This window comes from Haliotis cracherodii, unplaced genomic scaffold (genome assembly GCF_022045235.1).
Source record: "Haliotis cracherodii isolate W230 unplaced genomic scaffold, xgHalCrac1.p SCAF_14, whole genome shotgun sequence".
In the NCBI taxonomy this organism is placed as follows: domain Eukaryota; kingdom Metazoa; phylum Mollusca; class Gastropoda; order Lepetellida; family Haliotidae; genus Haliotis; species Haliotis cracherodii.
The window spans coordinates 4,736,275-4,808,363 of record NW_027266269.1 but is presented as its reverse complement, the minus strand read 5'-3'; the positions used below and the strand labels follow the sequence as shown (position 1 = coordinate 4,808,363).

At 40.7% G+C, this 72,089-nt stretch overlaps 2 pseudogenes; one reads left to right on the top strand and one right to left on the bottom strand.

Moving 5' to 3' along the window:
* Positions 1–17,487: 17,487 nt before the first annotated feature.
* On the top strand, positions 17,488–38,129 carry LOC139461363 (uncharacterized; annotated as a pseudogene).
* A 14,158-nt stretch (positions 38,130–52,287) lies between these two features.
* Positions 52,288–62,690, bottom strand: LOC139460590 (uncharacterized; annotated as a pseudogene).
* Positions 62,691–72,089: the final 9,399 nt, after the last annotated feature.

The window sequence follows — 72,089 nt, the reverse complement described above, 5'->3', positions numbered from 1 at the left end:
AGTGGAGAACCATGGTCACCTTTGTCACCTAGTCACAGAGATAGATGGGCCGACAGCGTGTCGCTTGGTGGACAATCGCAACCCATTATGATGAGGGTTGACCAGAGACTGACCCCATTATGATGAGGGTGACCGGTGGTCATGGGTCGGAGGGATATTAACAGGCTATTAAGAGCCACCTCCTGACTGACCGGAGCCCCCCCACCCCCCTAAGAATTATGACATTAATGAGTGAGTGAGTTAAAATTTTAAGTCACATCGGCAATATTTCAGCCATATCGTGACTATCAATAGTTAAATCTAATACATGTATTGAAACTTATATAAAACACCTGCCAACGAGGGACAGTAAAATAACTAGACTTATCACAGAAATAAATTTAAAACTATTATGTAATCATAAAATCAATAGTACTATACATAACATTACATTATAAAAACAGGCTATAGATCGCCAGCAACTGAAGGTAGACCACCATACTGGGGACCATGGGGACTTACAGTACTTTTGCTACCTGCATGGACCCCAGCAGGATTTACATCATCCCTTCAGCAACTGGCGACTGTATGCAAAGTTAGCCACAAGTAAAAATACAAATATTCTACGTTTAAAAGAGTGAGTGAGTGAGTGAGTTAAGATTTATAGTCACATCGGCAATATTTCAGCCATACCGTGACTAAATCAAGTTGTACAGTAATAATACATAACTATAAACTATAAAATCTGTCGGCAAAGGACAGTAAAATAACTAGAATATCACAGCTTTAAATATAAAACTAGTAAGTAACTATAAAATTTCGACTAATCAATACAATACATTATAAGAGTTGGCTAGAGATCACCATCAACCAAAGTTAGGCCACCACACAAGGGACCATGGGGACTTACGGTGCATCTGCTTCCTGCATGGTACCCCTGCAGGATTTACACCATCCCTCTGGTCACTGGTGATTATTAGTAAGTTTAAGCCAAAGCATTTAAAAACAAACAAGTATTCTGCGATTAAAACCAAGGAAAATGAAAAATACTTTGGATGAAATAGGACTTATGTACCCTCTCAGGGGGACAATTATTTTACGTTACTTCAACCCCCTTTGAAGGTACAGCCACTAACAATCTCAGTTATTAATTCATTCTTCCAAATTAAAAATATACTTTTTACAACAATACATATCAAAATTTATCAATCAAGTCTATTTCTTTAAAAAAAACAATAATTAAATGAGTACCTACATTAAAAAGATCCTTCATAGATGAAACCTGGAAATAATTATCCCTTGTGATGGAAAAATCAATACAGTCAAGCAGGACATGCTTGACTGTGATTCTTTCATCACAAGGGATGCAGAATGGAGGATCCTCACCTTTTAGTAAATGTTCATGAGTATAACGAGAATGGCCAATACGACAACGTCTTAAAATGACCTCTTCAAATCTGGACTTACAACCCAAGAAGGTATAACCGATAGTTGCTTTGATTGCATGTAATTTATTTATACCCACTTGAGTGTCCCACTTCTTCTGCATTAGGTCTTTGATATAGCATCTAATAACAGGTTTGTAGTCACTGTGTGGTAGAAGAAGTGGTGTCACAGATTTGTTGAGAGCTGCCTTTGCTGCAGCATCAGCCATAGTGTTACCCGTGATTCCAACATGACTGGGCAACCAGCAAAAGACGATGTCGCATTGGCCAGTAGCAAGGTCATTATATAATTCTAAAATATCTAAAATAAAAGGATAATGTGAAGAGCCAGACTTGATCGCCTGTAGACATGACAATGAATCTGAAAAGATGATGAACCGTCTACAACTGGACTGTTGTTGGATATATTCCAAAGCAGTTAATATGGCTTTGGCTTCAGCGGTGAAAATTGAGCTATGGTCTGGGAAGCGGGATGATACGGTTTTTGATCCAATGACAGCAGCACTGGAGACTGTGCTACCGTCCTTGGATCCATCTGTAAAAATGGAACGGTGGGTTTCATATCTGGTTCTAACCTGAATATACTCTTGCTGATATATTAATTGATTTGTGACTTTTTTTTTAAACTGTGTGAGAGTCAAGTCTACCTCTGGTCTGATAAGTTGCCAAGTAGGAGAAGACAGAAGCCTGAAAGGAGAAATGTTATCTAACTCAATATGTGCAGCTGTAATGTGAGGTTTAATCCGAATGGCTAGTGGTGGGACTAACTTAGACTTACGGTGAAAAAGCTGTGCGTACAGTGGTTGAAAAACACAATTGTATGCGGGGTTTAATGGATTAGAATGTAATTTAGTAATATATTGTAGTGATAATTTGATACGACGATGCTTCAACGACGGTTCATCAGCTTCTACATATAGGCTGTCTACAGGAGATGTTTGAAAAGCGCCTAGACAAAGTCGTAGGCCCTGATGGTGAATTGAATCTAACTTTTGTAAATTGCTCTTACAGGCTCCACCATAAACGATGGAGCCATAATCTAATTAAGTAGGTGTAACCGATATTGGGTTTAATTTCATGTAATTTATTGATACCTACTTGGGCATCCCACTTCTTTTGCATTAGATCTCGGATGTAAGATCTAATCACGGGTTTAAAATCAGAAGTGGTGTCACAGATTTGTTGAGTGCTGCTTTAGCAGCAGCATCGGCCATTGTGTTACCAATAATTCCAACGTGGCTAGGTAACCAACAAAAGACGATGTCGTACTGGCCAGTCCCAAGATTATTAATTAATTCGAGAATCTGGATTAAAAGTGGATGTTTGGGTGACATATTTTTAATAGCCTGAAGGCACGAAAGTGAATCAGAAAAAATAATGAATTCTTTATGTTTAGATTGACGACTGATATATTTAAGTGCTGTAAAAATGGCGTTTGCTTCTGCTGTGAATATTGAAATGTTATCAGGTAAACGTGAAGATATTGTTCTGGATCCAATGACAGTGGCGCCACCATCCTTGGATCCATCTGTAAATATAGATTTAGAAGTGTCGTAAGTGTTTCTTAATTGATGGTTTTCTTGGTAGTAAATTAATTGGTTAGTATCAGATTTCTTTAATTTTGTTAATTTAAGGTCTACCTCTTGCCGTACCATTTGCCAAAGAGGTGTTGAAAACAGTTGAGTGGGAGCTATATCTTGCAGTTTAATATTGGAAGCAAACATGGCAGACTGGATTCTGATTCCGAGTGGTGGAACAACAGATGACTTTTTATTGTAAATATCTTGGTTAAGAGGATTAAAGACGCAATTAAAAGCTGGATTGGACTGATTAGAAAATAATTTAGTGACATAGTGAAAAGATAATTTAAGATGGCGTTGTTTAAGAGAAGGTTCATCCGCGTCTACATACAGACTGTGAATTGGAGACGTCCTGAAGGCACCAAGGCAAAGCCTCAGGCCCTGATGATGTATCGTATCAAGTTTTTAAAAAATTACTTTTACAGGCTCCACCATAGACGATGGAGCCATAATCAAGTTTTGAACGGATCAGTGACCTGTATAAGTGTAAGAGGGTTGTTTGATACCCTTCCCACTTGGAATTGGAGATAACTTTTAACAGATCTAGAGCCTTTAGGCATTTTGCTTTAAGATATTTAATGTGAGGTAGAAAAGTAAGATGGTGATCAAAAATTATACCTAAGAATTTCGCTTCCTTTACAACTTTAATTGGAGTGCCTGCTAGATGTAAGACTGGATCATTATGGGGTTTATATTTCCGACAGAAATGAGTGAGTGAAGGAGTTAATATTCAACGTCACATCGGCAATATTTCAGCCATATCGTGACGAGAAGTACATTAATAATACATATATTTATACGAAATAAAAAGCTGTCAACGAAGGACAGTACAATAACTAGAATATCACAGAATCTATCTGAAACTAGTTGAGAATATATAAAAATCATAAATATCAGAGAACACAATATAAAAATGGGCTAGAGATCGCCAGCAACTGAAGGTAGATCACCATGCTAGGGTTCATGGGGACTTACAGTACCTTTGCTTCCTGCATGGACCCCGGCAGGATTTATATCATCCCTTCAGTCACTGGCGACAGTGTACCAATTAAGCCAAACTTAAATGACGAATATTCTACGATTAAAAACCTGGCATGCAGAAAAATACTTTGAATGATATTGGACTTACATACCCTCTTAGGGGGACAATAATTTTACGCTACTTCAACCCCCCTCGAGGGTACAGCCACTAACAATCTCAGTTATGAATTTTGCACTACCAATCTTTAAAACAATACAACAATTACATCAAAATGTATGTATAAGTTCTATTTCTTTTAAAAAACATAGTATTAAATGAGAGTTAACTTTACTAAAAAGGTCCTTCACTGTTTTTACACTGAAACCGACAGAAATGAATGCAATTTGTTTTTGATTTAGAAAAATTAAAGCCATTACGTTCAGACCAATCATTGATTTTATTAAGACATAGCTGCAACTGTCTCTCTATCGTGTGCATGTTTTTTCCTCGACAGGATACATTAAAATCATCAACAAACAATGACCCATCAACAGAGTCATTTAAAACCTTAGATAAACTATTTATTTTTATACTAAACAAAGTTACGGATAAAATGCTACCCTGTGGGACACCCTGATCTTGATCATAAACATCAGACAAGGTGGATCCTACACGTACCAGGAAACTTCTATCTATTAAAACTGTGATATGAAATTAGGCAAACGGACTCTCAATCCCATGTCATGAAGGTCTTTTAAAATGCCGTGTTTCCAGGTTGTATCATAGGCTTTTTCTAAATCGAAAAATATTGATACAGTGTGTTGTTTATTGATGAAGTTACCCGTTGTCCAGATATTGTCAAATATATCTAATAGTGTTTCTAAACTTGAATCAGGCAAATGTTTGAGAAGTTGATAATGAACATTATCAGGCCCTGTAGCCATATCATGAGCTTAGTCCAAAGCAGTATGCATTTCATGAAGGGAAAAGATTTCATTGTAATCCTCCCCGCTATTAGAATTAAAATTTATATTAGTTTTTTCATGATGTTCTTTAACTTTCTGAAATGTTGGAGTATAATTTAATGAGGAGGAATGTTTAGCTAAAGTTTCACCTAATTTGTTTGCTATATCAGATTTATTTGTAAGTAAGTGAGTACCCTCCTTAAGATGTTTGACAGTTGCTTTGGAGCCTTTTCCTTTAATTTTATTCACCATATTCCAAACCTTCGACATAGGGGTTCGTGAATTAATTTTTGAAACATAATTCTGCTAAGAGTGAGTGAGTGAGTGAAATGTAACGTCACATCGGCAATATTTCAGCCATATCGTGATGAAACAGTTATAATAATTGTATTTTGATTTCATTAAAAAGCTGTCAACGATGGACAGTAAGATAACTAGAGTATCACAGTTTTGATTTTAAAACTAGTTGAGAACAGTTAAAGAATACATTTTCATTCAACAATACAATCTAAAAAAGGGCTATAGATCACCAGCAACCAAAGTGAGGCCACATTACTTTTGCTACCTGCACGGCTCCCCAGCAGGATTTACACCAACACTTCAGCTGCTGGTGATGGGATGCAATTAAGCCAACAATTAAAATAAACAAATATACCACGTTTAAAACCGATGTAAGAATAAATGTACTTGGAATGATGTGGTCTTACATACCCTCGTAGGGGGACAATAATTTTACGCTACTTCAACCCCCTTTGAGGATATAGCCACTAACAATCCAAGATACATATTATACAGTACCAAATATAAAATATAGCTATGTACACAATTCAAAATTTATCAATAAGTTCAATTTCTTTTAAAAAGCCTAAAATTAAATGAGAATTGATTCCATCAAAAAGATCCTTAATTGAAATGATGTAAAATATTTACCCCTTGTGATGGAAAAATCAACACAGTCAAGCAGGAGATGCTTGACCGTGATTCTTTCATCACAAAGGATGCAGAATGGAGGATCCTCACCTTTTAAAATATATTCTTGAGTATAACGTGAATGGCCAATACGACATCGTTGTATTATGCCCTCTTCAAATCTGGACTGACAGCCCAAGTAGGTGTAGCCAATAGTTGGTTTAAGTTCATGTAATTTATTTATACCTACTTGAGTGTCTCACTTCTTTTGCATTAGATCATGGATGTAAGATCTAATCATGGGTTTATAATCAGTGTATGGTATAAAAAGTGGTGTCACAGATTTGGTGAGTGCTGCTTAAGCAGCAGCATCGGCCATTGTATTACCAATGATACCAACATGGCTTGGTAACCAACAAAAGACGATGTCGTACTAGCCAGTAGAAAGATCATTATGTAGTTCAATTATTTCACGTAAAAGTGGATGTTGACAAGATATGTTATTAATTGCCTGAAGACAGGAAAGTGAATCAGAAAAGATAATGAACCGTTTATGTTTAGATTGGGTATTTATATATTTGAGAGCAGTTAATAGTGCCTGTGATTCTGCTGTAAAAATGGAACTGTCATTCGGTAATCTAGATGACATGGTTCTGGAACCAATGACAGTGGCGCTGGCAACAGCGTCACCATCCATGGACCCATCCGTTAATATGGATTTGTAAGTATTATATGTGTTCCTTAATTCATTATATTGTTGTTTATAAATTAGTTGATTGGTGTCAGATTTCTTCAGTTTAGCTAAAGTTAGGTCCACCTCTGGATGTACTAACTGCCATGGTGGAGAAGAGAAAAGCTGAGTGGGGGCTATATTACCAACGTTTATTTTAGCAGCAGAAATATCAGCTTGTAGTCGTATTACTAGTGGTGGAAGAAGAGAAGATTTTGTTTTGTAGAGATTACTATAAAGGGGATTAAAAACACAGTCATATGCTGGATTGGAGTCATTAGAACGTCATTTAGAGATATATTGTAGAGCTAATTTAATGCGACGATGTTTTAGGGAAGGCTCGTCAGCTTCCACATACAAACTATGAACAGGCGAAGTTCTGAAGGCTCCAAGGCAAAGCCCCAGGCCCTGATGATGAATGGTATCAAGTAATTTTAAATTGCTCTTACAAGCCCCACCATATATGATGGAGCCACAAGTTTAGAGAGGATAAGTGTTCGATATAGTTGGAGGAGGGTTTTTTGATCCCCACCCTACTTAGAATTTGAGACAACTTTTAATAAATCTAGGGCCTTCAAGCATTTATTCTTTAAGTATTTAATGTGGGGCAGAAAGGTCAAATGATGATCGAAAATTAGACCTAAGAATTTGGCTTCCTTTACAACTTTCATGGGAGTGTTATCTAAAATTAATTCTGGATCTTTATGGGGTTTATATTTTCTACAAAAATGTATACAGTTGGTTTTAGATTTTGAAAATTTAAAACCATTTTCGAGACACCATTTCTGGATTTTATTTAAACAGAGCTGTAGTTGCCTTTCAATAGTATGCATGTTTTTGCCACGACAAGAAATATTAAAATCATCCACAAAGTGCGATCCATCAATCGAATCATTTACAACTTTAGACAAACTATTTATCTTAATACTAAACAATGTGACAGACAAGATGCTTCCTTGTGGGACACCCTGATCCTGATTATAATGATCAGACAGGGTAGAACCCACGTGGACCTGAAATTGCCTGTCAGTTAAAAATGCGGATATAAATTGAGGCAAACGGCCTCGTAATCCAAAATCATGTAAATCTTTTAAAATACCATGTTTCCATGTAGTGTCATATGCTTTGTCTAGATCGAAAAAGATAGACACTGCATGTTGTTTATTTATTATGGCATTTTTAACAAATGATTTGTGTGTGCCGGAGGCCAGATGACGGGTCCTTCATGTTAGGGTGTGGTAAGTGTGACGGGTGGTTCCATGGGGACTGCGTCGGAGTGAAACCGGAGGAGGCAGAAAAAATGGAACACTATAAGTGCCCACCATGCAGGGTAGGGTAATGCATGCTTTGCGAAACCTGTAGGTGGATAGGTTGAGTAAACATGATGTCTTCTCTTGCAGGCAATCGCCACAGCATTGACATGTGACCGGGGGATGGTCGCCCTCAAGGCGGCGGTCCTCTGTCAGGCAGCGGACCTCTGCCCGTCGGCGCTCACACAGCCATTCACGAGCCCCGGGACAGGAGTTCCAGGTACCGCCACCACCCAGGAACTCTCCGACCGAACCTCAACGTCACGAGTGCCCGATTATGTACGAAAACATTGTATTTAAAAAACTGAATGATATTACCATGACTAGGTCTAAATGGCTAATAATCTTCATTATTGATTTAGACCCATATAATCAGTTTATTGGAAAGTGAAGGTATAATATTGATCAAGCCGCGATGATGGTTAGACAGTTCTTGAGTCGCTACCACTCCGATAAATCAACAGGCATCTTAAGCATGTATATCAAATTAGACGAAGAAATTACAAGACTGAATTCAACTTTAAATAGCCTAGCAGACAATTTTGTAGAATATGGTGGGTTGCGCACACGACCCAAGCGTTCGCTTTTGCCACTGTGTCGGACACTGACCTAAGTGCTGTTAAGCAAAATGTAAGTAGGCTTGCAGAGAATCAAGCAGGTATGGCACATGTCATTCACGAAGGGCTCTCTATTAATACGACAAGAATTCAAGTATCAGAGAATCGACATGCCACTAATGAAGTCATTCACGATCTGGATATAGTGGGACAAGAAATTGCTAATGTTTCCAGTACATTGATCAATCAAATAGCAAAGTTAGAATGGGCAACAAAGACCTATTTGCAAGTGGAATTAGTAATCGAAAATATTCGAAGCATGGTACAAACCTTTTTGTCATATTTAGAACACCTGCAGCTGCAAATGAATATGTTGGCTCTGAGTCATTTGTCACCCAGCACCATAACACCAAGTCAGTTATTAGCTCTATTAAATGACATAAAAACCCACCTAGATTCCGGTTAGCGAATAATCCAGTAGACAATTTATGGGGCTTCTATAAGTCTTTACTGTGTACCACCATATGTGGTGACGTCAAAACGATGCTTGTCGTAATTCGTGGAAACCTGAAAGCACAGCGTTATCTTGATGACATCCTACGGCCTGTTGTGGTGCCCTTTATTCAGCAACAACCTCGTGGACTCGTGGACTCCTGGACTCGTGGACTCCTTTTCCAGCATGACAATGCATGACAATGCAAGGCCACACACAGCAAGATTGACACAGAACTTCCTTGCCAACGCCAACGTACAGGTTTTGCCATGGCCCGCATGTTCACCAGACATGATTCCCATTGAGCACTTATGGGAACACCTCAATCGGCAAATCTGACGTCGCTGTGTGCCTCCAGTCAACGTCCAGGACTTGGAACGATGTCTCCTCGAGGAATGGCAACGCATCACTCCCAACGTCATCAGACGTTTGACGTCATCAGTCTGTAGGCGTGTTCTGGCATGTATTGATGCTCACGGTGGACATACACGCTACTGACTTGACTTTGAGACGTGTGGTGTGACATTTCCCGTTGTTTCTGTGATCAGTGCTCTAACGAAATGTTCATTTTTCGACCCCACCCATCTTTAAAGGCTTGTCATATTGGTTGTACAGATTTTATTGAAATAATTTTTTTGTACAGATGAAACGATTTCAGATGAAAGGATTTCTCAAAAGCACAACACCAATCCTAAACTTCTGCATTGTTTAGTTTTTCTTTTATGTCGTTGCAAACAGGAGATATCGTTTCTTTTGGACACTAGTTTAGTTGATGTAGGCAGTTAAAAACACAGGTGCTAGGCTCCATTCCCTTAAGTATTACAATAGCTCATATCACTTTTTCTCAGCCCTGCTATGTTTTTGAAAAACTCCATCATTCCCTTGTCTTAGGCATGGACTGTCTTGAACCAAACAAGTTAACAGTTTTTGTATTAGCGCTTAATTTTTTGTCTGATTATGTGTTTGATAATGATGAATATTATATCTGTATGCTTGATGATGATGAAAACAATTAATAAAGGAATTCCTGCTTTGCCTAAGATCCTCTCTCTGTCTTTGAAGGTGTGTTGATCCGTGGCTAATTCCCCGCAGGTCATTCTAGGTTTGATCAGTTTTAGTGTAAAAGCTAACTGTTTCATTAGCGTACACATTCCCGACCAAGTAGCCACTACCAAAAATACATCATTGGCGATTTCTGGACGTAAGATATGTCATGTTTGCCGCACGTAGATGTCCATTGTCCAAGAAACGGTTATGGTTATTAGATACTACAAGGTGAATTACCTTTTCAGATTTTGTGTCGACTATGTTGCTTTCAGACTAAGTATGGGTGAACTCTCTTTTGACCTCGATCTATTCATAATTGAATCTGACTGTTGGTAATAGCATTGTTTAAGAGGGAGTGTGATAACTCTATTATGGTCTTTTTAGTACAATATTGTTTGACATCGTGTACATTACGTTACTAGAATGTTAACGTCCATACAAACACGTTTAATGATAGGTAGTTTTCTGCTATATTAACTGACCAGTCCGCCTTTCGAAAGTTTATTTCTACAAAACGACCATGGCCCAGGAAGAAATAACCGAGTATCTGAAGACTTGGACTTCTGATCACCTAGACAAAGTTTTCGCCTTCTTAGAAAATGTCCGCAAGGAAGAAGAGCATGAACTGTTGGTTGACCACTTGAATAAATTTGAAGATCAGTTCGAAAATGACAATGATGACTCGATCTTGGTAGAGCACTTAGAGAATGTAGAATGAAAAATGTCTAGGAAGCTGATCTTGAGTTATGTTTAAACTGTGACGAAAATACTAGTGTGTAGCTAATGTATTTTTATGGACACATTTATTCTGTAAAAACTTGAGTAATTATACCGTTATTAATGTATGGAATTATTACCGCTATTTTAGAAAGCACCTGAAACAGACGGTGATTCGTGGAGCGATGACGTCTCTGAATTGGAGCTATTGGCGGGGCTATTGGAAGCCGAAAGAGACAACGAGGAAGATGATGACATCATAATTGTGAAAGTTGAGAGGCGTTCCCGCTGAACAGAGTCAGGATTTTGAATCGGATTTAGCATTTGTTTTTTGCTGAATTAGTCAAAGCGTGCAACTACTGTTCTATACTTACCGTCATATACTTATGGTTTAACACGTATGGAACCTTGCATATCAATATAAAATAGACTGAATAATAATTTCTATGGAAGGAAGAGGTTTCAGGGCAACAGGGATAATGGAATATTTACCGTTTCCTATGACACCCAGGATGAGTGAGTGAGGTAAAATTTAACGTCGCATCGGCATTTTTAAAGGATGATAGTGATCATAATATAGATCTGGAGGTATGTTTAAACCGAATATGAACTAGATAGTGTTTTTTATTACATGTATATTTTTCTTATTTTTTGAGATTTTGGTAAATCTTTATTTACAATTTCATTTTCCTTCAAGAAACTGTTCAATGGTGACACATCGGAAGACATGTCTTGTGATGAGAGAAAAATTATGATTTCCATGAGCGAGGAAGAGTCAGAGGTTAGTACTGACGGATTTTACTGACAATAAAAAATTATTATTTATGACCTATTCAAGTTATTTAATAGTATCGATTATCATTCTTCGTAGGGAGAAGATACTGGTAGTTCTCAAGAGGTTGAACAGTTGGGGTTAAGTTAACCCGTTCTAGCTCGAGGTATTCGAACGAGAGAGGGTTCGAAGATTCAGACTCAATGCAAACAACTACCGCTTGTGATTTAATCATGAGTGGATAAATGCTCAGAGACCCGAGAATTTACCAGTCATCTTGAGAGGGATGTTTTACTGTATACTGGAGGATCTGCGTCGTCAGGTAGATGGTCAAGATAATGACAGAGTAGGGTTAGCAATATTCCAGCTTTGAACGCTCCAATAAGGATGGGTTTCCGTCGCCATATTAAGTAATGAGAAGACATTATGAACATGACTGAAAAGATTCATCAGAGTGATGTCGATCTCACGGTAGATGACGACACAATGTGCACTGAATTTTTACATGTCGAGGATCCAAACGGTGCGAAGGAACAGGTCCTAGATTTAAGAAAGCTCCAATAAGAATAGATGTTCTTAAAGAAATGAAGAAGTCTATTATTGTGAAGATAAGGAACGATGATGATCTCTGTTTCACTAGGGCCCTTGTCATAGCCATACACTACAGTTCAAAACCCGAACTGTTGGACAGAAAACGTCCCGATTGTGTCGACTGGCGTAAAAACCTCAGATTCCTGACAGAAATTCATAAGAAAGATGACGGGCAAAGAGAAGAAGAGATTAAGCTAATGCAGAATGCTGGGATTAACGCGGGTGTAAACGGCCTGGTTTTTGCGGTGTTAGTGAGTGAGTGAGTGAGTTAATGCTTTACGTCACATTGGCAACATTTGTGACGAGAAGTTATACATGAAATATACATAAATTTAAACTTTATAAAAATCTATCATCGAAGGAGAGTGTTAAAACTAGCTGCGGAACATTTAAAAGCATTAAGGAACAACACAATATAAAAATGGGCTAGAGATCGTCAGTAACTAACGGTAGATTACCACACCAGGGACCATGGGGACTTACAGTACCTTTGCTTCCTGCATTCGCCCTAGCAGGATTTATATCAACCCTTCAGTCACTGGCGATAGTATACAAATTAAGCCTCATAATAAAATGACAAAAATCCTACGTTTTAAATTCTGGCATGCATAATAATACTTTGAATGATGTGGGACTTAAATACCCTCTTAAGGGACAATAATTTTACACTTTTGCGGTGTTAAGATCGACATGGATGTGAACTGTTTGACCTGTAATCGGTGGTTCGTCAATGCCAGATGCTATCAACGTCATTTGACATGAGCAATCGATCGAGAATCTACCTGTGATTTGTTTCATCGCTGCAAGGAATGCCTCGAGGAGTCTCGAGATTCCAGGATATGAGATATTCTGCAGGAAAGGGTCAAACAGCGATTCATATATTACGATTTTGAGACCCCTCAAGACACTGGTGGGGGATGTACTTGCAACAAGTCTGACACCTTGTGCAAATACCTGTCCATGGCGAGCTGAAGGAGAGCGACCGCGCCGAGTCAAGATATTTAAGGTGCATCATTCCTGAAAGATGTGGTCGACTGGTTGCCGACAATGTCAGTGTGGTAATACGGGCTCGAAGCGGGATTTTCAAACCACTCATGTGTTTGGAAATAACATGTGAACAGGGTCGCCAGGAAACCCTGCGCATCCAGCGCCGGGAAGAAGGGAGGCAGGACAAGAGGCCGAAGGCAGCGGGCTGGGTGGGCACCTGGTCCGCCAGCTCGCAGGTGGAGGCCACCTCGGACGAAGAACCGAGTCTAGATGCCATCGACGTCCATTTCCATTCGGATCGGACAGGGAGGGACCTGCCGGGGCAGCGGCGGGGCCTCTCGGTAGACGACCTCCTGGACCACCCTCGAGCCAAGCAGGGCGTCCAGAAGCCGGTCCAGCTGGTGGGGGGGGGGGGGGGGGAGGGAGGGGAGTCCCCGTCTTCTGTGACCCGGCCACGTATCCCAGCCAGGTCGACAATGACCCAAGGTGGAAGGCCGCAGTAGGAGTTCACCCCAAGCACGCTGAGGACTTTGACCACCAGCAGTTGGGAGAACTGGTGGACCTGTTGACGTCCTCCCCAAACGTCAGAGGCCTGGGAGAGGTAGGGCTGGACAGGACCACACCATCGCATACATGGGCCCGGCAGGAAGAGGTGCTGCGGAAGGTTATTACCATCCCTACGGCAGACCAAATCCTGATGCTGCACCTGAGAGGGAGTAAGGGTGACCCCTACGGGTCGGATGTGCAGGGGTTGGCCCTCAGGCTGGTCAAGGAGAAGCTACCACCCACTCGGGTGGTTCATCTCCACAGTTTCACTCGGAGAGCTAGTGACGTGTCAGCCTGGTTGGCGGAGTTCCCAAACACGTATTTCAGCATCAACTCCCTGGTGCAGGGGTTCGACAGATGGCAGAAGCAGGGTCTCCGGTCGATTCCTCGGAATCTGCTGCTCCTGGAGACGGACTCCCCTCATCTCAGCCCTGGGGGAGGGGGTATCAATACCCCCCCACAGGATTGGGGATGTGGCCATGCTCGTGGCCCAGGCCCGGGGGGTTCCGGTTGAGGAGGTCCTGCGCTGCTCCACCAGCAACGCCAGGGCCATCTATCGGATCCCCTAGACTTGAGGGATGAGATCAGCCCGGCATTTTTGTCAGGCATCGAGAAGACCCCATAGCCCGGCATTTTTGTTGGGCCTCCGGTGCAAGATCCAAGGGCCCGGTATTTTTACCGGGCCACAAGAAACAAGGACGTACAGGCGTGGAGTTCTGTCCAGGACAGAGGGCAAGGGATCTTGGTTGGAGGACCCCCATGGAGAATAGAAACTTGGAAAATGTCCAGGGATCTTGGTTGGAGGACACCCATTGTGAATAGAAACTTGGAAGGCGTCCATGATTTCCGAGAAGTAATCCAGGTCGGAACATTAACACTGAAAATGGAGATCTAAGGAGTGTCTACTAGTCCCGAAGAGCTTTGGGACTCCGAGGTGTAGGTCTCTATAGAGGAAGAAACGTCATAACCTCTGAAAATCCCGGTTGTCTACCAGGGCAGAATATAGGGTCCTACCCCGCCGCAGGTCCCAGAAGACGTCAGGTTCCTGTAAATAGGGGGGAGTGTGGTGATCGGCCATGTCCGCCACTACTGCCGAAGCTACCCGAGAGCCACAGCCCGTGCCCGGGAAGCAGCAGGACCCGGAAATCCTCCCAGCCAATCAGCTAGCCGGGAGCCCATGAGGAAAACAGTCAAGTTCAAAGCCAGCAAAGTAAGTAGACGTCTGTCAGACCATTCTCTTATCTTTGTTAATATAACTGACTCACCATAGTGTCAACTGGTGCCACTAGTGCTATGATCGTCGGCATAGCACCGACATGAGTTAACACTATATTCTCCTTATGTAGGACATGTGCTGACTCAACCGCAGGCGAGTTGTTCCCACACCAATGAGGAGAGAGTCTGGGTTGGGACTTACACCTCAGCAGAAGTTCAGGAAGTTGTGAGAGAATGTGTCTTATGAAGTTCCACACATATTCGAGGGTAGGAATTTGCTAAGTATGACAAGTACAGCAAGGAGGATTATTCACTGACTATGGCAACAATTTCTTCAAGTTGAAGCAAGAAGCCAGTGGTCCTCCCAAATAGTGCGAAAAACCTTCAAGAGTGTGTCCAGACCATATTTGACAAAGGAGGCGTGAAAAACCCTGGACTCAGAATGTTGGGCAAGACTTATCTAAATAATTTCTGGGGTAAACTCGCTCAACAGGAATCGGTTACAAAATCAGAATATTTGTCCGATCCAATGAAGTTTTTTTCATACGCTACTGGATACAGAGCATACTGGTGATCAATGATAACCTATTGTTCGTCTCTAATGAACGATTATCTCACACCGCACTCTACTTCCAATGCTGTCATAGTCGACTGGGTGACTGCTCAAGCTTGACAAAAGCTTTACAGCTACATAACACCATAGGACCGACGTGAGCTCTATTTCGACACAGACAGCGTGATCTACGTACATCATCGAGAAGAATGGAATCCACCGCTGGGCGAATCTCTAGGAGAACTTACAAACTGGATGGGAATTCAATTAAAACATTCGCATCGGCCGGTCCAAAGAATTACAGCTATTTGCCATCAACCCAGGAAGGACGGTACACAAACTACCTGTAAAGTGATAAGCTTCACTTTGAATGATCAAGCCAGTAAGAAATTAAACATGGAGACCATGAAAGAGTTGATAATTAACAATGGTGAAGATATAATCACTGTTGATTATCCTACTCAGATAATTCAAGGAGGCCTGCGCAAAAATAATGAAATTGTGTCAAAACACATGTCGAAGAAATATAGACGTGTTTATATAAAACGTAGACTGCTTTCAAATACCATAGGAATCTAGGCAGAAACGTTACCTTATGGCTGGGTTGAATAAATTGAATAAGTTTGATTCATTTTGTTTTTCACTGACATTTGATAACTCATGGGAATAATCTGTATCAACATGTTTGAAAAATATTCGTGTTTCACTCTGAATACAATGTATTATTTTCACTGACATTTGATAACTCATGGGAATAATCTGAATCAACAGGTTTGAAAAATATTCGTGTTTCACTCTGAATACACTGTATTATTTGAGGCTTGATTAATACCTATATACTGTGTGTCACCGGTTGTGTATACCATGTAACATCAAAAAATCAGTTGTTTCATAAATGTATGTGTATGTATGTATGTATATATTTAATTTGATTATTGATGCCTCATTGTTGCAAACATTGACATACTAAGAGTTTCGTAGAAATCATGATTTTGAAAATATCCATTATTAAATTTCAACCTTTCAAGGGATCATCATTTCCGCCACTGCCCCCTGAACTACACAGAAAACGCAGCATTTCAAATATTCGTTAAATAGAGGAGGACAGGTAATTTGGTTTGGTATGTTGTTTACAGCCGGCGCAATCCAGCAATATTCCAGCCACATGTCTGTAAATAATCAAGTCTGCACCAGACAATCCAGTGATTCACATCATGAACGTCGATCCATCGAGGCGACTAACGAGATCGGGTGGTCAGGCTCGCAGACTTGGTTGATGCATGTCATCGTATTTCAATTGGGTAGATCGATGCTCATGATGTCTATCACTGGATTGTCTGGTCAAGACGCGATTATTTACAGACCGCCGTCATGTAGCTGGAATATTACTGAGTGCGGCGTTAAACAACAAACAAACGTTGAATAAAATTTTGAATTGGTGAGTTTAAGTTTCAGTGATATCGCAATCATATCGGGATGAGAAAAAGATAATAATTTCTAAATTCCTGTCCAACAGAGGACAGTTAAATGGCAGGGTAAATATCACAATTGCATTTGATCTGGTTTGTTTTATACTGCAAAATAATTATTTTATGTACTTCATGGTATCAATTAGAAATAGGCTATAAGCCACCAGCAACCAAAGTTTGTCCACCTCACTGGGGATCATGGGGGCTCACTGAATAAAATGTCTGTTATCTTGCTCATTCTTATGTGGTGGATTCTTGCGTAGTTACACTAAGACGGGTTTCAATGTTAGCTTAGACTACTTGAGGTCACGCATATTTTAGACTCTAGGTCTGATAGAGAGAGGGGTGTACCCTATCTCCCTCTCACCCACCACGTGGATTACCCAACCGGGTGGTTTCTGTGATGGATTGTGACGTCAGGATGGATATTAGTGAGTGAGTGTGTGTTTAACTTGACGTCGCATCGGCATTTTTTCAGCCAAAGAGCGACAAAACCAAGTTAGTAAATTATGCAAAGTTTTATTTAAAAATAAGTTGTGAAACGTATTTGAGCATACTATATTTCAGAACAATATGATGTATGCAGTACTGTTTTAAAACACAGCCGGGCTATAGGCCTCCTCGCTGGGGATCCTGGGGATATGCAGTACCTGTTTCCTGCATGATACCTCTGCTGGAGACCGATTCCCCACACCTCAGCCCTGAGGGAGGAGGTATTAATACCCCTCACCACATCGGAGATGTGGTCGTGCTCGTTGCCCAGGCCAGGCAGGTTCCAGTAGGAGAGGTCCTTTGCTGCTCCACTAGCAATGCATCTTTGTCGGGCATTGAGCGGACCCCTTAGCCCGGCCTATTTGTTTTGCAAGAAAAAGACTAACAGGTCTAGTGTGTTGGAGTCATGTCCAGGACGAGGGGAAGGGATCTTGGTTGGAGGACCCCAATTGAGAATAGAAACTTGGAAAGAATCCATGATTTCGGGGAGGTAATCCATGTCCGAAAATGATGACAAGTGTGTGGGTAGAGACCGTAGACATATTCTTAAGCACTGTCAGTCCTTGTTACTAAAAATAGCAGTAACAGAAGATGAAGCTTATAATGTTGAAAGCGAAACTAGAGATCAAGCAGAATCTAAACTTTGGCATCGAATGAGAACTGGTAGAATAACCACATCAAGAGTTAAAGCGGTCTTTTCGTCATGTGAGAATTCATCAATGAGTTTACTGAAATCAATTTGCTATCCGACGGAATGCACGTTCCCCAGTGCAGCAACTAAATGACATTGCAAACATGAGGAAACAGCACGGAACAAGTATCGGAGAGAGAGACTGCTCAAAACCATACAAACCAAACAAACGTCTGTTGGTCTGCTTCCGCCAGTTGTGAGGTGGGTGTCACTTCTGAAGAAAAGGCTCCAGCATTGCCTGAAGCAATAGATTCTCACTTTCACTTAGACAGGATTGGTAGAGAACTTTTGGGACAGCATCATGACCTTGAAGTAGGGGACTTGCTGGATCACCCCCGGGCTCAGGGAGGTGTTCGCAAACAGGTGCAGCTGGTGGGAGGGGTCGTGGTCTTTTGCGACCCGGCCTCGTACCCCAACCAGGTTGATACAGACCCTAGGTGCAAGACTGCGGTTGGACTTCACCCCAAGCCTCCCAGGAATTTGACCATCAGCAATTGAACCTCATTGAATTGTTGTCCTCCTGCCCTCCCCCACCTTCAAGCACGACGGCCATACTGCAGGCCGATTGCGAGTCAATTTCACAGACGACAACGTCAATTGTGGGCACAGCGACACTTACGAGTGACTCAGAGGAATTGGAAGCAAGTCGTCTTCAGTGATGAATCCTGATTTAATCTTCGATTTGCAGATTGTAGGGCGAGGGTGTGGAGGCGGGGCGAACCGGGATTCGAACCAACCATCAAAGGTTTCTGGCTTACCCAAGGGACGCAACTCTGCACAGCGAATCACGGCGCCTTAGACGACTGGGCCACCCGTGCCCCCCTCCTGCTTGGATGTATCACTGGTCAGCTAAAGCCATTATTTACTTACATTATTTTAAACTGAAATAAAAAATCATACCTGAAGGGAAATGGTCGGGACAAACACAGAGTTGATCACACGTGTTCACATCGGACCTGTTGATAGCCGCCAACCAAAGACTTCTGCACCGCTCGCTCTTCCTCTGTGTGTCCTCGCCTAGTTGACAAATCACCTTTGGGATCCGATAAAAGTTCTTTTGGTCTCTACCAGATCGATTATGACAACCTACAATAGCTCAAGTCGTCGGCATTTTCAAGTGTTGGGTGATTCCAGGGTAGAATAGGTCTTCATCAACCCACACTTGTCGTAATAGGCGACTATGCTTGTCTTAATAGGCGACAGAGGGGGGATCAGGTGGTCAGGCACGCTGACTTGGTTGATACATGCCATCGATCCCAATTGCGTGGGTCGGTGCTCATGATGTCATTAACTGGATTGTCTGGTCCAGACTCGATTATTTTACAGACCACAGTCATATAGCTAGAATATGGCCGAGTGCGGCGTTTAACAATAAACATACAAACAAATCACGTGTTGGATGACTGAGCATTAACAATAGGACAGACCGAGCGTGTTTACAAATCAGCCTACCATCATGGCCGCCGCCAATGCATTGAGGGTAATCGGAAACTGCTCGGAGCCCTATATTACCAATATGGGCTCAAATATGCAGAGTAATATCTTTAAGATATATGCACAGTGTGTCAATAGTGATTCTCGATGCTGATTGGTCAGTTGAACAAAGATCTGTGCAATGTGAACAGATGTATGTAGTAATAACATTGAGATATGATTGATTGATCATCAAGAGATTGATTGGTGTTCGGGGAACTAGGCCCATTGCAAAAGTTTTCTGAGAACCTCGATGTTTCATAAGAAGTTTAACTGTGACCAGCTTCATCAACATAAGCAAGAATGACTTTCCTGATCATCATGGCGACATCAAAGTCCGGCCAATGAGGGGTCATTGTTGAGATTTGTCCACATCCTGTACAATGTGAAGAGATGTGCCTCAATTCGAGAATGAGATGGGCATGGAAACCATACGGTTTCAGAGTTTATAGCAAATAATCTACTTCGCGGAAAACTATTCTAGAACATTCTCGCAAACACTTCTGCTTCGCGGAAAACTATTTCTAGAGCATTCGCACAAACACTCCTGCTTCGCGGAAAATTATGGACCCGGAAGACGGCACATTATCAACAACAATTGATATAATCCCATTGTGAATCTGGACAGCAAGGATGTGATGTGTATCCCGTTATGTTTGTATCTGTCAGGGAATCGAATCTCTCTATTTTTTGGTCAAAATGATCGTTTTGTGAGAAATAGTATGGTGAGTACGGATATATTTGCAATGACGTCCTTATAGAGAGGCAAGGCGTGCAAGCACAACCGTAACGTTGCAACGAGATGCTAAAATGGCGAGGGGCGATATTCAAAACCATGTTGTCAGAAATGCTTACGATCCTAATATTCGGAGGAAGTAATAAAAGTGATCAGTTCAATATCCGATCCCATCAGCTTCCGAGAAATACAGAATATGTTTCCGCCAAAGCATGTGTAGAAATCAACTCCGTCTGAAAAATAATGCGCGGAATACACTTAACAATGGAACTCACTGATGAAACAACAAAGAAAGCATCGTTTCACTTCTCCGCGGGCTGAAAGTACGAAAGGTCTACATACTGCATTCTGGCCTGAAACTAATTGAGGGTTATGATATATTTAATGTGAGCTTTTCATATCTCGTTAAAAAATGGGATATAAAACTGTGCTCATTTGGTGCCGCGTCTCTTTGTCCGATGACAGACGCCATTTTAGATAGCCATTCTAGTTGTATGCATTGTGATCCTGAATCAAGGCGAGGCTTGTTATAAAATTATATGGGAGTTTTATCACATATTCAACACAGAGCCGGGAATAAATGTGTCCATTTGGCTTGCGTCCCTTTGTCCAAGGAATTACGCCATGTTGAGTAGCTATTGCTGTGCTATAAACTCTTTGTTGTATGCATCAAAAATTCTTGCGCCAGTTGATTGTGGTGATAGCAAAGTGAACAAGTAGTGGAGCCTACGGAAAATAAAATTATTGGTTAATAATAATAGTTCAATGTAATGACTGTAAAAAGCCCAGCTTAAGACTGACAAGAACTTTAATAAGACGATTCGTACAATACTAACTGGTAACCATACCACTGATGGAGCGGGCATGGATGGCCTTATCATATAAGATGTCCTAGAATTGCGTCCCTTAGGCACACCAGATCTTGGGTTCGCCAGTTATGTTTCTAGGTTGGCAGCACCATACCCGTGCTCCTGCGTTTCACCATAGAGGTAACTGTCTAAGACCTGCATCAGTTGCTCTTGACAGTCACATCAAGCTGACACATCATGATGTAACTGCAATACTTTTCTAGTGACTGAGTTGGGTTTATGCCACATTTAACAGTATTCCGGTTATATCGCGTCGTTTCAGCTTAAAGTGGCAGGAAAACCCGAAGTGATGCATGTCTCAGACGTTTACACTTCGCTGAAACCCACGAGCACGGGTATGGTGCTGACAAACCTAGAAACATAATCGGGGCGAACCGGGATTCGAACCCACAATTATAGGTTTCTGGCGTGCCAAAGGGACGCAACTATGCACAGCGAATCCTGGCGCCTTAGACGACTGGGCCACCCAGGCCCCCTAATACTTTTCAGAGTGGCATTAAACCCAATTCATTCTTACTGATGAATGTGTGTGTGTGGGCACAATGGACCATGAAATGGAGAGAAGTAGTCTGTGACAGCAGGCAGGCAATATTCGATTTGAAATACAACATCTTTTACAGACTTGTGAACATAACATGTAGGGAGGTGCGATGTGATCACTATCCTTGTATACATTTAATATGCCAATATCCAGGTCAATGGGTTTTTTAAATCTACACTGAGCTGGTAAATACAGAGTATTCTCCAAGAAAACATCATTGAGCGATACATTACGCGGCACTTTGGGTATTTTAACTGAGAGTTGCCTTTTAAAACTATCTTTTTGTAACCTTAGGGGTAAGGTACTTAACCCTTCTACCTTTGGTCACTTGTTCTTGGGATCAAGCAGTAGTACTCAGAAATATTTGGTCACATCAAGACTGACAATTTGTTCCAACCAGATTCTGCTCATTTCATTTTGTTATGAAAAGTTATCTCTATCACTAAGAGAAGCAAAATCAAAAATCATTTGCCCTGATGGTGATGCCCTTACCCTGTACAGTCACTTCGCTCATATCCATCTGTATTTTAACCTAAAGCCTGATTTAATAAACTACATATTAAGTTAATGTTAAAAACCCTTTTTCCCAAATACCCTGGTTACACACGCCCTGGTTCACGTATGCCTAAACTCCTGAACTTGACGATCTATCTCTGCACGCACAGCAGGTAAAGTAGTAGCCTAACGGCTGGTGCATCTCCTGTAGCAATATCATGCCCACTGCTGAGTTGTAAACCTAGAGGACTGTCTAGGGTCTTCATGAAACAAATTGTCTTGAGCATTGGTCTTAAAAGCACACTACCTTTGCAGACTCCTCCTGTCAGGAACCAGGTCTCTGTTCACTGTAAAATTTCTCACTCCTGGTTTTCATGAGAAAAGCACGGTACGGTGATCTTAAAGCAACTCCGCCAAATGTAACCTTAGGGGTCTGGTACTATAACCTTCTCCCTTGGTCACTTGTTCTGGTTAACCACTCCTCGGTTCTGGGGATGATACTTACATTGCAAGACTAGATTCTACTAATTTCATTGTACTAATGAAAATGTAATCTCACCAAGAGAGCAAAATCAATAATCATTTACCCTGTGGGTGATGCCCTCACCCTGTACAGTCCCTACTCTCATCTCCATCTATATTTTAAGTAAATATTAAATAAGTACCAAAATACCCTGGTCATACATGCACTTCCTGTTGTAGAGCATGGGACATGCGATTGACCAATGATAATAGAATATGAAATATAAATACAATAGTACAATATCAATATGTAACAACTTGTGTGTGTATGCATCTGAGGACCATCTGTGGACCATTGTATAGTTTCAAAACTATACAATGAAATTTTACAAGGTAATGTCTCAGATACTTGGGTTGTACATATCTGAGAGTATTAATATGTGAAGGATTATAAAGGCATAATCAAATTCTTCTTCTTTATAAAGTATTCGGTTTTTTCTTCCGGTAGATGCAAGTTGGTTAAAAAAACATCTTAACGTTTCGATTTCATATATATACACATGTGAGCATTTTTCTTCAGGCAAAAATTACAATAATTTTAAAACACCAACTAACAACTTATCATCAATGTCCTAATCATATATACTTATTATTTCCTAGATAAACCAGTCCAAGTCGTAAGGGTCAGTTCTAAAATTTAGGCTTGTGTCTGAAGAAGCATCACTTTCGCTGTCATTGTCACTTTCAACTACATTAGGGACCACAACAGGCAGACTTGCTTATATTGGGAAAAATCCACACCGAATAAACTGGTCTGAGTAAGGCCAGAAATGTACCATTAAATGCGATTTTTTTTTTTTAAAGGAAAGCGTCTCTCCACCATCTTGTAGAATGAGGCTGCTCATCCCAAAAAGTACGATAATGGAAAGTTTGACTTTCTGAAGCGTCAGGAAATTCTAACTGATACTCTGATATGGTAGCATAAAAGTCGTGATGTTTGAAAGGATCGTCCATCTGGAGTTCTGGAATTAGAAATTGAAACTCATTCCCTATCATTCCAAATGCCATGCCATCTGGAAATAAACTTCGGAATACCTCACAAGCATAGCTTGTGCTAGTCCCGGACTTTCTTTGGGCCTCAAAATAGGGTAGTACCACAGTATCCGATATATCGCCTCGTATGTTAGCATCCTGACCTGACATACTTCACACCGAAGTGTATTATTACTGTTAACAAACAAATGTCCATTGTCCTGTTCAGTCAACCTGCCTAATGTACCAGCAATGCTATGTAACCTTAGGTTCCGGGTACCTTACCCTTCTTCCTTCGGTCACTTGTGCTTATCAACCACTCTTTGGTTGTAGGGATGATGTAGCTCTCTCAAAATCACAAGTCAGATAGTTTGCTCCAGTCCTTTTTATTTATGATAGACATTTATCATAAACATACACACATGGTCCTCAGATAAGTTCTTGTTGTTGCCTGAATTACATGAGTACAACACATACCTAGATGATACGTTGAAAAGCCTGATGGTTTTTCTGACGAACGTTTAACTCTATTTCTTTTCTGACTCGGGATCCCCAAACCACAGTGAACCTTTCTGTTCAGCTGTATGGTCCCGACTCCCCGCACCACTCTCGGACAACTAACAAAATACTAATGATGATAATTTTAACTCCTCCCACCGAAATCATATTAGACATCATGAGAAATGAGTCATAACGCTCACTTCTCTATGAACCCCAATTAATGGTCAAATCATTGATCAAGCGAACATACCCAGAACTCAAAACAACCCTAGATGAAAACCCAATACCCTGTCAGACTGGAAGGCGCCGAAAAGATTGTTATTCAAATGAAGCTTGTTATTTAGACATTCCAGTCACGTAGTAGCATGCAGAAATATTTGATCACATCAGGACTAACAACTTTTGTTCCATCCATTCATTTCCCTTCTGACCCTTATATAGCAAGACTGGATTTTACTAATTTCATCGTACCAATGAAAAGTTATCTCTATCACTTAAGAGAAGCAATATCCATAATCATTTGCCCTGGGGGTTATGCCCTCACCCTGTATGGTCACTGCTCTCATATGTATCCATATTTTCACCCAAAAGCTTAATTTCGTAAACTACATCCGAAGTAAATACTATAAACCCCTTTTTCCAAAATACGCTGGTTATACATGCCCTTCCCGTTGTAGAGCATGTCCCATGCGATTGACCAATGATAATAGAATATGAAATGTAAATACTATAGTACAATATCAATATGTAACAACTTGTGTGTGTATGCATCTGAGGACCAGGAAAAACTATACAATGGAATTTTACAAGGTAATGTCTCAGATACTTGGGTTGTACATATCTGAGAGTAATAATATGTGAAGGATTATTAAGACAGAATCAAATTATCATTCTTTGTAAAGGTTTCAGGTTTGTTATTATTTTTATTTTCTCGGTAGATGCAGATTGGTGGAAATGAAACATCTTCTCAACGCTTAAATTTCATATATACATATGAGCAATTTTCTTCAGACAAAAATCACAATAATTTTACAACACCCACTAGCAACTTATCATCAATGTCCTAATCATGTATCCTTATTACTCCCTATATTAACCAGTCCAAGACGAAGCGTCACTTTCGCTCTCACTGTCACTGTCAACTACATTAGGGACTATAACTGGTGGACTTGCTCTTATTGGAAAAAATCCACCTCGAATAAACTTGTCTGAAAAAGGCCAGTAATGTACCATTAAATGAGAAAAATTTACGAGGAAAGCGGCTCTCCACCATCTTGTAGAATGAGGCTGCTCATCCCTAAAAGTACGCTAGTGGAAAGTTTGACTTTCTGAAGCGTCAGGAAATTCTAACTGATACTCTGATATGGTAGCATAAAAGTCGTGATGTTCGAAAGGATCGTCCATATGGAGTTCTGGAATGAGGAATTGAAACTCATTCCCTATCATTCCAAATGCCATGCCATCTGGAAATAAACTTCGGAATACCTCACAAGCATAGCTTGTGGTAGTCCCGGACTTTCTTTGGGCCTCAAAATAGGGTAGTACCACAGTATCCGATATATCGCCTCGTATGTTAGCGTCCATCCTGACCTGACATACTTCACACCGAAGTGTATTATTACTGTTAACAAACAAATGTCCATTGTCCTGTTCAGTCAACCTGCCTAATGTACCAGCAATGCTATGTAACCTTAGGTTCCGGGTACCTTACCCTTCTTCCTTCGGTCACTTGTGCTTATCAACCACTCTTTGGTTGTAGGGATGATGTAGCTCTCTCAAAATCACAAGTCAGATAGTTTGCTCCAGTCCTTTTTATTTATGATAGACATTTATCATAAACATACACACATGGTCCTCAGATAAGTTCTTGTTGTTGCCTGAATTACATGAGTACAACACATACCTAGATGATACGTTGAAAAGCCTGATGGTTTTTCTGACGAACGTTTAACTCTATTTCTTTTCTGACTCGGGATCCCCAAACCATAGTGAACCTTTCTGTTCAGCTGTATGGTCCCGACTCCCCGCACCACTCTCGGACAACTAACAAAATACTATCGATGATAATTTTAACTCCTCCCACCGAAATCATATTAGACATCATGAGAAATGAGTCATAACGCTCACTTCTCTATGAACCCAAATTCCCATTTCAATCAGTCTTTCCATCAAGTTCTTCTAACCAAACACTCAACTAATTTCCTTAATTAATGGTCAAATCATTGATCAACCGAACATACCAACAACCCTAGATGAAAACCCAATACCCTGTCAGACTGGAAGGTGCCGAAAAGATTGTGATTCAAATGAAGCTTGTTATTTAGACATTCCAGTCACGTAGTAGCATGCAGAAATATTTGATCACATCAGGACTAACAACTTTTGTTCCATCCATTCATTTCCCTTCTGACCCTTATATAGCAAGACCGGATTTTACTAATTTCATCGTACCAATGAATAGTTATCTCTATCACTTAAGAGAAGCAATATCCATAATCATTTGCTCTGGGGGTTATGCCCTCACCCTGTATGGTCACTTCTCTCATATGTATCCATATTTTCACCCAAAAGCTTAATTTCGTAAACTACATCCGAAGTAAATACTATACCCCTTTTTCCAAAATACCCTGGTTATACATGCCCTTCCCGTTGTAGAGCATGTCCCATGCGATTGACCAATGATAATAGAATATGAAAAGTAAATACTATAGTACAAAATCAATATGTAACAACTTGTGTGTGTTTCTGATATATGCCCTCGTATGTTAGCATCCATCCTGACCTGACATACTTCACATCGAAGTGTATTATTGCTGTCAACAAACAAATGTCCATTGTCCTGTTCTGTCATCCTGCCTAATGTACCAGCAAGACTATCCCTTAGCTCAAACTTAACCTTATTCGAAATAATCAACACATGCATTGCACATGTTGCATGGTACATGCGTTTGCACCACGCACAATGCTGTACTTCGTAGCCCTTACTTGCATAACGGTCTACATCAAGCAAGTCTTCCAGGCAATATCCACACCTTTTCCAGGTATTGTGGAAAGGGAAATGATCAGTGTGGGCAAGTGGTGTCCACCGCAACCTAAGCTGAATGTTTAAATTTCCTTCATCCCCAAATACACAAAACTTATTTACTTGATCGGTAGTATATCCAGCTCCTCGCAAGTAAGCATAGAAGAAGGGCATCGAATTTTCTCGATAGGGTGAAGCATAACATATGATTAGAGAATCTCCTACATTAGACGGTGTCAACATGCCGACTAATCCCAACTTAACTATATCAAAGAAGCCGAAATACATCCCATATTATGGGTCGAATTTGAAATTTTCGGTACCTTCTATTTTTCACAGCGGTGGCGATTGGCAACCGGTTGTCGAAAATAGGTTCCTTCAAATCATAAGCGAAGATTGCCAAAATCTCCTCATGAATATATGGAGTTATCAGTTCTGGTACCTCTAAATAAAGAACTTCAGGCATGTCAACTCCACAATATAAGCTCAACAAATTTGCAAAGAACAAGGACCATCCAGCCCATGTCCTCACCTGTTCCTGCGTAATGGTGACAGTTTCACCATGATTGGTGGAGTTTTTAAAAACACCAGTAACCCTATTTCTGTTCATTTTCAGTCTATAGGTAATTGATGATAACTAAATACAATATAATTACTCACAATACTGAGATATATAGTAAGACACAACAATGTCTTACACAGACGTCTAACTATTGGAGGTGTACCCCTGTGGTCAACGACCGGTGACCAGCCAAGCAAGTGCGTGATAAGCGATATAGTAAAAAATATGCGTAATTGTAAGCAGTATGCACTATAGAGATAATTGTAATCACAAGCAATATCACAAATTGCACTATACTTTTGGGTACGAGCTAGCCACACCAAACCCCCGTGTGAACTGTCCTGGCACGTTTAAGCGTATAGTCCGATTGCGGCCAAGCAGTTCTATATACATTTGCAATGAGTCTGATTAGGTTTTTGCACAACTTGCCAGTATGTAGTGTATGGTACATAATAACATGTTGAGAACATTAATTTTAGTAGATATCAATTTAACTATTTCAAATCAAATAGCTACAGTATTTATATCATGCTTCATAATCAACACATCAATTTGAAACTGTATACAACAGACTACAATTTTTATTTCATATCAACACAATATCAACTTAATGTTACATTTCTGAACATGCATTTATGTAGGGTATTACCAAATGTTCCCTTTGGCGGTTATCCCCTATACGATCCACCAACAAGTAATGAAGACATCAAACATGCCACAACATACATATTTCTATCGGTAAAATTGCTCACTAATGTTTTTGTATGTAGCAATGCACCTTCTTCAACATACCTGTTACATATAACAGATATATTTTCTCTCATGAAATTCAATACATTTTGTTATCAATTTGTAAGTACACATATTTGTATACAATATATTCATGTATACAGATAAGTATAATCAACATTTTGAATGCATTATAATACAAGAGGACACTAGTATGTCTGAGATCACTTAAATTCCTAAAATTGCGACATTTCAATGTTCTCTGGTCTCTGCTGTTTGAGTAGCGGTGGTGCAAGGTAGTGGAACAGAAGGTCTACCCGATTCATTTACAACTATGGGATATTGTACATTCCCATGGTGTATAGCATCAATACCCGCGAGAGCTGATGAAATGCGTTCATTTGTTTAGCTCTAAATGACATCTAACGAATTTGCACTTGTAAAGCACAAGAAGTATAAGCGGCATGCAACGGCCATTGTTTAACATACTGCGCCATTCGTTCAACATCCTGGACTGTAGCAGTACCAAACAGTAAGCAACTTATAGAACCAATAAACGGGAATTTCGCTCGTTTCGTGCGGGAATCCTGGTGGAAAATGTTAATATGGGGACTTAAAATTTTAATGTCTTTATGGACATTTCTTCAATATGCGAGCAACTCTCGTTTGGCCTACTTTATACAACCATATATCGTCGAAACGGTACAACAAGCCAAAGTATGGGTTGGACAAAAGTCTTCATATTTTGACCTTTTTTTCCATTCCTTATAAATCGGCAATTTATATTGACATGTATGAATCCTCTTGTTTTGAGAAATGTCAGCTCGTGACATATGTATAAAGATATCTCCACATGGAAGTCGGAGTTTCATATGCACGGTATTAGCTGATTTCTGGATGCTAACAAGCGCGATGAGAATGAATAAGACGCATACTGGTTGGAGGATGCCTCTGGATTCTGAAAACAAAAAAAATATGTCAATAAACATAAATATTAACTTGAAACAAAATATTATACATCATTCATGTTTCGTAAGAAAGGTTTCCATATATTGTGGAACCTAGAAACTGACTGACTATATTCATCTTTAATCTTTACCCATTAATAGTAACCGACTGTGTCTTAGAAGTATGATAACAATTGTCACAAGTAGGTAATATATTATCTCACACTAGGAACTGTGCGAGTTAGCAAAATCAAACAACAGTGAAATTCTGTTACAGTGTCAACATATATCATCACAATACTATTCATTGTCTTGTCATTGTATTTCACGTCACGTGACTTTATTACGATTCTCATTATTGCATTTCACTCACTTTATTTATCGCTTTTTGTTACTCATTTGTATTCTCGTATATACACATGCAAACTTGCTTTATAGTGGCACGCAAAATAAATGTGCGACCAGAACCCATGAACCTGAATTGTATTTTTCAATGTCAACCAACGCATAACTGCACAACGTTTGACATTAACAATACACATTCTCAAGATATATGCACAATTGTATTTTCCTGTAACCATGTGACAATTGAATCATCTAAATTTAATAACGATTAAAAACATGTCTACGTGAATAGAGCATCATTTAATTCTAAACCTGAAATATAACACATGCAAAAATCAATATTAGAGAGTACTGTCTCCAATGTAAAATCTGCAGTGTCTGAAATGAAAAAGGAAACGAAATATAACATTAATCTGAAATACTATTCGTAATATATATGTGTTGAGCTTCTGATGCTTGTTCTTCTTGTTTAATGACTTCTGTATCATGTAATCACGAATCAATCCTTGAAAGATATCAGATTTGGGTTCCCATGTAGCCTCATGTAAAGTGAAATTTTCCGAGTGAATCATGTGTTATTTCTCTCCATTGACTATCTTACGAGCTTGGATTCGTTTTACTGTGAAAAACGTTGTCCCCCCCTGTAAATCAAAGTCGGGAATCTGTGCCTGCACGGGGGTTTATGTCTCTGGCGCTGGGGTGGTCATATCCGTATGATTGTTGTGAGATTGAGATGGAATCTTTTTGTTGTCTGTAGCAATAACTGGGAGTGGGATAGTTAGCCTATCGTTTAGGTTGACAAACATTTAAGCCGGTTCGGGCAGACAGGAGTGAGTGTGTGAGTGAGTTAAATTTGAAGTCACATCTGCAATATTTCAGCCATATCGTGACTATCAATATTTAAACATAATACATATATTTAAACTTTTTTTTAAACAACCTGTCAACGAAGGACAGTAAAATCACTAGACTTATCACAGAAAAAGATATAAAACTAGTAAGGAATTATAAAAGAGCATAGCACAATACAATATAAAAATGGGCTACAGATCGCCAGCAGCTGAAGGTAGATCACCATGCTAGGGTCCATGGGGACTTACAGTACTTTTGCTACCTGCATGGACCCCAGCCGGATTTACATCATCCCTTCAGCTGTTGGCGATTATTGACAAGTTTTAGCCAAAGTTAAACGAACATATATACTACGAATAAAAACGTGGCTGAAATAAATATACTTTGAAAGACGTGGTCTTACATACCCTCTCAGGGGAACAATAATTTTACACTACTTCAACCCCCTTCGAGGATATAGCCACTAACAATCTCAGTTACCAATTTTAAAAGTGAATATAATTATTTACAAAACATGATGATCAAAATTTATGAATCAATTCGATTTCTTTAAAAAAAACAAGAGTAAAATGAGAACTTACCTGTGTAAAAAGGTCCTTCATAGTTGAAACTTTGAAATACTTATCCCTTGTGATGGAAAAATCAACACAGTCAAGCAGGACATGCTTGACCGTGATTGTTTCATCACAAGGGATGCAGAATGGAGGATCCTCACCATTTAAAATATAATCATGAGTATACCGTGAATGGCCAACACGACATCGTCTTAAAATGCCCTCTTCAAATCTGGACTGACAGCCCAAGTAAGTATAACCGATATTTGCTTTTATTGCATGTAATTTATTTATACCCACTTGGGTGTCACACTTCTTCTGCATTAGATCTCTGATGAAACATCTAATGGCAGGTTTAAAATCACTGTATGGTATAAGAAGTGGTGTCACAGATTTGTTGAGTGCTGCTTTTGCAGGAGCATCAGCCATTGTATTACCAACAATTCCAACATGGATGGGTAACCAACAAAAGACGATGTCATATTGGCCAGTCGCAAGATCATTATGAAGTTCTATGATGTCGAGTAAAATTGGATGCTGACACGAATTATTTTTAATCGCCTGAAGACAGGATAAGGAGTCTGAAAAAATAATGAATTCTTTATGTTTAGATTGGTTATTTATATATTCTAAAGCAGTTAATATGGCTTTTGAATCAGCTGTAAAAATTGAAGATTCATCCGGTAATCTAGTTGATATAGTTCTGGATCCAATGACGGTGGCGCTGCAACAGCATCACCGTCCTTGGATCCATCAGTAAAAATAGATTTATAAGTATCATATTCACACTGTAACTGATTGTATTCATGTTGATATTGTAATTGATTAGTGTCAGACTTCTTTAGTTTAGTTAAGGTAATATCCACCTGTGGCTTTACCAATTGCCAAGGAGGAGACGAAAGCAGCCGGAAAGGAGATATAATTTCAAGTTTAATATCGGCAGCAGAAATTAAAGTTTTAATTCTTATTCCGAGAGGCAGAATAAGTGAGGACTTCTTACCGTACAGATCCTCATATAGAGGGTTAAATACACAATTGTATGCAGGGTTAGACTGATTAGAATATAATTTTGTGATGTACTGTAGAGATAGTTTGATACGGCGTTGTTTCAGGGATGGCTCATCGGCCTCAACATATAGACTGTCAATCGGAGAAGTTCTGAAAGATCCAAGGCAAAGCCTCAGACCCTGGTGATGTATGGGATCGAGTAATTTACTTTTACAAGCTCCACCATAAATGATGGAGCCATAATCGAGCTTAGAACAGACAAGTGATCTATATAAGTGAAGGAGGGTCGTTTAATCTCCTCCCCACTTGGAATTAGAAATGACCTTCAATAAATCTAGTGCTTTAAGACATTTAGCTTTCAAATACTTAATATGCATTCTTAACATTCGTTGTTAAACCATGGTTTACGTATATGTGGAATTGTAGAGGATTTAGGTATGGTCAGCAATTCCATTTAAAACGTCAGAAAAATCCTGAATAGGATCGGTAACATCAGTGAAACATTCAGGTTTTATTTGATTTAAGTACATTGTTTGAAATAAAGTCCATTTTGCCTTTGTAAAATTCCATTTTGTAGATGGAGGAACATCAGACGGATTTACAGTTGATAGGATAGTTGGGAAGTGGTCACTTCCACAAAGATCATTGTGGACAGACCAATCGAAATCGTTTAGTAGATTTGAATCAGTAAGGGACAAATCCAAAGAAGAGTAAGTCCCCGTTGCTGGATGCAGATAAGTATTGGTGTCATCATTAAAGATACACAGATCATTATTGGTTATAAAATCCTCAAGTACTTTACCTTTAGTATTAGTGTTTGTACCACCCCAAAGAGGACGGCAGAATATACAAAGAACACAATGTAAATGCAACATGTAAAGTAAGTCGCACTACAACAGCTTGCAGATTAGTATTAAGTACAACAGGACTGTGAATAACAATGATTGAAGATCCTCCAGTGGCCCCATCGCCTGGAGGAGAAAACGAATGATATGCACTGAACTGACGTAAATTAAAATTGTCTGTCTGCTTTAAATATGAAGCAGAATGATGGATTAAGATCCTGGACTAACAGATGTAGTTCATTAAAGTTAGTCTTTACTCCTCTACAATTCCACTGTACAATATTAGGTGGAGAAACTATCTTTTCGGGGGATTAACTGGGGATCTACCCCTCACCTTCCTTGAAGGTGACAAGCTATGTCCGATAATGGCTGTTATCGGATACATCCATGTCTTCTAAGGACCCAATCTTATTGAAAAGTTGGATCTGGTTGTCCCTTTTTGAGGATCTGCCGCTTTGATACTTTTGTGATGATTCTGGTCTAGGTTTGCTTTTGCTTTTCGCAGTTTGTTTCACAGATGTTTCTGAGTTTGGTGCTTGAGCTAACTTCGATGATTGTTTCTGAGATAGAGACAAATCCCTATCACCAGATGCCTGTGATTGAGTTAGATTTTGTGAAACCTGAGATGTAGAGGTAGTTTGTGAGCTAGAGGTCTCTTGAGGTGGCCTCATCTGGACTGCTGTAGACAATAATGCAGGGGCAGATGTCGTAGCCCACGTGTAGTCGGTCTGGCAACCAACAGAATGACAGGAAACATGTTTAGTCTTTGATGACTGCAGAGAAGCAGACACAGCAGAAGCAAAAGATGGTCCTGGTTGTTCCTGAGCAAGAACAACCTTCTTTGCTTCAAAAAAGGAGATGTTCTGTTCATGCTTTATTCTTGAAATTTTGGATTGCAGTTTTCATGTTGGGCATTCCTTAGAAGACGATGGATGGCTGCCAGAACAGTTAACACAGCAAGGAGTTTTATCACAGAGATTACTGTCTCATGCATGCAGCTGGTACATGGCATGACTTTGAACCGTGGCTCTACTTTTGGCAACTGTAACACCTTAAGGGATTTGGTATGAATGTATCCACCCTTAAGCTGTAATAACCAGCTTTAAGGGATTCTGGGCGCACAGGAAGACTAAATGTGAACAGATAAGTATTTGTTTTAGTGACTTCGTTATTCTTTATAGCCCGTAAAGCGTTTGACAGCAGTAACTCCTTGGGAGTGTAACTCTGTCACAATGTCACTTTCATTCATGTCTGAAAGGCAACGTCCGATGTCGCGAACAATGCCTTTACTGCTGTTCAATGTCCTTTGAGGAGAAACCTCAACAGGAACATTTGCTAGTGATTTGCTGGATTAAAGAATTTGGGATTGTATGGTCCTTCTACATTCAATTAATAGCGAACCAGATCTCAGCCTTTTAACTTCTTTCACATCACAAGCCAAACCTTCAATTCCCTTTGCTATGACAAAATTAAGTTTGCGAGGACCACCATCTGGAGCAGACAAAACGAAAATCTAGACCACTAATCAGGATTGATGAGAGGTATATTTGAATCTTCATCCTCAGAAGAAAACGAATCATCAGATTCGTGTGAACGTTTTATTGTGTGGGGGTGCCAACCACCAGACTCCCGAGCGATCATTACATATCGATATAGAGACGTACAAGTCAGCAGCGGTTTTCTACAGCCAAGTAATATTAAGTTCGACAGGGGTGTTACCCCTGGGACTTGTCATATATAAGTTTCAATTTATGTATTATATTTAACCATTGATAGTCAGGATATGGCTGAAATATTGCCGATGTGACTTAAAATTTTCACTCACTTACCCAAACAAAACAAAACAACAATCAAATACAAACCTTCGGGTTAGACTACATCCTTAGAGTTTGATATATATCTGCGTTTTTATTACCATTTTTCCCTTTGTATATATATATATATATCCATACAACGAGGAATTTGGAAAAAACACCTCCCCTGTTCCCATCCCAGGGAATATCTGGCGAAAATTATGCCATCTCTCCCTTGTGTTAAAATGTTTGGCGGGGTACATTTTCAATTTGGGTGAACGATGGGGCACCACCAATCTCGCTAATGGGAAGTTTAAAACGTATTAACGCCTGCGCTTCACGTTATGTCCCCCGATACTGTTTATACCCAGCCCCCCCTGATTTGGCCGAACGCATAGGACGGGCCCTTACCCTAGCGGCATCCCAGACTCCCCTGGCGGACATATCTTCCACGACGGATATAGGGGCGGCCGTACTTTTAATGTACGGCTTATACTACGATCTATCAGTCCTGGTAGACCTGGGGGTCAAGACAGCAATCCGCACGTTAGACCTGGCAATCCTTTACCAGCTAACGCAGCTTCAGACGGACATGGGGGCCGACTTGCAAGCTTATGCGGAGTTGTTCTGGCAGCTGGTGGACATTCCCAGATCCGTGATTGGGTCTACACTGTCCAAACCGAGTACACCAAAAACAGTGGGAAGTTTAAGATTCGCAAGGGCCAGGTTTCCATGCAGTGGAACAAAATTCGAATTGCCACTCGTGTTACAAAATTGTGCCCTTTGTATGGATGAAATATTTCCACTGACGGATGAGGGGACCAACTTCCCACCAATGACCTTTTGTAAATGGTGCCGTCGGGTGCAGCATGCAGAATGTGCTGTTGCGCTCTTGAAACTGTCCGGTATATCATACCGTACAGTAACGCCTGACACGGGGGCACCAGACCCCCGACGATTTTTAGACTTATACCTTTCCCCTCGGGTTCACTTGACCGCAGCTTTGACGCACGGAGGGATGTGGGAGAGTTGTCTTCCCCCGGAGTTAAACCTTAATTTTAATTTAGACCAGTGCTCGGTTTGTCGGGTACCATTCGGACTAAATTGCGGGGAGGTGTCGGATGCAATTCCCCCTATCCTGACGCACAATCCAGCCCTCAGTCCACCTCAAATATAGATTTGAGGTAATAACATTTATAAATTATTTTAGGCCAGTGTCGGCGCGAGTACGACCACGGCAACCGGTCCGGTTGTATTTGGGCGGGGCGTCCCCCCCAATGGAACTCTCGAGGAAGGTAACCGACGTGACAAGGCGTCTCGTAATCCCTCTGCAAATGAGCTTTATGGAAACAAGAGAGGCACAAATACGCCTGTTTTACCCTCCCCAAAGCTCGACCTTTTGGGACGAGTTCCAGTGGAATGGGGCACTCGTGAAGAGCAACCTCCTCGTGGTGAGTGCTGGGTAACGCTAATAGCTCTTCCCCCGTGTGGAACCGGGGCAGAATATTTCCACAGCCCCCCATTGCTGGTCGTATGAGGCGACTAAAATGGGCAACCTGTTTGCCGTGGGTTGCGTCCCTGTGTCGGCGGAGGACGGGATTCTGGTAGTTGAGGGCACTGGTTCCTGGAACTGTGTTCCTTTGCCCAACACACTACTTTGACCCTTACTTCGCCTAGACGGGTGGTAAGATGGGCCCGGTCTTATCAATCGGCTGGTCATGCCAGGCCCTGTGCATAATATTGTGTTTGCACAAATGTGATTTATATTAATGTATTATTTGGTCTTGGTCATGTATTACGTGTTTGACATCCCAAATTATTATGTAAACGTTTGCCTAGAGTCTTATGCCAGAAGGCGGTGGCTCATGGGCCAATCTGGTGATATGGACCTCTGTATTCTGAGTTTCTCAAGAAAAATGTCTCAGGTCGAACCAGCCTGGCGTTTCTTCTTTCAGATCTCTCAGCTATACACATCTGTATTTCTGGAGTATACCACCCCTGTAACCCTGATGTTGCAGCCTGGTTTCCGCTGCAACATCGTCCTTGTTGACACTCGGTGGCGGGTGGGGAGCAGGGTTGCTGAAACGCATCACTCTACCATGGCTAATACATTACACTCTGGTTCTGTTAAAGCAAATAAAAGAAGACATCTTTCTTCTTCGTCAGATGAAGAAGTATCCTCTTTTATGTCTGATTCCTGGCCAAAATTCTTGGTTATTGAAGCTGCGGACGGAAGTCCATTGAAACTTAATCCATTTGCTGTCTCCAAGGGCATCCAAGGTGTCTGCGGAGACGTACAAAATGTCACTCGACTCAGAGGTGGTTCTCTTTTAGTGGAATGTGTAAGGAGGCAGCAATCTGTCAATCTGCTGGGTCTACAGCAGTTTGTAAACACCCAGGTTGTTGTCTCAGAGCACAAGACACTTAACTCTTGTAGAGGCATTGTCAGGGACTGGTCACGCTGTCTTTCTGACATGTCAGAAGGAGAAATTGCAGACGAGTTGAAATCTCAAGGTGTCACTGTTGTGAAACGGTTTACTAGGAAACAAGGATCAGACATCATCAACACTAATACGTACCTGTTTACCTTTGGATTGACAACTCTACCCAAATCTATTAAAGCCGGATACTGCAACATCGGAGTGGAGGTATATGTGCCAAATCCTCTCCGTTGTTTTAATTGTCAAAAGTTTGGACATGGTGCAAAATCTTGCCATGGCAAAACTAAATGTTCCCGTTGCGGTGAAGCTCATGAGAGCAATGATTGCACACGTGACATCAACTGTGCAAATTGCAATGGTGAACATTTAGCATCATCAAAATCTTGTCCCACATTTGACTATGAAACAAAAATTATGAAAATCAAATGCACACAAAATATTTCCTATTTTGAAGCAAAAAAATTAGTTCCGGTTCAATCAAATCCAAATCCGTCTGTTTCATATTCGGCTGCAGTTTCTTCTTCTCCAGTTTCTGTTAAAAGACCTCACACAGCTTCTATATCCTGTCAAACAGACATATCTTGGATAAATAACATGCAAAGATTACTAGAGGAAGTACCTCCAACTTTTAAAACATCTTCCGCTTGTCAAACTGATGATTCAACACCTGAACCATCACAAGATATAGCCCAGGGTGATGCACATCTTACAAAAACAGAGAAAAAAAAGTTGAAGAAGAAGGCAAGGGCACTTCAGCATCTGACTGTGCCCTCCTCTTCTGACACCACTGTGACGGTTCAAAATCATTTTGAACCATTAAACATGGAGGTCTCTCCTTCCCTCCTAGATCATGGGAATGCCCCCTCCACACGCTCACGTTCGCCGGTTGAACCTCCATGAACAGAGCTCTTAATCTGATACAATGGAATTGCAGAGGACTTAGGTCAAATTTTAATGAACTACAGTTATTAGTACAGGATTTTCAGCCGTCAGCATTCTGTCTTCAGGAGACATATCTCAAGCCTACAGATAAGTTCGACTTGCGAAAATACTTTTCGCATCATTTCTTTTCTCCTCCCAGTGTTAAGGCTTCTGGGGGATGTTCTATTTTGGTGAGGCAGGATGTGATCCACAATCCTGTTCCTCTGAATGTCAATCTACAGGCTGTTGCAGTTCGACTCACACTGCACGTTGTTGTTACTTTGTGCTCATTGTATATTCCACCCTCTTCAGCTCTTCAGCGATCTGACCTACAATCGTTATATGACCAGCTCCCGAAACCCTGTATCATCATGGGCGACCTGAATGGTCATAATCCTCTATGGGGAAGTGATAGCACAAATTCTAAGGGTAAAGTCATTGAAGATTTTATCACTGATAATAATCTCTGTATATTTAATGATGGCACAAAAACTTATTTACATCCTGCTAGTGGTTCTTATTCTGTTTTGGATCTTTCAATCTCAGATTCAAATCTGTTAACCGAATTTACATGGTCAGTCCATGATGACATGTGTGGGAGTGACCACTTCCCTTCTCTTCTTACTGCCAACAACCCAGCTGATGAGCCACCTTCAACGAGATGGAATTTTTCAAAGGCAAATTGGCCTTTATATAAATCATTATGTGAGGAAATGTTGACAACTGACATTTTAATAAATGTCCCTGATCCGATTCAGGTGTTCTCTGATAAACTGAATGAAATTGCTGACGAAGCTATTCCTAAGTCCTCTGTAATACCCCACATTCGTAAACCATGGTTTGATACAGATTGTAAACAGGCCAGAAAGATTAGGAAGAAGGCGGAAAAGTATTTCCGTCGACATCCTACGGTACATAATCTGAATAATGTTAAAATAACAAACGCCAAGGCACGGCGTACATTTAAACAAACAAAACGCCAATCATGGAGAAGATATGTATCAAAAATCAATTCTCGAACTCCGATTTCAAAGGTGTGGAACATGATACAAAAAATCAAAGGTAAAGGTTCAAAGTCTGCTGTTCATCATCTTGAAGATGGAGATAGATTACTGACTGATAAGACTGACATTGCAAATAAACTGGGCGAAACTTTGGCCAAACACTCTTCATCATCTAATTACGTACCTAAATTTCAAAAATACAAACAACAACAAGAAAAGAAAAGTATTAATTTTAGTTCCGACAATGGTGAAGATTATAACGAAATATTTTCGATTCATGAGCTAAATACTGCACTTGGACAGGCCCATGATACTGCAATGGGTGCTGATAACATCCATTATCAACTTCTAAAACACTTGCCTGAATCATGTTTAGAAGTTCTGCTTTGTATCTTTGATGAAATATGGACTTCAGGGAATTTTCCATCTTCTTGGCATAATGCCATTGTCATACCTATACCAAAGCCTGGCCGGGATCATTCAGATCCTTCAAATTATCGACCGATATCATTAACTAGCTGTGTCTGTAAAACCATGGAACGTATGGTCAACAATAGATTAGTCTGGTACTTGGAAACCAACAATTTAATCACTAACATTCAATGTGGTTTCCGAAAAAACAGAAGTACCATCGACCATTTAGTACGTTTGGATTCGTTTATAAAAAATGCCATTGTAAATAAACAACACGCGGTATCAATCTTTTTTGACTTGGAAAAGGCATATGATACCACATGGAAACATGGTATTTTGACTGATTTACATGACTTTGGTTTGAGAGGCCGTTTGCCTCAATTTGTATCAAAGTTTTTAACTGACAGGCAATTTCAAGTCCGCGTGGGCTCTATCCTGTCTGATCATTATAATCAGGATCAGGGTGTCCCACAGGGCAGTATATTGTCTGTCACTTTGTTTAGTATTAAGATTAACAGTTTAGCAACTGTATTAAATGACTCGATTGATGGGTCATTATTTGTTGACGATTTTAACATTTCGTGTCGTGGCAAAAATATGCGCACTATTGAAAGACAATTGCAGCTTTGCTTAAATAAAATTCAGAATTGGTGTGAAAAAAATGGTTTCAAATTTTCAAAATCCAAAACAAATTGTGTTCATTTTTGTCGAAGTTATAAACCTCATAAAGATCCTGAATTGTTTCTTGACTATACTCCAATCAAGGTTGTTGAGGAGGCCAAATTTTTGGGACTTGTTTTTGACCATCATTTGACCTATTTGCCTCATATTAAGTATCTGAAGAATAAATGCCTGAAGGCCTTAGATCTACTGAAAGTCGTATCAAATTCTAAGTGGGGAGGGGATCAGACAACCCTCCTCCACTTATACAGATCTCTTATTCGCTCCAAATTAGATTATGGCTCGATTGTATATGGTGGAGCCTGTAAGAGTAATCTCGAAAAATTAGGTACAGTCCACCATCAAGGCCTGAGACTCTGTCTTGGCGCCTTCAGGACATCTCCTATTGATAGCCTTTATGTCGAAGCTGATGAGCCTTCTCTTCAACAACGACGTATTAAATTGTCTCTTCAGTATATTGCAAAACTGCGTTCAAATCTATCAAATCCTGCTTATGATACAGTTTTTCATCCACAATATGAAGAACTGTTTCAGAAGAAACCCAAACATATTCCACCTCTTGGGGTTCGGATGAAATCCCATATTACTGCTGCCAGGATAGAACTTGATACCGTATCTCCACACAGACTTTTATCATCTCCTCCATGGCAATTGGTTCGACCGACAGTGGATCTAACGCTTGCTAATAACAAAAAATCAGACACTAATGACTTACACTATCAACAGGATTACCTACAGTTGAGGAGCAATTATGATTCTCACCGTTCTATTTTCACTGACGGATCCAAGGACGGTGGCAATGTGTCTAGTGCCACTGTCATTGGATCAAAAACTATCTCTTCCCGATTACCCGACAATAGCTCTATATTCACAGCCGAATCTAAGGCAATACTCACAGCTTTGGAATACATTCAACAGCAGTCCATCCACAAGCAATTTATAATATTTTCTGATTCACTGTCTTGTCTTCAGGCGATTAAAAATGGGTCTTCGGGTCATCCATTCATCTTGGATATCTTAGAAATATACAATGACCTTGCCACTGGCCAATACGACATTGTCTTCTGTTGGTTGCCCAGCCATGTCGGCATTGTGGGTAACACATTGGCTGATGCTGCTGCAAAGGCAGCACTCAACAAATCTGTGACGCCACTTCTTATTCCATACAGTGATATTAAACCTGTTATTAGATGTTACATCAGGGACCTTATGCAAAAGAAGTGGGACACCCAAGTAGGTGTAAATAAGCTACATGCAATAAAACAAACCATCGGTTACACTTACTTGGGTTGTCAGTCCAGATTTGAAGAGGTCATTCTGCGACGATGTCGTATTGGCCATTCTCGTTATACGCACGAATATTTGTTAAAAGCTGAAGATCCTCCATTCTGTATCCCTTGTGATGAGAGAATCACCGTCAAGCATGTTTTGCTTGATTGTGTCGATTTCTCTCTCACAAGGGATAAATATTATCATTCATCTTCATTAAAGGATCTTTTTAATAATGTCAGTACTCATTTAATTCTTGGTTTTTTAAGAGAAATTGAGTTAATCGATAAATTTTGATTGTATTTATTGTAAAAATAAGTGGTTTTAATTTGGTAGAATGATTCGATAACTGTGATTGTTTGTGGCTGTACCTTCAAAGGGGGTTAAAGTATCGTAAAATGATTGTCCTCCTGAGAGGGTACGTAAGTCCCAATTCCTTCAAAGTATGTTTCATTTTCCTGGATTTTAATCGTAGTATGCTTGTTAGTTTTAAATATTTTGGCTTCAACTGTCTAACTCTCACCAGTAGCCAAAGGGACGGTGTAAATCCTGCTGGGGTCCCATGTAGGAAGCAGATGTACCGTAAGTCCCCATGGTCCCTAGTATGGTGTCCAAAGTTTGGTTGCTGGTGATCTCTAGCCCATTTTTATAATGTATTGTTCAGAGTAGTCACATTTTTATGGTAACATGCTAGTTTTAAATCTGTATCTGTGATTGACTAGTACTTTTACTGTCCTTTGTTGACAGATTTTAATATCTATGTGAATGTATTATTACTGTATAACTTGATTTAGTCACTATATGGCTGAAATATTGCCGATGTGACTATAAATATTCACTCACTCACTCACTCCAGTGGAATGGCGGGGACAGTGAACCCGTCACTAGACACACGTATAACATGGACCGGGACGCAAAATAATGAGAAACACTAAGGACCAGTTCGGTCGAATCAGGGAACAAAATATAAATAATAAGTAAGATAAGTCTAAATTGCGACTAAAGTACTCGTTCAAGAGGAGTCCCACGTATCTACAAGGTGGCCATCAAGACCTTTAAGCCAATATATATATGGCAATGTAGTTATGTTACAAATTTTTAAAGTAGAAATATTGTTAGTACATTTGAAGACATATTTGTATTAGAATTGGTTATAGGCGACCTAGTATTAGCATGAATGATGTGATAAATTGTTTGTACATTTGAAGACATATTTGTAATAGAATTGGTTATAGGCGACCTAGTATTAGCATGAATGATGTGATAAATTGTTTGTACATTTGAAGACATATTTGTAATAGAATTGGTTATAGGCGACCTAGTATTAGCATGAATGATGTGATAAATTGTTTGTACATTTGAAGACATATTTGTAATAGAATTGGTTATAGGCGACCTAGTATTAGCATGAATGATGTGATAAATTGTTAGACATTGACCTTGTTATTGTTAAAATGATGTGATTAGATTAATGTTGCACACCTAAAGTAATTGATGTACCATAAATAATGAAATTGTTTTTGTTGTGAAACTGTACACGGTCAACCAGTTTATGGTCACGATGGTTATCCCCAAAGTATTCAAAATTCAAAAAGGGAGCCAACCTGGATCTCCACGTCTTGAGAGTGTGAGAACACACTCTTCGCCAAAACGGGGGTCGTATTATAGGCTTAAAAGTGTAATATATATTTAGATAATTAACAAATAATTAAAGTAATTAATAAAGCATTAAGAGACATACTGATTATATAAAAGATCAAGAGGGGGAGTTGGGGTCGGTAAGTCGGGAATATATATAGGTATAATACAGGCAGCTCTGGTAGTTGAAGACTACGGGAGCATGCCTGGCCACGAGCATCCAGGGGTGAGGGTAGTAGGTCGATGGCTATACATTGACGAAAAATGATAAGCCAGATGAGGAAATAGATAAAGGGGTGGAATAGAGTTGAGAGGGACGGGAACGTCAGGGACTTGGGACATATATGGTATGGGGGGGAAGCTACATTATGGCAAGTCCGAATAAGGTACTGGTTATTCAAACATGTCTGCAATAGTACTGTTTATGTACAAAGTCGACATCATTAGTGAGAGAGTGAGTTAAGATGTAAAGTGACATCGGCAATTTTCAAGCCATATAGTGACTAAATCAAGTTATATATTAAAACATAGACATTAAAATCTGCCGACAAAGGACAGTAAAACCACTAGACTATCACAGATGTAGATTTAAAACTAGCATATCATAATAAAATTCATAACAATTCAGAACAGTACACAATAAAAATGGGCTATAGATCACCAATAGCCAAAGGTAGGTCACCATACTAGGTACCATGGGGACTTACGGTTCGACATCATTAAGGAACAGTGCAAAAGTACATGTACTGGAAAAAAATGTGGATTCGGAGGGCAGGTAGTATATTGCAGTGTATATGTGATTTGCCGTCGCATCTCTCGAATTGTTGGTTTTGAAACTCGACCATGGAAATGGAGGTAGTCTTTTGGGACTCGATGACTTCTCTTCAGGTTTTTGGTGACCTAATGCAGACCGAACACTGTACAGATTGGCGTAGTCCCATAAGAACGACTTGTTGGACCTGGTCTAGGTCGTGGTTGAGACGTTGGGCCATACTTGTGACCTCTGCCATGAAGTCATCGACGGACTGTGTTGTTTCGGGAGATGAAACTGCTGGCGTCTGTGTCACTGTATTGGTTGAGGAATTTCTGTTCCAGGGATTCCCGGGATTCCTGTGATGCCTCTGGTAGGCTGTCATACCACGTTAAGGCTTTTACCCGCCATAGAAAATGTATGTTGTTCTAGGGGATACTTCTTCAATATACAACACAACTCGATCTGCTAGTCCACAACGTTTTATTGTGCTTTGGAGCTTCACTTGTTGTTTCTTCTTCAGCTCTCAGCTCGCGCCGGTCTAGATGGATATATCTCTCTCTAACATTCATTACTATTCTTTATAAGTTAATATGCCCCCCTGGTCCCTGGTATGGTGACGTTTCCTCTTAGTTGTTGGTGATCAATAGCCTGTTTTTATGATGTGTCATCTGTCATAATCCAATCATTTTATTGTTATAAAACAAGTTTTAAAGTTATAATCTGTGCGATATGGCTGAAATATTGCCGATGTGACTATAAACCATAACTCACTCACTCACTCACTATAATCTGTGATATCTTGCTAGTTGTTGTACTGTCCTTTGACGACAGTTTTTTTTGTATAAGCTATACCTTGTTCAAGTCACGATATGGCTGCAATATTGCAGCTGTGACTTTAAATAATAACTCACTCACTCACTCACTATAAGGTAATATAGCTATGCCATATCTCGTTCACAACCCACATGCCTCACAGGCAGTGGTCGTCCTGGTGATCTTACTCTTGGCCTTATAAGGCAACAGCATGAATTTGCAGTCCCACAACTTATGGCCGGCCTCCCGCATCCCTCACTACCCCCCAGTGAAACAGCTGTCCAGTGCACGCCTGACCTGTGACCTGGTCACTCCCCCACAAGGGGTTTGCTTGAGGGAGAGGGGGAGGAAATGTGCGATACTGTCCAGCGCACACTGCTCGCGGTCCATTGTATATTACTGTATATTTCTCTTGTAATACTGTATACTGCATGTGATATATGATCCGATCGTGTCGAAGGACGTGTCCTCACGTCCTTATAAAGGGTTGTGAATGAGATAAAGTCGGCAATCGATATAAGTATATCAAAAGGAATTTCCTGAATGTTGTCTAATCGCTAAACAATAAGTATTATAGATGGACATGAATTTAGAATTAGATTTGGTGGGATGTACAATGTTTTGCTGTGGACCACTTTTTGTCTTAATAACCGTACACTACAATCACATACATACGTACAGTCATGATATACAACCAATCATATAAACATACGAACAATGATCTGCTTATGCTGGTTTATAACAGTAGGCATCAGTAATGAGAAAAATACCATCAACACTACGGCGTAGTGTTTGTTCCATGTTCATGTTTCTTATGGCTAGATTAATACCTGTATATGACACAATATGATCAGATCATCAGCCAAATTTGCCTATCAGTCATCATCGTGTATAAACACACTATTATATTGCCTCCTCATCTTTTACTTTATACACACCTGTCGTTCACTCTTCCGTCCACTGACGCACGTTCAGCATACACATTATGCTTGCACATTAATGCATATAACGTAAAATTTGACATTAGCAATCACTCTCCTTTCTTCTGCGCATCCATATTAGTTACATACAATTACATTACAATTACAAGTCTGAAGGGCATGACCTTAAAATGGTACCGTCTGGCAATGCATGACCTTAAAATGGTACCGTCTGGCAATGAAGGATGTTATCTCTCGACTATCTCGTTACATGGAAATCTGATGATAACTGCTCATCATGTCCAGAGAGGTGAAAATGGTTGGGTGACTATTTCCTAAAGACATCGATATTGCTGATTTGAACATGTTGAACAGAAGTTACGTGATTATGCTCACGAAAATCGATATTAAATCGCATATCTTCTGATTTCTTTTTGACTTGTAAGACTAGGGCAGATCAAGGGGGAAAGGATGGTTCAATTATATCATTATCTAGCATATCCTTAATGTGAGTGTCAAGGTCGTGTCTATGTTTGGGATGTAGTGGGTAGGGGCGTTTTCGAACTGGTTAACTGTTACCCATGTCAATGGAATGTGACAAAAGGTGTGTCCTACCTAATTCCGTCTCTAGCAAAACAGTCACGGTGACGCCCATTAAACGTCAACAGTTTCTGTTTTTGTTCTGGTGAGACAGTCAGCTTGAGACAGGTCAATGTGAAGGTCAGCTGATTGTTGCCTGAGTTCATGATAGAGCAGCTGTCAGACACAGTAATCTGAATAAGGTCATTTGGGGTATTTTTGATGGCGACAAAGTCAAAATGTTCGAAAACCGTGATAGGTATGTTGGCTGGTAATGTGATGTCTTTATTAGTGGAGTTAAGTAGGTATGGTACCTTGGAGTTACATACCTATGCATAGTGTCATTACTATTATAAGAACAATTAATCCCACTATTATCACACTTAGAGTTGGATGATCTAAGCGATGACTTCGGCATGAAAAACACAAGTCCGTCTGACGGTCCACAACTGTTTATTTAGACAACGACTGAAGTGTTACAGTCGCAGGCCAGGGCTAAACTGCTCAGACCTTCTGTCTGGTCACTTATATACACAGGGTCGTCAGCTAAAATCCTTTGTTTCACTGCATCTGGTCAGTAGTTTTGTTATTAATATGATAATTATCAGAAATATCCAACTCGGGTATTTACCGCTTCATATTGATTTTAACCCGTATTCCCCCCGTCTCATATCGATGCGACGTTGAATTTTAACTCACTCACTCCCTCCTATCGATCTTAACCCAGGGAAGCCCCTTTCAGTCTCTTTTTGGAGGTGGCTTTTAATCGCCTGGTAATGTCCCCCTGACTCATGACCACCGATCAACCAACCCTCATCATAAGGGGTTATTTTAATTATTGTCTTGGCGTGGCGACTGTCCGACGCGACAACGCTCTCGGCCCATCTGTGGCTGTGACTAGGGGACAAAGGGGACTATGGTTTTCCACTGACCAGTGCATTAGCAGGGGCAGCAATTTACTTAATATCTGAGATGCCATCTGGCCTCTCTTTACCCTTGATACATTTCCCTGCTGTGACGTAAGGACGTTTCCATACGTCCTTATGAGGGGTCATAATCAATTGAGCGTGACGACCCTGAGTTTGCATAAATACTAATACATGGAACCCTATGGTAATGGCTGAAGGTACATGATACAGTTGATGTCTGATGTATAAGATTACATAGTACAATGGAATGGACATGATACAGGTGATGATTGACATTTTTTGTTGTTGATTTTTTTTTTTATATGATAGACATGAGCCTATATGAAACGGTATCATGTGCAACATGATGTGAACCCGTTTTTATCAATTATAATCTAATAATATATATACACAAATAATACATTCTTCCTACGACATAGTACATGAAGCGTTTGCAATTTGTGTGGAGTCCAATGATGTATATGCGACAGACCATCAATGGTGTGTATTTGTGTTTGCGGGAACGGATCGGCCATTTGGGTATTAGGGTGGAGGTTGGGGTGTTTTGTTTGTTTGAACCTTTAAACCAGGGCGCCAATGGATGGATATAGTCTTTGGGTGTAGTGACGTGGGGGAATAACGTTTGGGGTTTTTGCCTGGCCGGTCCCCTCAACTGCTTTGAGTGGGTAATGGACCTGGGCATGTAGCATATTACAAATGTATAACGTGTCTTCATGATGCGTCATAGTTTCTTCGCATTTATTTTCGATATGGTTACATCGGAGGGTAGGGGAAGGCTAGTTCTTGAAGATATGTTTACCACCTACAAGTTGTTGTCCGGCCAGGTGATCGTTACTTGATCAGAGAACAACTTGGGTGTGCGGTGGATGGCAACTGACGTGGGGGAATAGTTGGGATTGGAGAGAGACAGGACCAGGGGTGGGGTGCTAATGTCGGCTATTTTCACACAAATCGAGTCGTTCCCTGATGAGAAGCATAATATGACTGACGAATACACTCTCGTTTTTATTCTGTAAACATTGATGACTAGGAGGATGGTGATATGATTTCGAGCTTGAAATAGGACTGGACTAGATCGGTAATGGAAGGAGTCGATGTAACAGCAGTGGTGGGTGTGGTGGGGGCCCAAACTAACATGTTTGGCGTTTTTGTAACTGCTACTTCCGTTATCCCGCGGACTAGGAGCTGAACTCGGAGCATACCTGTTCTGTGATCCATGGAGAATAGTAGGAAGCCAATTACAATCAATATACCTACCCAACACTGCGACATTCAGGTATTCAAACGGGTCTGTCCAGTCAAATGTGGACGACTCCTCGCCCAGTGATTTGATAAAAAAAAGTGGGACTGACGGGTCAGTGTAAATGATTGGATTGGCCTTGGTCTGAGCGATGACGTGTTTCATGTTGACACTGATGCTTTTGTCCGTCTTGATATTTTGGTATGTTGAATTAGCCAAACGGATGGTGGCTGTCCTATACCGGACTGGCTCCTGGGCTAGCAGTGCCGGGATTGCATTTCGAATCTGATCGGCATTGAGGAAATGACATAAGAAACAGATATAGTTGGGTATCTAAGATTGGTTGTATTGTCATGGATATGGCAATTGTTCAAACGGGGAGGAATAATTTTATTGTTTGCGTGAATCGGGCAGGAGCAATACAGCAACAATGTAGGACTGCAGCCCTTATGGACACTTACTCCAGTCGGACACTTGAAGGTGATATTTTGAACATTTTGCATCACTACTCTGCCTGATCGCAGTTCGAACATGTCTGTCATAGTACCGTTTGGTAAAAAGTGGAAACTGCATAATTTATGAACAAGGTCGATGTAATTTAGGAACAGGGACAGTACAAGTACAGATAGCGGAAGAAAACATGGATTCAGGGGATAGTATATCACAGTGTATGTGTGATTCGCCGTTGCATCACTCGAACTGATGTGTTTGAAATTCGACAAACTTTTCACTATCCATTGAAATGCTGATGTACGGAGCCACGTTCCTCACTATGGTAGCGTGTGGGGAGTCAACATGAGTTGGGAGGGAGAACGTCGAGGTCCTATATACTCTCAGAATTGTATTATCTGATACTACCGGAATGAGTAATGTTACATATTGTTGTGGCGGGCTAGATGTACATCGGTATAGTACATCGTAGCATCAGTATAACGTAGTTGAAAGTCAGGGTAGGTGGAGTATAACTGTTCGTTAATAGAGGTGATTGTTGATTTGTAGTGGTACACTATTTTGAGACAGCCTGCCTCATAATAACTGGAATATACCTGTTAGCAGTGTTTGGGATTGCGCATGCACTAGCGTGGCTAGTTGATTTTCTCTGCCTACTATAAGCAATAACGTAGAGAAAGATATTCATACCATTTCACCTCGCTGAGGGTAAATGCGCCCGTCTGGACAATTTGGTTGTGATTATGCTTGATAGCTTTGACTAAATCTTCAACACGGATATTTGTCTGTGTCATGTAAGATGCCATATGGTGTTGTGAAGTGTTGAAGCTCACGTCGCGGAGGTGTACCTGTGGTGCGGGGAGTTGAATGTGGTCTGTGACTAATTTTAGGTCGCGTTCTGTTGCAAGAGCGAATGCACCCCTGGCTAATTGACCAAGCCAGGGTAGCAAACTGTGCGTTTGGCGTGTTTTTGTTTTAATTTTGGGTGTGTCGGGGATCAGTATTTTGATTAATTAGATTGTGTTTTCTAAGTCTTCGTTTGCTTGTCAATGTAATTTACGTACGAAAGTGAGTAGGGAGCTTACGTGGAAGTGTGTGTTTTTGCATGTCGTGTTTTTGTCTTTAAAGCATGACAGGATTTCATATGATCTGTTTGGTAGGTATGGTTCGGGTAATTTCAAAGCGAATTTGTGTGTCCAGGATTCGTGGAATGCCGTCAGTTTCCCTCTTTCTGAGAATAGGGTCCCGTTGTGCAGACGGTCATGGTCCTGACCCTGTGTACTACAGATTATGGTCAGCAGCAGTGACCACGCCTGCAGATACATCATCCTGCATAAAAATGTAGATATTTCTAAGTGACTGATGATAAAAAAATAAATAACTGGCTATATTAAGTGTGTAACACGGGTATAGGTCCATTATAGGTCGTTGTTCACAGGCGATCTTAGTGCTCTCTATGTACTCATTCATCCTCAAGTAACAACACTACTAAACACATTCCTTGTGTTAACTACTCTCCTACACACATTACCTGTATCCGACGTCTTCAACTACACAAACTTTTCCTAGGTAAGCTGTCCCTACACTACCAGGACTTATAGGAGAGTGAATGATCGCTCTTAACACTCTCCAATGGGTATCGAGCACGCCTTGGGACCTGTCCGTGATCAAGAGACAGGTAGACGGTGGAATCCATCAGCTAACCCTGCCACAGAGCGACATGACACCTAGTGTCTCTCCAGGGCCACAGACAATGTCGTGATGGCTCTTTTGTTTGCGGTTGTCCTGTACCTGTTTCTTCACAGCTGACACCACCCTCTCTCTCTCTCTCTCTCACTATACTACCATCACTGAATCCTTCTCCCTACAACTGTCGTAACTGCTTTCGGGCGTCCAGTGCGACCCTGCTACAGTTACTAAATGTATTGCCGTTCCTGGTCCTTGTGGTCAATTAAGCCAGGACATTGCCCTCGCCTTGTCCACCACGGCTCGGCTCCGTCAAGGAGTGATTGGCCTAATGACCCTTACTCCAAGTTGTCTCTATCAGCATTCACACGCGCATAATAAAGAAACGCAACACCAGTTTATACTCACATAGTTTTACTTACTCTCAGCCCATCTATCAATACAGAACAGGATCAGACTGGCCAGGCTCGTTACTATCTGGTGGAAACTTAGAACGATCGGGATTCGACTCGATCAACTGCAAACCGCGCTCTCCTCTCCTAATGTTGAGGGTATCATTTTATAGTGTTCTAGCCTGACCTGTCCTTGTCACATGTCTCAATACCTCCATTTGATTCATTACAAGTTTAGATCTGACCATGAACTCATGTGTGTCGCCATCGGAAAAATACCAAAAGCCTACGTGCCAGATTGCTCATCTCTCTATTGATTTTGTGACTCGCTCCGAAGCTACAAATGGATTATACCTTGTAATTCCCCATTTGTTTCATTAACTCATGGACGATAGCCAGAGACCAATCCAATGATAAATGTGAAATGTCCAGAATACACTTGTGATAAATGTGAAATGTCTTTTCTCTATTGATTCCTTTCCAACTACAAGTTCTGTCACGAACTATATCTAATGCAACTCCTCATTGCAGCTATAAGGGTTTTATTTGTTATCATTAGTTTCTGAGATGCATTTTTAACCTTATAACATCTTCCGCCTGTGGACAAGAGCTGCCCACAGCTCGGAAGATCTAAGCATGAGTTCCGGTCTGAGATATAAAATACAATCACAATAAACATAATGGAAGTAAAACAGGATCGATCATTCCATATATTAAATTGTAATCAATTTTCAAATGTTATAACGATTTCGAAAACAACGAATACTTTTACAGTAAAAAATGTATTTACCTGGTAAAGAATAAGTTAATGATCCTGTGTTATTTCGTATAACCACAAAGCATAAACACCATGAAATATTATTCAAATACCATGTAGAATTAATAAATAGCGATGCATAAAAGTCAAATGTCACTGCACATTGCCACAATATGGCACCACCATTCACGAAAGTTCATTTGTCGCTGGTCCCAATCGAATTCACTGGCTCCTTTCTTGTTTCGTAAAGTCAATTGGCGAAACGCTGTCCAACGTTCTTGAATCCTTGAAAACACGCGGTCTATGCACACAGTCAGGTCCTCGGCTGGGGTGACAAAGCGAGAGATCGACTTTTCTTGACTCTGCTTGAGTGTTGACTGGTCGCTCTCTAAAGATGTTGGATGCCGATAGAGTTACAGTGTGTATGCGGTCGTCGCGAGCACCTGTAGATGCAGACGTCGGGTGCTGACAGATATAGATACTCTCTGTTGCCTGCGTTTTGTGTCAAGCGGCAGAGGTGATAGGACAGCGTGCATCCTCGACAGCAAGCGTGTAGCCAGGAGCCAGAATAATTATTTGGCGTGGACCAGACGACAGCGGGGGAAGTGCTTGACTCTCCGCCCTTTAGAATGGGGTACGGCCATCATCTACAACACTTAAAAATACTGGTAATTCACGAACAACAAGTGACTAATACCATATCAATTATAGAAATATCAATACATAGAAAGATGTGCCACCTGCAGCTCAGACTGCTGCCTGTAAAAATAAGACTATATACACAATAATAGTCTTCTGGCAAATGCATATCTGCATATAAGGATGATAACGGCAGGAATCAAATTTTTGGATTAATTGTTACAGGTCCAATTGCGTAGTTACATATTATCATAAAAAGACATTAATAAGCACGATCAAATCGCACAACCTCATGGACTGCTTGAACATTACAGTCCGATAAACTATCATAAAATTCTAATCAACAACATTCAGCCAATGCTTTGTAGTTATCAATATCAAAAGGAACAACATATAAAATTATCAAGGGTGGGACTGAGAGCACACATTGATACACAGAGAATGGACACTCAAAGACCTAGAATTACATTTACATGAAGCAGTGATTAGATAACTATGAAAACGTATGCGTATAAAGATATGCTTGCACTAGCAAGATAATCTGAGACTATATGTCGTTAGGATGCTTATCCGTTACCAACCTTAACTAAGTTTCATTAATGACTAACAATCTTACTCGGAAACAATAAGTCAATGTCGCCATATGATCTTATAAACACTCTCGTCGGACACTTATTACAGGGAGTTAAAAATAGATGAAGGTGAGGCGGACAGAAGAAGAGAAATGATAGTGGACAAGTAGTGAAGTCGAAGTAACGGTTAAATTAACCTTACTCGACATCCGATCACGCTATTTCTAACCGAGGCATGTCGGGATCAAAAGAGGATGATGACCCACTGCTGGGCGAGTCGATGCGGCTTGGTGATAGGGGCCATGCGGGAACTAGTGGAGGAGAGGAACGCCTCTCGTCTGGGAAACGCTGTAAGTTATGTAACGGAGCACTAGAAGACCGCCGGTAAATTTGATGTCGTCGAAGACAGTCTTCCAACAGAGGAAGCGACGCCGTTTCGGTCTCCTGAAGGGCAAGTCGCCCTCTCAGGTAAGGGGCACCGCATGCCGGACAAAAGACCTCGGGGACGTTTAGCGAGAATCTAGGTAACGACCTAAAACGGAGAGAGCACGATCTATGGATTGTTGCAAAGCAACATGGCAACGGGACGATCCGTACAGCCAACCCGAGTTCAAAAACAAATGGAGTCTTGCAGTAGACACACATCGGCTGTCGTAACCACCTTTGGTATCTGCTCCGTGTCTGAGATACCACATGGGCCACTAATGGGGCATTAAAAGTGGATGAAATAGGCGTATGGTGCACAATTCGACACGACGGCAGCCCATACTCCATTTCCAGAAAGTCAAAAAATTTGACAGACGCTGTGAGTTGTATTGGCAAGCTAAGGTTGGCCCGCGTTATCCATAATTCCATGATGCTAAAGGGGGCTGTTCTGGATAAGGCAGTCTGCTCACAGGTAAGGAACCGGCCTTGTGAACGGAAATACTCCGCCAATATTGTCACCTGTTCCAACGTCGCATCGTCCATTTGTCGAAGGTCATTTAGGCAGAGTAGTAATCCTGCCAAGTACAAAACTACCCTCCAAAATGGAAGCGCACGGAAAAATCTCGGACAGCTGATAGTCGTGTAGGAGCGCAGAACTTCAGCTATAAGAGCCGAATGGCCTCGTATGGTGTCCGCTAGTGGCTGGTCAACTACCAAGACCTTATCATAAGCTAACCATTGGAAATAGGTAGTGTTATAGAGGGCATCCATGATCAAAAAGTTTAACACGGAGAAAGGAGCAAGAGAAGAAATAGCAAAAAATCTCAAAGACGGAGCTTAACTGTATCTCAACAATAAAATCCTTTACAAGGTAAAGAGCCAAATAGCACAAAGACACCCTGTACAATGCGATAGACAAAAGTGATAAAACAACGTCTCACCGATACCAATGAAAGAAGCGACGAGAGTGGGGTCGATTGTGGGGTTGTAGGGGCCTTAAATACTAGTATACCCTACCGACTATGATGCTGAGGGTGACAAGTGGCCTGTCGTTAAAAGGCTGGGATATAACAAAGACAATAAATTATGAAGTAATACGTGCCATAATATCCTATTTGGGCAACGAAAACCATTATCATTATTTCAAGGCAGCTGGCCAAAGTGGAGAGGTCAACAGGGCTTAAAGAAACCTCAGAGGAACCGATCTCAATTTTAATCATGTCAGAGGTAACGGAAAAGCGACTCCACAATGTTGAAGTACCATAAAAACACCTGTCGTGGAAGGAAGGAATCGTTTTCAATGAAACGCCATTAGCCAACTTACATAAATTTTTCCCGAAATATATATAGATTGTGTCGGGGTTTGAATTTGCAAATTGTGACAATCAAACAGTAAATAATAAGTGAGGAATACCCGCTGAATACGAAAATTAGTTAAAGGATTTCCAGCTGTTAACGTGAGGTCTCGGGGACAAAGATAAAATTGTGAGACCATAATTTCATGACAAGCAAAGGAATTTGTCAAATGTAAAACCAGTGACGTAACCGGTCGATTGACTTTTTTTTTATTCTTCGAAAAAGCGAAATGAATACCAGAAATACTGTCGATATGATCAGAAAAACATCCATGGAAATAGTGGATTTAATCAACGACATAAATGAAGAAGGGGGATAATTTAGATAAGGTGTAGTTGGATGTGTTTTCCAAATTGTCAAACCGTCAGTTGGGGAGCCTGCTGTAAGTAAGGTCAATGCAAAAAATAAGCGTCAAACTCTAATCCATAAGAAAAGAACGATTATTAAGAGAAAGAGTGATAAACCCACGGCGATGCTTGCCGTCAAGTGATATGGGTTGGTTAAATCCCCATCTAAGGGTAAGGTGGGAGGGAATCCATCCAATTACCATCAAATAAATTATCCGAAATGACCTGTGCCTTTTTCATACATTGAGAAATAAGGCGTAAATCAACTTGAAATTCTGTGTCCTTTCTACGAATTTCATCGAAAACTTTATCATCAATTAATAAATGTGGGATCTTAAAAGCAGAATCTTTCAGAAGGGGCTGTAAACTATCTATGTTTTTTAAGATGGATGCATTAAAAAATTCCGCTAAAAGTATAAGATTAGGTGGGTATAATTTTGAAGCAGTTGACTTTTTCACACATTTATGAATTCTCATGTCTATATCGAATTCATCCAGTTTCAACGCACAGTAACAAGGAATTTTAAATATACAAATCTGACAAGCTGGACGCTTCTCAATGCGACCCTTGCACGTTAGTATTATGGTTTTTATGCCAGTTAAAAGAATTGTGCCTGGTTCAATTCAATGCCGAAAATTCAATATACTGATCTTTAGCTTCCGAAACAGCAAGATAATCTGGTAAATTCATGACCTGAGTGACATGTGTACTTGATTGATTAAATGGTAAGCCAAAAGAATTTATTCGATATACATCAAGGAGAGTAGAATGAGTCTGGATAGGAACAATAAGCGAAATTAAAATTGAATCTGAATTCCGGGAACAGTGAACAGTGCGTTCCCGATAATAATAACCTGGATCCTTATGTGCAACGTGAAACAACGGGTATTCTGCATTGAGACGTTTTTGAATCATTTTTAACGCTCTCTTTACTTCCGAAACTGGGAGTAAAGATGGACTCAATCGTTGATTAACTAATTGTTGAATGCCTAAATACATTTCATCAATTTCTTGTCTAATAGTAGTTAGGAACGTGAGGCGATCTAACAAGATTTTCATTGTGATAAAAATAAATCTCTCCACATCTTGTATTTGTTTAGTGACAAGTATAATATCTTTATGGTTCGTTTCAATACCCGCGAGAGCGGATGACATGCGTTCATTTGTTTTAGTTATATATGACGACATCTGACGAACTTGGACTTGAAAAGCACGAGAAGTATTAGTAGCATGCAACGACAATTGTTTAACATACCGCGCCAGGGTTCAACATCCTCGACTGTAGCAGTACCAAACAGCGAACGACTTATTGATCCAATAAAAGAAAGTATGGCTCGTTTAGTGCGGGAATCCTTGTGAAAAATGTTAATATGGGGAATTAACAGGTTAATGTCTTTATGGACATTTGTCCAATACGCGAACAACTCTCGTTCGGCCTTTTCTATATATCCATCCATCTCCGAAACGGTATAACAAGCCAAAGTATATGTGGAACAAAAGTCTCGATATCTTGATCTATTGCCCATTCCATCTAAATCAGGCAATTTATATTGAAAGATATGAATCCATTTATTCTGTGAAATGTCGATTCGTGACATATGTACGAAGACAACTCCCCATGGAAGTCGGAGTTCTGTATGCACGGAATTAACCCGATTCTGGATGCTAACCAAGGCGATGACAATGAATAAGACACATACTGGTCGGAGGAGGCCTCTGGATTCTAAAATTCAAAGAAACAAGTGTATAAACATAATTATTAACTTCAAACTAAATATCATGTTTTGTAAGAAAAGGTTTCCATGTCTTGTGAAACCTAGTAACTGTCTGACTGTATTCATCTCGAATCTTCACCTCGCTGACTGTATCTAAGAAGCATGATAACAATTGTCACAAGTAGGTAATATAATATATACACACTGGGAACCGTGCGAGTAAGCAACATCCAACAATAGTGAACTTCTTTTACAGTATCAACATATATCATCACAACATTATTTATTGTCCTGTTTTTGTATTCCACGTCACCTGAGGGTATTCAGTTCACATGACTGTATCTCAATTCTCATCATCGTATATCACTTCACTGTATTTGTAACCGTATTGTATAACCATGCGACCCGTAGTCGTCATTTCTTTATATTGTAACTCATTTGTATTCACGTGGCCCGCGAAATACATGCGCGGCCATAACCCATGAACATGATTTTTATTCTTCAATATTAACCAACACATCTCTGTCAATAATCCGAGTATTCGGAGTATTCAAAACACAATATTTGACAATTACAATACACATTTTCAACATATATGCACGTTTGTATTTTCCTATAACCTTGTGACAATTGAATCATCTTAACACCGTAGTAAATGACCTATAGCATGTATCGATATGAGCCGTGCTCCATGCATATAGCCTCATGTAATTCTAAACCTGAAATAAAACACATGCAAAAATCAATATTAGAGCGGCCATCTCCAACACGAAGTCTGCAGTGTCCGAACTAAAAAGGAAATAAAATATAATAATTAATCCGAAACACTATTCGACAAATATAGTCAGATATATTCTAACGTTTTCGGTTCTTTTGTAATGACTTCTGGATCATGTAATCACGAATCAATCCTTGAGGGATATTAGATTCGGGTTCCCATGTAGCTTCCTGTAAAGTGAAATTTTCCCAGTGAATCTTGTAGTACTTTTCTCCATTCACTATTTTATGCGCTAAGATTTGTTGTACTATGAAAACGTCATCCTCCTGTAAATCAAAATCGGGATTCTGTGCCTGCTTGGGGGTTAATGTCTGAGGCGTCGGGGTGGTCATCTCTGTATGATTGTGTTCGTTTGGTTGTCCGTAGCAACAGCTGGGATTGGGTTAGTTGGTCTACCTTTGGATTGACAAACCGTTTAAGCCGGTTCGCGTGGACTGGAAATTTCAGGACTTTGTGATCATTACAACGGCGTAACTTATAGGTGAAATGTGGCAGTTCATCCGCAATGTAAAGAGGTCCTTGGAATATCTGGCCTAGCTTTTTACATTTCCCTACAGCTCGTGCCGTGGAATGAAGCCATACCTTATCTCCGAGCTGGAAAATGGGATTTGAGGTGTTCCTGTCATAGTAATATTTTGCTTTGTTGTGAGCCTCTTGTAAATTGGTACGCGCCAATTTTCTAGTAACGTCTATATGATGTAAAATTACATCAAGCCGTTGCTTAATTGTTTGTGGTAGGGGTTCAAATGATTGTAATTCAACATCAACGGGTACTGAGCATTCTTGACCAAACAGGAGAAAGTAGGGGGAAAATCCAGTACTCTGCGTTGCCGGGCTAGTGTTATAGGCAAACATCACACTAGGGAGAAGCTCATCCCAATTGTCCTGGTTATCATTAATAAACATGCGGAGCGTTTGCACGATAAACGAATTTAGTCTTTCACAAGCTCCGTTGGTTTGTTGGTGATAACTACTAGTTTTCAATGGTTTGATCCCCAATATTGAACACACCGCTGTAAAAAGTTTGCTGGTAAAGGAAGTGCCATTATCAGTCAATAACACTCTGGGAATTCCATAAACACAAATGTATTTTGAGTAGAATGTCTTGGCTACTTCCACAGCTTCCAACGTGGAAATCGGAATAGCCATGCTCCAACGGGAAAATGCGCAAGTTAACAAAAAAACATACCTATGACCTGCTTTTGTGGGTGGTAACGGCCCTTGGAAGTCGGCTTGAACACGATCAAACAATTTACCAGGGACTGGTAATGGTTGTAATGGGGCAGGTCTCTTGTGAAAGTCACGTTTATTTGTTTGACAGGCAGTACATGACAAAATATACTGCTTTATGTCCTCCAGCATATGATGCCAATAGTACTTCTGTCTAATAGCATTGAATGTTCTGTCAATACCGACATGTCCACCCAACAAGCTGTCATGGTATGCTTGTAAAACATGTTTTACCAACGACTGAGGTATCACCAGTTGACGAATGATTCTGTCGTTCCTGTGGCCCCGGCCGGGCGGCGCATATAAGTGGTACAATATGTCATTGTCAAGGATAAAATCCTGGCTTTGTAACAATAATTTACGTGTGGCCTTGTCATCAGTAGAAAAGGTTTGAGACTTAATGCAATCAATCAGCGCCCGTAGTTTATGGTCGTCATATTGCCTCTGTGCTATGGAGTAATCTCCTAGGGGGTCGGACGATACACTGAGAGGGTCGTCAATTGTGGAGGCATCATACAACTCTGATGTTACATCTGTTGCAGGCAAATCGATATTTGGTCGCCGTGGTCATCGGACGTGGCGAGATCATTGTCTGCACTGTTCGTATCAGAAGCAAACAAATAGGGGACATCTGAAAGTGGGTCATCTAACTCTGGTGGGCATTCTGGGTAAGGCAATCTGGACAAGAAATCTGCGTTACCCAAGTTTTTGCCTGGTCGATACTGAACTGTAAACGTGTAATCACTCAATAAGAGTGACCAGCGGCTCAGTCTGGCTGAGCGGTCCTTATTGTCTTTCAAATACTGTAAAGCTCTGTGATCTGTCACTACAGTAAATGGGGCATGTGTCAAATATACCTTGAAATGTTTGATACCTGATACTACTGCTTAACATTCTTTTTCTGTAATTCCATAGTTTTTCTCTGTTTTTGACAGAGCACGACCACTGTAGGCTATTACCACGTCTCTGTTTTTGGCATGCTTTTGACCGAGCAAATACCCTAGAGCGTCATCACTAGCATCTGTGTATAGGATAAATGGTTTTTCAAAATCTGGGAATGCTAAGATTGGTGGTTTTAGCAAAGCAGATTTGAGGGTTTGAAATGCCTGTTCTTGTGCTTCCGTCCAAACAAATTTTGTATCCTTTTGCAACAATGAATGTAAAGGAGCTGCTACTTTGGAGAAACTTTGAATGAAGCGACGATAAAATCCTACCATTCCGAGGAAACTTTTAACGTCTTTTGGCGTTGTTGGCGTCGGAAACGAAGCTATCACGCTAGTTTTTTCAGGGTCTACTTGTACTCCACTATTTGAAAAAATATGTCCCAAGTAAGCAACTGACAGTTTAGCAAATTGGCATTTTGATGGCTTCGCTTTCAAATTTGCGTTGCATAGGCACAAAAATACTTCTTCTAAATCTGCTAAATGTGTCTCAAAACATCATCTAAATAGCACATTGTTTTATGACAATTTAGATTGCGGAAAACGTCATTGATCAGTCTTTGAAATGTTGCTGGGGCAGAGGCCAGACCAAAGGCCATACGACTGAAGTGATAGGTACCACTAGCTGTCACAAATGCACTTTTGGGTTTACTTTCTTCATTCAGCGCTAATTGCCAATATCCCGCTGCCAGATCTATGGTTGTGTAATATTTTGCATGTGCTGTGCCCAAAACATCAAGAACATCTTCCAATCTCGGCATTGGGAATACTATCGGCAATGAGCACCAATTCACAACTCTGTAGTTGATGGCGAGACACCATGATGGAGGAGAACCCTTAGCCTGTTTCTTAGGCACCATAACAACTGGAATAGCCCAGGAGCTATCATGATCTTGTTCACCTATGCCTAAGTCTACCAACTCCTGAACTTGACGATCTATCTCTTCACGCATAGCAGGATTTGTACTGTAAAATCGTTGCCTAACGGGTGGGGCATCTCCTGTAGCAATATCATGTTGCACTGAATCATTTAACCCAATTTCTGAGAGATTAATGGCAAAACAGTCGCGATACCTGGCTATCAACTGACCTATTTGTGCTTATTGCTTCTGTGACAAGTGGGATGAAGAAAAATCAATATTCAACTCGCGTAATCTCGCGTCTATTTCTGACTGAGAGAGGGAGGGTTCCGATCCTCGGATGGGGAATGTGACTGTAGAGGCGTAATTTCATCGGAGTGTACCAAAGTGAAATGAGCAACTTCATGACCTTTTGGAATGTCCACAGCAAAATCGTTAGTGTTAATGATTTGGTACACGCTTTTCCCTGAACTTGCCGAAACAAGACAACGAGCACCAAAAACCTGATGTGTTTCAGATAGGACTGGGTTAGGTTCACATATGCCTACCTGATCAGACGGGGAGCAACCCATGTAAACTGGGAAAATGATTTCAGACAGAGGGGGAATTGTGAATGCCTGCAGAGCTCGAACTGGGATGGTTTCCTGCTCTACCACCTGTGGATGGGGATCCGATACTAGGGGTGGGATATCATTGTTTGCCCAAATTGGAACAACTGTGGAGCCATTATGAAGCGACAAAGTACAAGATTGGAAATTTAAGACAGCATCTTTCTGAATCAGAAAATCTAATCCTAAAAACATTGGTGACGTTAACTCTGCAACTATTTGAAAGCGTTGTTCCATTTGGAAAACACCAATAGTGATGGGAAGTAAAACTTGTCCTAATACTGGCACAATAGTTTGACCTATTCCCTGAAGAGAGGTCACATCAGACTTTTGAATGGGGATTTCTTTCCACAGACCCGAGTCATAAAAAACTTCCCGACTTAAAATACTAATAGAAGTGCCTGAATCCACAATTGTAGAAACTAATTGTTCTCCCAAAATAACATGAATCCTATGCTTGTTGTCATTTTTTGTAGTGACTTGCAAAACAGGCGATTGAGGACGACTGTAACTTAGTAAAATAGTAATTGGCGACTCACGCGAGTGCAAGTTAGTTGGGTCAAAAACATGCTCAGCACAGTGGCAAGGTGGCCTGCGTGGTCGTGAATTTAATTGCTATCTGCTTTGAGGAGCTCCTGACTGCAACCGGGCATTACAAACACGTTGCCAATGTCCTACTCTCTGACAATAATGACACCTTACATTACGTGCGGGACATCTATCAGGGTGAGAGAAATCATGCTCACCACCGCATCTGTAACAGGGGCGTGCCCGAGCCATGGTCCGTCCAGTGTTGTACTGTGTGCGTAGAGGAGGGGGCTGGCTTCTCTGCTGGTGTGGTCCGTCCAGATACGAGAGTGGCTGGAACTGCTGTCGGGGAGGCTGCCACGGCCGAGTTGTATACCTAGAGGACTGTCTGGGGGTTTGGGAATATCGATTCTGACGTGACTGGAAGGTATTAATCTTGGACGACGATGGTGCGAGCTTTGCCGCGAGTGTAGCAATCTGGTCTCTCAGAGTATCGATTGCCAACTTGACACCTGTATTTTCTGCAATTTGAGGGATTATGGATCGAGCCAATCGTGCAAACGAAACAGCTTCGTTCAGAGCCGTCGGCTGTTTCATTAGCACGTGTTGCCTTGTACCGTCATCCAGTCCCCAAACAAATGCATCCATCAAGTCCATGTCAGTCTTACCTAATAGGCTAGCTGTTATGGTCAAATCCGCTAAATACGTGTCTATAGGTTCAGTTGGGGATAACCTACGACTCACGAAAGATTCTAGAAGGGCCCACCGGTCAGTTGGGTGGACGTACTTGTCCCTGAATAATCTCTCTACCTAATCGAAAATGATGATATCTTCCCCTAGCGATGGTATAAGATCTTTATGCCAGAGATACGCAGAGTCCTTTAAAAATAGTGGAAAAACTTCTACTTTCGGTGCGTCAGTCCACTTTTTAAAGTTTCCAAAATGAAGGAAACGGTCAAGCCATTCAGCAGCATGGGTCGTGTCTCTGCAAGTAAAATGTTCTGGCATCAAGGTCGAATCTCCCATATTGAAGTCAGGGGGTGGATGTTGTGATTCGGGGCCTGAGGACGAACTTAGTGAGGAAACGTCAGGGAAAACACAAGCGTACTGATGTAAAAGCTTGTCGGTAGAGGGTGATAAGTCCAAACTATGTTCAGAAATAGTGGGCGAGGGTTCCTGGGGAGGAGGGGGCGGTGAGGGTGGTTGGGAGGGCGGTTGAGTTATGACAACTCGGGGGGAAATCGTCCCAGTAAGGAGGCGAGTTGGGGCAAGACGGTCACTTGACATAGATGGATCAGAATTTGGTGTATGAAACATGACCAGACATTACCAGCCATTACACCATGTTAGTCCAGAATACCCTATCCATGCGTCAAAGTTGAAACCGTACCTTCAAATGTAAGTCTGGGTGGGAAGACGGAATTGAAGGATGGGAACGACAATACGAAAAACAAGAATGGGATTGTCTTAAACATTTTGTTCAAGAGAAAACCCGCATACTCCACCATGTCGTAACTGCTTTCGGGCGTCCAATGCGACCCTGCTACAGTTACTAAATGTATTGCCGTTCCTGGTCCTTGTGGTCAGTTAAGCCAGGACATTGCCCTCGCCTTGTCCACCACGGCTCGGCTCCGTCAAGGAGTGATTGGCCTAATGACCCTTACTCCAAGTTGTCTCTATCAGCATTCACACCCGCATAATAAAGAAACGCAACACCAGTTTATGCTCACATAGTTTTACTTACTCTCAGCCCATCTATCAATACAGGCACTCGTGAAGAGCAACCTCCTCGTGGTGAGTGCTGGGTAACGCTAATAGCTCTTCCCCCGTGTGGAACCGGGGCAAAATATTTCCACAGCCTCCCATTGCTGGTCGTATGAGGCGACTAAAATGGGCAACCTGTTTGCCGTGGGTTGCGTCCCTGTGTCGGCGGAGGACGGGAGTCTGGTAGTTGAGGGCACTGGTTCCTGGAACTGTGTTCCTTTGCCCAACACACTACTTCGACCCTTACTTCGCCTAGACGGGTGGTAAGATGGGCTCGGTCTTATCAATCGGCTGGTCATGCCAGGCCCTGTGGGTAATATTGTATATGCACATATGTGTTGTATTTTAATGTATATTTTGGCCTTGGCCGTCCATAACTTGTGTGTATTCTCAATTTTGGATTGAATAATTTGCCTAGAGTCTTACGCCAGAAGGCGGTGGCTCATGGGCCAATCTGGTACTTTTGACCTCTGAGTTCTGTATGTCTTCAATTTCTTGTCATGGGCCAATCTGGTACTTTCGACCTCTGAGTTCTGTATGTCTTCAATTTCTTGTCATGGGCCGGACCAGCCTGGCATTTTATTTGATAGACAAATATAGCTATTCATGTTGTTCTTAATGGAGTATACCACCTCTGTATCCCTGATGTTTGCATGTTGGAGATCCGGTGCAATAAAACATCGCTCTTTGTGGCACTCCATGGTGGGTGGGGAGCAGAGGTGCTGAATTATTTCCTTTCATCATGTCTCTCCAATACCCTGGTTCAAACCGTTCGAAACGCAGACATGTCGATCTAGATGTATCTGATCAAACTGAAAACTTATCTCGTGAATTGGATTCCTGGGCCCGATTTTATTGTGATTGAGGCAGCTGACAAACAACCACTAAAACTAAATCCTTTCGCCATCTCAAAAGCAGTTTCAGGAATTTGCGGAGAAGTTAAAAATGTAACACGTCTTCGTAGTGGCTCTCTTCTTGTTGAGTGTTCACGGAGACAGCAATCTCTCAATTTGCTATCTGTAACTACATTTGCAAATATTGAGGTTGCTGTGTCCGTACACAAAACCTTGAATTCTTGCCGAGGCATTGTTCGAGACAGAGATCGTTGCCTGTCCGACATGTCGGAGCAAGACATTACAGATGAATTGACTAGTCAAGGGGTAACTGCAGTTAAGCGTTTCAAGAGACGGTGACATCATCCCGTCAAATACTTATATGCTTACATTTGCCCTGTCGGCCCTTCCTAAGTCTGTTAAAGCTGGTTATCTAAACATTGGAGTGGAGGTGTATGTCCCCAATCCACTCTGATGTTTCAAGTGCCAAAAATTTGGACATGGATCAAAATCTTGTAATCACTCTGTAGTCTGTCAGCGCTGTGGTGATGACCATGACAGCACTGGATGTACAGTTGACATTAAATGTTCAAACTGTAACGGCAAACATCTGGCTTCATCTAAATTATGTCCAGTGTGGCAAAAGCAATCAAAAATCATAAAACTCAAACATGAACAAAATATCTCGTTTTACGAGGCTAAGAAGGTTATTGAAAGTCAGTCCCCATATACTCCACTTACCAAAACCTACTCTGCTGCTGCTACTATCTCTGCTCCTCCAACGGTATCGATTTCTGTTCAAGCAGAATTGACATGGATCAAAGCAGATACACCTATCAGCATAACTTCTGTGATTACGTCAAATTCATCCTCGAGTCAAACTGAAACTTTGTCTGTTTACCCTGATGCTGTTGAATCAGCTACTAAAGAGCCAGAGGCTACTGTTGAACCAGCAACAACTGGATCTGCCGATTTTACTCTGACCAGAAAAGAAAGGAAAAAAATAAATAAAAAACAGACAAACAGGAACTCCTCTTCTTCAGAGATAGTTGTCCATAACTCCTTTGATGCTCTGGACATGGATGTCACCCCATCGTCACAGAGCAATAGTAGGAGTCCTTCCTCCACACGTGTACGTGAGCGTTCACCGATTGAACCACTATGACTCAATCTCCTAACATAATTCAGTGGAATTGCAGAGGACTTAGGAATAATTTTAATGAAGTCCAATTATTAGCACAAGACTATAAACCATCAGCTTTTAGTTTACAAGAGACCTATCTTAAGCATACTGATAAATTTGAATTGCGTCAGTACAATTCTTATCATTCTTTTTCACCTCCAGGTGATAAAGCCACTGGCGGTGCTTCCATTTTGGTGAGGCAGGGCATCATCCACAGTCCTGTTCATCTCAAATGTAACCTTCAGGCTGTTGCTGTCCGTCTTACTCTACAAGTAACTTTCACACTTTGTTCCCTATATATTTCTCCATCTTCAAATTTGCAGCAGTCTGACCTTCAGGATTTATTTGACCAACTACCTAAGCCCTGTATCATCATGGGTGATCTTAATGGGCATAACCCTCTATGGGGAAGTTCCAATATAAATAATAAAGGGAAAATCCTTGAAGATTTTATTGCAAACAATAATCTATGCATCTTCAACGACGGCTCGAACACATATTTACATCCTGCAACAGGTACGTACACTGCATTAGATCTGTCAATCACAGATTCTAACTTATATAATGAATTTGAATGGTCAGTCCATGATGACCTTAGGGGAAGTGATCATTTTCTGACAGTAATTACAGCTATAAACCCCACTGATGATCCACCTATAACAAGATGGAATTTTTCTAAGGCAAATTGGCCGTTATTTCAGAACATATGTACCGACAAATTGCAACACGACTTTTTTATGGACGTTCCTGACCCGATTCAGTTGTTTTCCGATCAACTGAAAGGTATAGCTGATGAAACTATTCCTAAGTCCTCTGTGAACCCACATATTCGTAAACCATGGTTTACTTATGAATGCAAACAAGCTAGGAAGAAGGCTGAGAAATACTTTCGACGCCATCCTACTGTTCATAATTTGAATAATGTAAGAATTAACTATGCCAAGGCTCGACGAACTTTTAAACTCATTAAACGACAGACCTGGAAGGATTATGTTTCCATAATAAATTCTCGCACGCCTATGTCAAAGGTGTGGAACATGATCCAAAAAATCAAAGGCAAAGGTTCCAAATCAAGTATTCATCATCTCAAAGATGATAATAATTTATTGACAGAAAAATCAGATATTGCAAACAAACTGGGAGAAACTTTAGCCAAACATTCTTCTTCGTCAAATTATATTCCAAAGTTTCAGAAGTATCAACAACAACAAGAAAGGAAAAAAGTCAATTTTATTTCTGACAATGGCGAAGATTATAACGAAGTATTTTCACTACATGAGCTACACACTGCTTTAGCACAAGCTCATGATACTTCAACTGGTGCTGTTGATATCCATTATCAGCTTCTAAAACACTTGCCTGAATCTTGTCTCACAACACTATTGAATATTTTCGATGATATTTGGACAACAGGACATTTTCCTCCTTCGTGGAGACATGCCATCGTTGTACCCATACCAAAGCCTGGCAGGGATCATACAGATCCATCCAATTACCGACCTATTTCATTAACTAGCTGTGTTTGTAAAACCATGGAGCGCATGGTGAATAATCGCTTAGTTTGGTTTTTAGAAACCAACAATTTAATCAGTGATATCCAGTGCGGATTTCGTAAAAAACGAAGTACAATTGATCATTTGGTTAGTTTAGAATCATTTGTTAAAAATGCTTTTATAAACAAACAACATGCTGTATCTATCTTTTTCGATCTTGAAAAAGCTTATGATACCACTTGGAAGCATGGTATTTTAAAAGATTTACATGACTTTGGTTTAAGAGGACGCTTGCCTCAATTTGTATCACAGTTTTTAACTGACAGACAATTTCAAGTTTGTGTTGGATCAACCCTGTCTGATCATTATAATCAGGATCAGGGGGTTCCACAGGGCAGTATTTTGTCTGTCACATTGTTTAGCATCAAAATAAACAGTTTATCTAAAGTATTAAATGACTCAATAGATGGGTCATTGTTTTGTGGATGATTTTAATATTTCATGTCGTGGTAAAAATATGCATACCATTGAAAGACAGTTACAGTTGTGTCTTAATAAAATTCATAAATGGTGTCTTGAGAATGGATTTAGGTTTTCACAGACCAAAACAAATTGTATACATTTCTGTTGGAAATATAAACCCCATAAAGATCCAGAACTCTCTTTAGATGGCACTCCAATTAAGGTTGTTAATGAAGCCAAATTTTTGGGATTAATTTTCGACCACCATTTGACGTTTCTACCACATATCAAATATTTATGGACTAAATGCCTGAAGGCCCTAGATCTGTTAAATGTCGTCTCGAATTCTAAGTGGGGAGGGGATCAGACAACCCTCCTTCACCTTTATAGATCATTAATCCGCTCTAAATTAGACTACGGCTCCATTATGTATGCTGGAGCTTGCAAGAGTAATTTTAAAAAAGCTAGATTCAATCCACCACCAAGGACTCAGACTGTGTCTTGGTGCTTGTAGAACTTCTCCTGTTGACAGTCTCTATGTCGAGGCTGATGAACCTTCTTTGAAACAACGCCGTGTTAAATTGTCTCTTCAATATATCACTAAATTACACTCTAATCCTTCTAATCCTGCTTATGACTCCGTTTTTCAACCCCTATATGAAGAGCTGTTTCAGAAAAAAACAAAGCTGATTCCACCACTTGGAATTCGGATGGAATCACATATTATTGCTGCAAATATAGATCTGGATATTATCTCACCATATCGTCTCTTGTCTACTCCTCCCTGGCAGCTGGTGAGGCCAGAAGTAGACGTTTCTCTAACCCGTTTTATTAAATCTGACACAAATCAACTTATCTATCAACAGGAATATGAACAAATAAGGAATAAATATGACACCCACCGTTCAATCTTTACTGATGGATCCAAGGACGGTGGCAAGGTGGCATGTGCCACTGTCGTTGGATTTAACCATATCTCATCTAGAATACCAGACACAGCTCTATTTTCACTGCTGAGGCCACTGCTATTCTTACAGCCTTAAAATACATTCAACGAAAGTCTGCATATAAACAATTTATCATCTTTTCTGATTCTTTGTCTTGTCTTCAGGCACTGAAAAAAGTCTCTTCTAATCATCCAATTATTTTAGATATTTTAGAACTTTATAATAATCTTTCCACTGGCCAATACGACATCGTCTTTTGTTGGTTGCCCAGTCATGTGGGCATAAAAGGCAACACAATGGCTGATGCTGCAGCAAAAGCAGCACTCAACAAATCTGTGACACCACTTCTTATCCCTTACAGTGATTATAAGCCTGTTATTAAATGTTACATCAGGGATCTCATGCAGAAGAAGTGGGACACCCAAGTAGGTATCAATAAATTACATGAAATTAAACCATCTATCGGTTACACCTACTTGGGCTGTCAGTCCAGATTTCAAGAGGTCATTATACGACGATGTCGTATTGGCCACAGCAGATATACCCACGAATATTTATTGAAAGGTGAGGATCCTCCATTTTGCATCCCTTGTGATGAAAGAATCACGGTCAAGCATGTCCTGCTTGACTGCATTGATTTTTCCATCACAAGGGATAAATATTTCAAAATTACCTCCATAAAGGATCTTTTTAATCAAATCAGTGCTCATTTAATCATCGGTTTTTTTAAAAGAAATAGAATTAATAGATAAATTTTGATTATAATATGTGTAGTATAAGGTAAATGAATTTTAATTTGGTGGAATGAAATCATAACTGAGATTGTTGGTGGCTGTATCTTCACAGGGGGTTGAAGTATCGTAAAATAATTGTCCCCCTGGGAAGGTACGTAAGTCCAGTATCATTCAAGGTATCATTTCCTTTCTCTGTGATTTTAATGGTAGTATTTTTGTTGATTTTAACTCTTTGGCTAATCTGTCTGATAATCGCCAGTGGCCAGAGGGATGGTGTAAATCCTGCTGGGGTAACATGTAGGTAGCAGAAGTACCGTAAGTCCCCATGGTCCCTAGTATGGTGGCCTAACTTTGGTTGCTGGCGATCTACAGCCCGTTTTTATATTGTATCGTTTGAATTGTATCTGATTAATTTATTGCTCTAAAACTAGTTTTTAAATTATTATCTGTGATATATTGCTGGTTGTTGTACTGTCCTTCGATGACAGCTTTTAATATATAATATCAATGCCTAACTTGTTCAAGTCACGATATGGTTGAAATACTGCCGATGTGACTTGAAATATTAACTCACTCACTCACTCACTCACTCTATCAATACAGAACAGGATCAGACTGGCCAGGCTCGTTACTATCTGGTGGAAACTTAGAACGATCGGGATTCGACTCGATCGACTGCAAACCGCGCTCTCCTCTCCTAATGTTGAGGGTATCATTTTATAGTGTTCGAGTCTGACCTGTCCTTGTCACATGTCTCAATACCTCCATTTGATTCATTACAAGTTTAGATCTGACCATGAACTCATGTGTGTCGCCATCGGAAAAATACCAAAAGCCTACGTGCCAGATTGCTCATTTCTCTATTGATTTTGTGACTCGCTCCGAAGCTCCAAATGGATTATACCTTGTAATTCCCCATTTGTTTCATTAACTCATGGACGATAGCCAGAGACCAATCCAATGATAAATGTGAAATGTCCAGAATACACTTGTGATAAATGTGAAATGTCTTTTCTCTACTGATTCCTTTCCAACTACAAGTTCTGTCACGAACTATATCTAATGCAACTCCTCATTGCAGCTATAATGTTTCTATTTATTATCATTAGTTTCTGAGATGCATTTTTAACCTTATAACACAACTATTGGTGTCTCTCCCGGGCCCCCAGACATGGAGTGATGGCTCTTTTGTCTGTTGGTTGCCTGTACCTGGTTCCGACAGTTGGCACCTCACTTCACTCATAACCCATTCTCAAGAATAACCCTTATAGTTCATTCGTTCTTAACTCGTCGCGCACTCGAATTTCATATGAGTTTTTAACTCCGTACTATTCCATTTGGTTTTCACCGTGCTGGATATGTCAAATGGGTGATACTCATCCTGTACATATGTTGTATATTGTGAGCGTTCTCACTTGTATCTTGAGCTGATATATACAAGCCTGTGTCAATGGTCAGTTACTTGGTGTCTAAATAACATTAAAATATTTTAAGTATTTCAGATATGTACAACATACGTTTCATTATGTACACAGGATTTTCTTCACTCGCTTACAGATTCTGCTTTAGTGTTTGATGCATGTTTAAGTGCAAGTTGTTTTTGCTTTGAAGCGTACACTTTGCGTTAAAATCTTCATTGTGGGGTGGAATTGTTGGGGTATTTGACTCGAAAATATTGGAGACTACCAATACGTTTTGAGGAGAGTAGCTGCTCTATCAACGGGTCTGTTGACAATGGATCATCGGTAGTAGGCATATCTGGGACAGTGTTCAATCTTCGTTTGAGGAGCGAGAGTGGAACATCGTCGTCAGGGGCCCAGCTCTGAACAACTGTTCTAGTGGCGTCGGGTACCAGCGTCGCATTTGCTGAGTGTTGTGCATCTGGAATGTCTGGAGAAGCATTCCTGGTGGCGAGGGTTTGCTGGAGTACCTAAATCGAGTGTGACTGGCGTAGGGCGGCTTTCGCGTATGTCCTGATTTCTTTTTGACCAGTAAGACAGGGGAAGACCAAGGGGAAAAGGATAGTTCAATGATGTCATTATCTAACATATCCTTAGTATAAGTGTCCAAGTCATGTCTATGTTTGGGATGTACCGGATAGGGGCGTTTTCTGACTGGTTTACAGTCACCTGTATCGATTGAATGTGAGAAAAGGTGTGTTCTGCCTAATTCGTTAATGTCTTTTGCAAAACAGTCACGGTGGCGTCCAATAAAGGTCAACAGTTTCTGTTTTTGTTCTGAGGACAAGTCAGCTTGGGACAGGTCTATGTTGAGGACAGCTGCTTGTTGCCTCTGTTCATCATCAGAGCGTCTGTCGGTCATGGTAATGTGATTAATACTGTGCGTGTCGTTTGGGGTATCCCTGAAGTCAAAGGTGTCATCAAAATGTTCGAACACCGGGATGAGTGTGTTGGCTGGTAAGCTGATGTCCTTATCAGTGGGGTTAAGTAGGCGATATGGCACCTGGGCGTTGTGTGACTGGCTCAGGGTAGTCACTGGGTGAAGAGTACCCGAGGTTTCTAAAGGGATGTCAGGGGGCACGTCCATCATCATGCATAATTCTGATCGAGGGGGAATGTGGACAGTCTTGGGACAACGGGCAATCAGGGCATCATCAGTGATTGGGGCTAAGAAAGGCGTCTCCGTCAGGCCATTAGTCAGACAAAGTCTGTTGTGGGATAATCTATAGAGGAGTCAGGTTCTTTCAGAAAGTCAAGGCCCAGCAGCATATCTTGCTGTAAGGCATCGGCCACGTAAGATTTGTGAGTCAGGAGAAGGCCAGCAATGGACCCAGGTGCGTTAAGTATGGTGCCATCCGGACCTTCTAACTAGTGTCTTCTCCTGAGAGGAGGGGGAAACTGTGAGGTCCCCCCTAGCTGTGCCCCGCTATCCACAAGAGCTTTAATTGGTGTAGTATTGACATTTACTACAATATTTCTGTGAGTGAGGCTAATATTATTGAGAAGTTGGGTGGGGTGGATGTCATTGTGGGGTCAAGGTCATTATCGT